Source organism: Hetaerina americana, unplaced genomic scaffold, assembly GCF_022747635.1.
Source record: "Hetaerina americana unplaced genomic scaffold, ioHetAmer1.1.p SCAF_2, whole genome shotgun sequence".
NCBI lineage: Eukaryota > Metazoa > Arthropoda > Insecta > Odonata > Calopterygidae > Hetaerina > Hetaerina americana.
In genome coordinates, this window is record NW_027286763.1 from 26,162,939 (window position 1) to 26,235,027 (window position 72,089).

At 37.2% G+C, this 72,089-nt stretch overlaps 3 protein-coding genes across 3 annotated transcripts in view; 2 read left to right on the forward strand and 1 right to left on the reverse strand.

Moving 5' to 3' along the window:
* Positions 1-6,046: 6,046 nt before the first annotated feature.
* LOC139687633 (beta-galactosidase-1-like protein 2) lies at positions 6,047-23,542 on the forward strand. Its single transcript, XM_071584873.1, has 12 exons — positions 6,047-6,115; positions 7,139-7,350; positions 11,346-11,531; positions 11,707-11,848; positions 14,255-14,414; positions 14,516-14,671; positions 16,140-16,286; positions 17,276-17,463; positions 17,578-17,822; positions 21,168-21,374; positions 23,005-23,230; positions 23,322-23,542. The coding sequence occupies exons 1-12, from the start codon at positions 6,047-6,049 to the stop codon at positions 23,388-23,390; spliced, it is 2,007 nt and encodes a 668-aa protein (XP_071440974.1). The 3' UTR covers positions 23,391-23,542.
* Positions 23,543-30,004: 6,462 nt separating this feature from the next.
* On the reverse strand, positions 30,005-44,243 carry LOC139687634 (transmembrane protein 50A-like). Its single transcript, XM_071584875.1, has 4 exons — positions 44,145-44,243; positions 43,862-43,974; positions 39,381-39,415; positions 30,005-30,470 (listed from the first exon to the last, which is right to left on the reverse strand). The coding sequence occupies exons 1-4, from the start codon at positions 44,241-44,243 to the stop codon at positions 30,364-30,366; spliced, it is 354 nt and encodes a 117-aa protein (XP_071440976.1). The 3' UTR covers positions 30,005-30,363.
* A 13,885-nt stretch (positions 44,244-58,128) lies between these two features.
* LOC139687635 (beta-galactosidase-1-like protein 2) overlaps positions 58,129-72,089 on the forward strand; it is a 15,248-nt gene continuing 1,287 nt past the window's right edge. Inside the window, exons 1-10 of the mRNA XM_071584876.1 lie at positions 58,129-58,197; positions 59,213-59,424; positions 63,184-63,369; positions 63,545-63,686; positions 66,100-66,259; positions 66,361-66,516; positions 67,990-68,136; positions 69,086-69,273; positions 69,386-69,630; positions 71,787-71,993. Of these exons, the coding sequence (XP_071440977.1) occupies positions 58,129-58,197; positions 59,213-59,424; positions 63,184-63,369; positions 63,545-63,686; positions 66,100-66,259; positions 66,361-66,516; positions 67,990-68,136; positions 69,086-69,273; positions 69,386-69,630; positions 71,787-71,993 (1,712 nt within the window). The remainder of the gene's footprint in view (positions 58,198-59,212; positions 59,425-63,183; positions 63,370-63,544; positions 63,687-66,099; positions 66,260-66,360; positions 66,517-67,989; positions 68,137-69,085; positions 69,274-69,385; positions 69,631-71,786; positions 71,994-72,089) is intronic.

The window sequence follows — 72,089 nt, forward strand, 5'->3', positions numbered from 1 at the left end:
TCGAATATCCCTAAAGGTTTTTCACCTTTTAATTAATCGTGGAGATCTAAATTTATTCTACGGCCGAGGAAATATTTCGTTCACCATTTAAGTCGTGATTTTTGACCAAAGAGGCCCCAGCCACCTCGAAGACTGTCGGCGCATAATTTCCGGCAAGGGAGCAAGAATTGCGTAAACCTGAATGGCAGTATTGACGAGGAAATGGCACTGCGGTCGGACAATGTTATTCTGATCCCTTATGGTTCGTGGAAAAAATTAATAGTCCGATTAATTCATTATTAGTCCAATGGGGGTAATAATGCATTTCCATAGCACTGCTAAAGAGACGTTCTTCCCATTTATGCACGAGATTTAACCTTCGCTCCGTGAGTGATTTCTTTCTACCCAGAGGGCCCGGGTTTAAATCCCGGCGGTGTTGAATATTTTTCAGATCTCGATCCCTACTTGAGGTGTTTTGTGGAGGGCACTTTGAGTGAGTACGCCGGCCGTCGGATGGGAAGATAAGCAGCGGACCCCTTGGCGCCTTTCGTAAAGAATAAACTAATGCTGACGCCGGGTTTCTCTCCACCCTTCATCCTTTCCTGTCCATCCCCTATGGCGCACATGACCTCAGCTGTCGGTCGCCTCCCCTCAATACTACTACTGAGTGATTTCCAGCCTAGCTCCACTAATGTTTTGGATACACTACTAAGTTGATCATTACAACGTTTTACATGTCTAGCTCCTCTGATCTGCACGCGATCCAATTTGGCCAATACTCCAACTTCGTGGGGATCGCATATATTTGGAGCAACGTTTCTCTTTGCCCTTTTCATCACATTGACCAAGCACTCTTCTAATAAATCCTCATTTTTGGTTAGCTTATCCACATATTCCCCGTTCGTGTTTCACACAGGAGAGGTCGTGAATGAGGATAACGCCTGATAGGGTCTACGACCAGTCAGATGATACAATCGTCGATGTTTCTGGAGGGAATAATTTTATAATGATCGAGGATTAGGATGCAGCAGTAGGCGAAGGAAAAGATGGCTATGAGGTTATTGCGGTTTAGGTAGGTTGAATGACCGCGGGGAGAAAGCAATGGATGTTTTTTCCTTGAACAGCACTGATTTTATGCTATCCATCAGAGAAAGGCTACAGTCAACAAAAGATTGACTCCGCACGGGGAATGTGTGGACAAGCTAACTTATAAAATTAGGATTTATTAGAAGAGTGATGGAATGTAAATGTGATAAAAATGTCGAAGAGAAATGTTATCGATCGCTTGTTAAGCCTCATTTAGTATATGCTGGAAGTGTATGAGATCAACAGGGTAGAGTGATTAATGAAAAGAGCAGCACGGTTTCCGAAAAAGTGGATCCTGCGAGACACCACTTGCGCTTCTTGTCCATGATATACTTATTTCGGGAGAGAGCAACGCTCCAGACGACGCGATATTTCTATTAATGGGAGGAAGCGAGAAAAACATAGTAGTCTGGAATTTTCATTGACTTTAAAATTAATTCTCAGGCGGCGAAAATTGATGTGCACTGAAACAGTATTTCTTCAATATGATATCACAGGAAAATTGGCGAATTTTACCTTTGCTTGGTTAAAATTAAAAGAGGAAAAATTATGAGATCATTTTTTACCTGCAAATGAAGAGCATATTTCTATGGCTCAGAGATAGAACTTCGTGAGATAATGACTGAGAGGGCTCTTAACGGAGCGTGGCGTGGGGTCTAGAAGTGTACGTGTTATTCAAGCCAATGTACGTATCATGTTACTTCCGAGACCGCCGGTTCTGTGAAGTAGGCTCACGGCTTGTAGATTCTTATGATGGAAGGAAAAGGAAGCGGAATTCGATTGCGTACCTCTCTCAGCCTTCAGTGGGTGAATGCAATGCCAACTCGTGCAGGCAGGATGTTTCGTCTCTCTTTCGTTTCGTAAATGACACGAAGTGGGAGTATTCCAGAAATAGCCTCGTTTTCAGTGTAAACGGTAGATAGTTCCTATGACTTTATGAAACGACCGAACTTAAGATGAAAGAGTGAAACAAAAGACATTTTATCTAGCCACTGGCGACTGAATGGTGATTACGAAATTCAAATCATTTTCGTTTCCGGGTGCTGACTGATGGTGTTTAGGTACTATAAATGGTGATATCGTTAAGGTCGAATGACAGAAGAAGAAGATGTGTAGTACTGGATGGTGTTCTACCCCAGCACGTGCCTTGGAACTATGTTACAAAAAAGGAAGCAAAGGGAAAAGGCTTGGTATTACTGTTATCTGAGCTCTTACCGTGACGTCGAATGGATCATCATCGTTCTATCAGAGAGTCGATGAGGGAACGATTATTTTCATCTCTTTTCAGCAAGTCTCTTTTTTAGGGAAACCTGAAAGGGGGTGAGTTTTCGCGATTTTTAGTAGTAATTTTTAAATTGAACCAAGTTGAAAGTCTAGTTCTTACGCTCGCATTTCATTTTTTCGACCAAAAAACAGCATGAAACTAGTTCAGTGTCGCCCACACTCATCCCCTCAGCATATCACTTTCCATAGGGGCAACGATCCCTTGTTTGTCAATTTAATTTTCGGGCGCTATGGTGGTATCCGTCTCAACCGAAGTAAATAAACTGGTTTCACGGGAAATATGGAATTGAAATTCCTCATGGAATTCTTTCAGCCAGTTATACATTCAATTGCTTAACCGAAACGAAATGTCAATCAAATAGTCATGGTAAATAATTACTGTGACATTGCAAATTATTTAGTTTTTGTTAATAACGTTTACCTTTGGTATAGCGAAGGTTTTGTCACCTCGGTCTCAATTTAGGGGTCAGTCTTAATCATAAAAATGTGATTAGTTCGTTGATTGTGCGAACCTTTATGCGCGCGTTTCTAATGTGCATAGTGGGGGTACCGTGAGATCAACGAACATACGTTGTTTTCGAAATTTCGCTCCCAATACGATGCATCCTAAATAAAAATAAAATGGAGTATAGGAGCCGAGCGAGGGGCAGTCCGAACTAACTTTGTCGATAGAACCCAATTTCAATCCGCTTTCTACGCGAATGTCAAAAGCCAAAAGATAACTGGACGCTAATGTGCAATTAACAAGGCCAGAGAGTCGATAGTTAATCGAAATAAAATTTAAGGAGTAAGTATTAATAACATGGGCGAACGGAATGAGTGACGAAAAGAAAGTATGTGACATCTACGGTCATTTTCCTCGGTTAATGGTAAAAGGAAGATTCAGGCTGAAGCCGCAAAGTTAATATATTAACTTCGTATATAAATAAACTTCAGATATGACAGATCAACAATACTTGAAGTAATTGTACTGTCTCCTTTTACAGAAATAACTGTCGAAATAAGATTGTCTAAGGTTTTTTTTACTGTTCATGAAATTAAAAGCCGACCTCGGCCACTGTGGGGTAACGCCCTGGGTTCGATTCTCCAGTTTGAAAAGCTCCTTCCAGATACTATGTGATATTTTTAGTTTTTTTCTGGGCGTCATAGGGCTGTACGACCTTTTCAAAACGACATTACTCTGCCGCTTATGCAACTGTTGGGACCGAGTAAGAAAGGATGCCATTGAGATTCGGGTAGAGAAAAGTAATTTCAATAGAGATTACGGCTTTTCTCTCAGCAACTCCTTGAGTTCAATTTGGAAAAACTGGAAAGTCCAAGGAGATGTCACGATCAATCAGAGAGGGTGCGAGCCAGCCTTGGTCGATTGACCTATTAGGAGCGACAAGAACCCCTGGGAAAGAGAATATCGCGTTATACCGGCCAGAATCAGACGTAAGCGTAATATCGCTACATTTTTTGCCATCACTGCACTCTTTTTTTCCCTCCGACCCCATTTTTTCCTTCCGACCCCGAAGAGGAAATTGTTAAAGCGGGTATTCCGGGTGATTATTGTTATGTAATATTATTGTTAATGTTTTTCTCAGTGCCTAAACAATTGTGGAATAGAAAACTTTTAAATTGGATTGAAAAAAGGCGTAACGGCATTCAGGCCTGAAGATGACGGAAGAGTCGTCCGTTGAAACGTCGGCAGTAATGTGGAACTTAACCTTGTGGAAATTCCGTGGAGAATTCATCAGGAACTTACGTCGGGAACACATCACATCCTTCTTTATTTTTATCATATTATAATTGTCTTTATACATCGAGACAATATTCAAATTCAAGCAGATGCCTTCAATTATAATCTGCATAAAAACACCAGGATACAAGTAAGTACAGAATATCCATTCCAAGCTAACCAATATGTGTGGAGTGAGGAGCGGAAAACAAAAATGTTAAAATTTTAATTAATTAGCACTGAACTCCGACAGTTCTGCTACCGAGTAATCTAGATTTAGCTATACCAAATTCCACTTAGTTGTTCTACAGAAGCTGATCTGACTTCAGGAGGCAGAATTACGTATAAACATTTCTATGCCTTTCAATGCAACAATTTCAGAGTTTAAAAATCATTCGCCTTGGCTGGGATGTTTTAGGGACTGGCTGAACGGCCGAGGACTCCTGAGAACTAGCTTTACTTTTCCCTACAAGCCAATGACTGAATTGGATTGCAAATAATAGTATTTTTATTATTTGGAGTAAATTGCAAATGACTGAAATTACTGTGCATTAATTCCTGTTCCATCGATTTTTATTAGGTTACCTGAAGTCTTACTAAAATACTCATAATTACGTCGGGCGATTAATCCCCTAGCGCATCCGAAACAATGAACACAGTGGCATACTTCTTCTAGTGACTAGCTTCGCACACAACTTTTCCATTTAGACACGTCCGCCCATCGGCGCGACTGAAACCAAGCGACAGCGATAAGACGTTAAATGACGGACTTGGACTAGAAAATGGTATTTATCACTGCCTTATCCTCAACTCGGCTTATTGTTATTTTGCTTTGAAGTGACCTGTTTATGTATCTCGCACCAAATTTAAGAAGAAAGCTCATGGGAAAACAGTTAAGTAGTCGATAAACTTAAATAGGTCATGTAGAATTCGCATTGTTTGAGGTTAACCCAGTCATCGGCAATTTTTTTCAAATATTGAATAATGATCTTTTTCATTAAATGAAGAAAACAATTTATATTTCCACTGATCAAAGAACAGTGGAAATATACATTGTGTTCTTCATAAAATGAGCGTGGACTTTCACGAAGTTGAGCCGGGAACAATTGAATACAATGATCATTTTAACGAAAACTGTAACACATTCAAACTTTTAATACTTAACGATAAATCAAGGACTGATATACACCATCACACATACCCAAGTCATTCCGACACACAGGACGCAAAATAAATAAGTCCGTTAATGATGTCTATCTTTCATGTAAACGGACGTTTTTTTGGAAATAATCGAGGGTATTTTCATAAATAATTTAATATCTAGTGACGGAAATGCACGGCAAACTGAAATTTCTTCTATTCATATTTTGTGCGATATTTCCCTTGTCGCCCAACCTTTGAAAACACCTGTCTACCAGAGTGAAAAGCTAATCATTTTAAAAATTCGCCTGGCGTGTCTACTCCATCTATAACGGAAGTATTTTCGACTAGGCACACGCATGACAGGATTTAATAAGCCCACAATTGAGTAGCATGCTTTAATATGGTATGGTCTCAGAGAGACTAATTTTAAAAGACCGGCCGTTGTTATTATTATCTCCTCAAACACCTTGTCGTAATTTATGGATATTTATGGAAAGCGATTAGACCATAGAATAAGGAGTTCTTTGCCGTCATAATGCTTTAGCCGCGAGGGAGGGGAAAACTTTGATAGTGCCGTTTTATAGGGAATGCGTATGCGTGAGGTCATCGGCGCTGCGTGTAGTCTCGCCTTATTGATATTAGCTACGCGAATTTAGTTAGTTTAGAAAGGTAACGCTTGAGAATTTTTCATTCATGTGCATTATTGTTCAGCGTAGACCCTGAATAGGGCGAACAGCATCACCTGGCGAGCGAAACTCGAGCAAGCCAGTGCCTTGTCATTTAACTTACGGATTGGTTGATGCAACTTTCCTTCTTGATTTCGAGGATATAATTATGCACATGAGCATTGAAATTTGTCGAATATTCAAAGCTGCATTCGTGCTGACGCTAGCAACTTTAGAGGTAGGTAAATTAAACATTCACTATGTAGGGTGGTGTGTTGTACTAAAATCTTATAAGCAAGGACCTTAAGCATAACGTCGGCTTGGATTTTATTTTGAGTTGGGAGTCCTACCAGTTTCACATTGATTTGGGAAAAGAATGCAAATGATATTATGAGTACATTTACTCATTTCATGTGGGGCAATGGTAAAAGGCTTAGATTGGAGAATTGTTTTTTTTGACCGTTCAAGATTTCTAGGCCTACATTGTCCGAGTTCACCCATGGGAGATCATTAATAATTTTGAAGAATTCGTGGCATATATTAACATTCTCTTGTCTTGCTGGTATTTATGGTATTTGTATAAGGTAGATTTTAAAGGCATGTAGCCCAGCCAAAGAGTGCAGTAACATTTTTCTCCCCTGTGAAATAATAATTTGCAAAAAACATTCTTGCCTTTAAATACCGACACTTTAATGAATACTTCATTTTTTTACTCTTTTTTATATCCTTCTTTGCTTTTCATTCTTTAATTTTGGTTCACTTCAAGTACCTTAGGTTCATCAGTATCAAAAGTAATGATTGCCCTATAGTAAAACTGTATCATGGGCAAGTGGTAAAAACTGAAAAAAAAGTTGGTCTGCTTCATTTATCATCATGCATGTAACTTTGTTTTAACATTTTAGTAATTGAAACACATTGATTGCTGATCGGGTAGAAGAAGGCATTTTAAAGGAAGGTAGTTTCAGCAGGAAATTGAACCTGTTTTTCCTGATAATTCTTCCCAAATGAGTAATGAACCAGAGATCTCTTGAGCTAAGGGATCCCTGCAACTGTGGATGCTGTTTTGTCCTTAAAACGACGCTGGAAACTTTCATGACTGAGAACAGCATAATTTGAGTAGAAACACTGGGCTAAAACTGCCATTGTTTACAATGATTTATATGCTGATGCCATCATAATTAGCCATATTGTATGATTGGATTTCTGTGATGTTTCAGCTTGTACTGTTATCAGCTCTATTCAGTTGTCTTTTTTCCATAAGGTCACCTGTGCTCAGTGGCTGCCTACATTGTATGAGTATTACACTTCTGAGGGAATTAGGAGCTCTCTGGAAGCTCCAGCTAGTGGATTCTTACTCAATGGAAAGGAATTAACCATATTTAGTGGAAGCATCCAGTATTTTAGAGTGCATCCAAGTATTTGGCAAGATCGAATGAGGAAATTGCGAGCAGCTGGTTTTAACACTTTGGAAACGTAAGAACCCATGCTAGTCCATCCCCTGGTCCAAGTATTGGTCATCAGACTGTTTGGAAGAGGTTTTAATTTTCCGAATGTTATGCTTTAATTTAATGAACACTGAGTATGTTGTGTACTGGGCCCCTTTAAAATACGACCCAATTTATATTATTAACCAATTGAAGGAATTTCCTTTATAGCAACTTTTACAAGCTCGTTGGTTTGAGCACCTATTTACTTCTATTTTAATTGTTGGAAACCACAAAAACGTTTTGCATAAATTTGATTGAAATTTCAAGGGTTTTAATTATTCATAATATATTTAACGGCTTCAAAAAATACTATCTTCTTTAACTAAAAATGATAACGTATTGTAAAAATGACAAACTTTACATTGAAATGTTTTTAAATGATAAACTTAGTGAGATGAATCCATGGAAATACTTTATTTTTGTTTACAAACCTCATTAATGTTCTGTTTAATAGAAGACATCTGCTCCTAATACTTGATTCTGCATTTTTTCTTCTGAAATATTAATTCTTTTGCCAGCACGCGGTAGCAGTTTCTTACTAGATGTATGTAATGTGGAATATAAATTGCCAAACAAGATTTTGTAACATATTACCATAGTCTTTGAAATAATGAATTACTGAGTTTGGGAGAACTTTGGCATGATGCTTATTTCATTATGCCATTTTGACAATTTAAATTCAATAATAATGCCTTAACCTCATCAAAATAGTCTCTAAAATGTGTAGAAGCCATCATGATTACATCAGAAAGGAGGAATATTCCGAAATTCTGATTTTCTTTTGCGGACTAGCATCTTATCTTTGATGTCAAATATTGTGGAATGCTTTCATTAAGTGATAAACTCACATTCTTCCATTATAAGAAAATGTCAGGGAGGTGAGATACTGTTATTTTATAGCTGTAGTCTACTGACTTAGGGTAGGTTTTTCATGGATCCTGAAATTGACCACTAGTGTACTCCTAATCCCCAACTAATGAATCACAAGATATCTATAAGACCCCATCTTACATGCTTCAATAACTCATCATTAAGTCTACCTAATTTCCAAATCCCTTAATTCCATCCAAAATGCCTTTTCCTTTCCCCCTTCACCATGATTTCCCAGCATTATTCCTTCTATTATCAATTGCAGCACCCAATTGCCACTCAATATCTCCTACACCCTCTTGTCTTGCCTTTTTCAAATTTTTCCCAACAGCAGTCTCTCATCCCCTAACACCATACTTAGAACTTCATTGTTTGTTTTCTTTTCAGTCTATTTTATTTTGTCCATTCTTCTCCACGCCCACATCTCAAAAGCCATTTATGCTTGCCTCAATGACCAAGTTTCTGAGCCATACAAAACTATAATCCTTACTTAAGTTTTCACTAGTCTTTTCTTTACATCTGCACTTAGAATGGTGTCTGGCATCAACTGCCACATCTGTGTAAATCCTTCTCTATGCAATGAGATTCTTCTTTTACGGTTCCTAACACACTCTGCCCATCAAAAAACTTCCTGAATAAATTAACCATTCCATCTGTTCTAGTTTATGTCCCCCAACTTAAATGTTTATCCTATTCTTATAATTTATTGAAAATCTCATTTCATTCATTTTCTTATGATAATTTCTAATCCTATACCCATCTCGCAGATTCTGCAAAGCACAAAATAATGATTGTAACCCTTTGGCTAACTGGTAAAAGAATGCTCAAACATATGCAAATCTAATTGATTTGAAAAGTTCCTCTACTTTCTCTCTGACATCCAACCCTTCCCACGCCTCTCTCACCATTTCCTCTGCACTTACATACATCAAAATGAATAGTTGACAATGGGTGGTCCTTTGTTACTCCCCTACTTAGCACTACCCATAATGACTCTCGATTTACTATTGGCACCGGTGCAATCTGAAAGATGTCCAGGTTTTGAATAAGTGATTTATACTTCCAGTCTTCCCCTCTCTCCTGCAAAATGTCCATTAATTGTCCTCAGGTTACTCTGCCCAGTGCATTCTCAAAATCCATTGAGCATACAAATACATCCTGGTTCTAATCTATTTACCTTTCTACTAGTGATTTGATATTTGAGTAGCTATGCAGGGATGTATATATTTCCACTGCCTTCTTTGGTTTCATATCATTTAATGCCTTTTATATATAATGGTTAATTTAATGGCCCCAGCCTTACTAAATACATAGTTCCTCTATATATTTTTCCTTCTCTTCAGAACCTCATCTTCTTCTTTGATTAATGTTTTGCACATGTTTTGATTAATTCAAATCTTCCAAATGAAAATATACTCTGTGAAAATTTGACAGTCAACATTATTTCTCATTTAAATATCTGAAGATGGATAAATTATTTGAATCATATATAATAAATGTATCTTGTGGCATAGCTGGAAATTATGTTAGCATGGCTAGTGCTAGGAATACTAATAAATCACACTAAGAACGTTTGAATAAAGAGGGGATTTTAAATCACACTAAGAACGTTTGAATTAACAGGGGATTGATTCCGTGTGCTTTACATAACAGATCAAGGTCAACGTGGTTAGATATATACTAGGGGCACGCCCTGCATAAGAGGGATGAATGCTAGGCTGGAGTTGTGACGTGACTTGCCTTCCATGTGGGTCGTAGTATATCACAGTACAGCCCTTAATCCCACAAACAAATGACCAGTGAAATCCACTACATCATTGAGAGGAGAAGGCATGAACCAACACATATCTCTTAATCGGTGATAATTCTTGATAGCATGAATTTAATGATCTCCACTCACTGACTTACATGCTTTCCTCACCAATCATTTCTCCTCTTGAAAAAAATTACAAAAATGATCCAAGTTCTGATACCCTAATAATAGGAGACATTAATTGTGACATTCTAGAAAATTATAAAGCCAGAACTGACTTTGTAGATGTATTCCCCTCATTTTTATCTATATTACAGCTTCTGAAACTGAAAAAAATATGCAGATTACCCAAACACTTATTAATCTTGTCCTAATACCACCATGCAAAGCATTAAACTGGGGTCACAATCTGTGATATCTCTGACCACATGCTTATAATTAAATCTATAACCATTAAGGGCACTTCTGTTTATTAAATCCAATTCAAATAATCTCTAACTGGAGAAAATATCTCTTGGTTCAAATATGTTCTTCTAATTGAAGCATGGACTAAAGTCTACAATGATAAATTCTTCAATGATAGTCTTAAACAGTTATATGAATCATATCATCATTTTTGTCAGCGTTATTTCAGCCTAACTTTTTCCCAAATTAACAAAGACAATCCACAACCAGAATAAGACTTGGTCATGAATGAAGTTATATATTTTTCAATTCTTTTAAACTTACATATATCAATAAAATTATTTTGTGTCTATTAGCCTTGCACTTCATAAGGTTATACCAAAAAGCAGTATCAAATACTGTTCAATAATGCAGAGAATACCTGTAATGATAATTATATATCTATAATAAATAAAAATCAGCCTGAGAAAACATTAACTGCACTAAGGGAAACATCATTCATCCCACTCTTTCCGCCCTTTAAGACTCAATTAGCAATTCTTACCTTTCTCACTCATCTCTAGTAGAATGTTATAATTCACATTTCATTAGTTCTCATAATCATTATCAAACCATAATCCCTCAATGGTCTTATCATGCCAGTCTCCCTATCTTATGTTTTTGTCTATGGGTAGAATTAAAATAATATTTATTTGCTGCGATCTAGCAAGGAGCCCCCTTCTGTTTTGATAAATGAATCATTTATCCATGTTATTTTTCCTGAAATGCCAAATATATATCACTGAAATAGATCTCATGCATAGAAACATGCCTTTTACCTATGTTGGATAGATTAGGTATGTGGCTGATAGTTTTTTATGGAAAAATTCTTGTGTTCAAATTGCACCTTACAAAAATACCTATTTGCCTTTCCTATCAACTACTTCAAATTAATTAAGCCTTATTTATTACAGATACATACCATGGAATCTGCATGAACCTGAAAGAGATGTGTTTGATTTTGGTGATGGCAAGCGTGACTTTTCAATGTTCCTGGATGTGCGCGCATTTATTCTGTTGGCTCAGGAAGAGGATCTGTTTGTCATAATTCGTCCAGGTCCATATATTTGCGCTGAATGGGATTTTGGAGGGCTGCCAAGGTAAGATCAGCCCCAACCTTTGAATTAAAATTGATTGGCTAAAATTTATCTCAAAAAATTCTTTCTAAAGAGCATTTTAGTAATGGCAGGGTAAATTTTTGATCCTAAGATTAACAATTCTTATTCACTGTGAAGAAAAATATGCAAATGACCATTATCATTTTTAACCACATAGCTGGTTGCTGAGAACACCTAACATCAAGGTTCGAACATCAGATCCACAGTATACCAGCAGGGTGAAAATTTACTTTGACATGCTGCTTCCTCAATTATCCGATTTGCAGTTCTCCCAAGGAGGGCCAATAATTGCTTTCCAGGTAAGCTTAGCATGATTCATTTTTATTGAAATAACAGATATCACTCACAAATTTTAATGCATTCATGCATTTTTAGTAAAATAATTCTGTTTGATTTATTAAACAATTGAAACAATCTAATGTGATACTCAAAGGGGATTGGCATTGTTTTTCATTGTTTGTTTTATATTTTTTTCATTCCATTTTTCTCCAGATGATTTCAAAAGTGTCCAATTAACATTGATCTCTAGCGTCAATGAAAAGCTTTGAAGGTGTGTAGACTTATGCCCCAATATTTGAACAAAACAGCAAATCCATGGACAAATAAATATATCACTATCAAAGTTTATACTAATAGTGTCTTCACATGCTTGCATGATGTCCCTGTCATTAACTCCCTCCTCTTTCTTTTGCCTCCTTCATTCTTCTTTAAATGAGCTACTTTGCCCATCTTCATTGAAAGCACTTCCTAGATGGGTGAACTGTTCTTATACCCTCAGTGGCAGTTTTCTATTCATGACTAAATGTTTGAGTTAAGCTTCCCATTGTGAGAACCTTGTTCCCTACATTTCTTTTCATTCTCTTTCCATATCAATGTCAATCACTCTAAAGCCCAGTTTAATGATGTCTCATTGAATTCAATCATTACTTAATATGAATGTTAACTTAATTTGGAGATTATGAACTTATCCAATTAAAGAAACAAATAAAATTGATCATTTGTGATTGTGAACACTGTAACCGTAGTAATATTGTCCGTCAGTTATTTAGTCAATTAATGTTCGGTTCTGAAGTTAGTTAGAATGCATAAATTTGAGTTTTGTCCTTAACCAGTGGTTAAAGTTAACCATGAGTTAAACACGAAATTATAAAACTTGGCTTAAATGTGCTCAGCTATGATTGGAATCCCCTGGCCAACTAAAGCTTGATATATTCTATAAATCTAACAGACTTGAGTTCCCCACAAGCCTTACACCCTTCCTCTGGCTCTTCCCATGCCCCTTTTTCTATTTATTTTATTTAAACATTAAAGAGCATGGGCGATAATGGGCACCCCTGTCTTATCCCTCTTTGCCTAAGATTACCCATCCCAACTCTCCTCTGTTGACAGGAACATCATTCAGGGAACTAGTCATGGGCCTCTTTGTGCAGAATTAGCACTAAAGGGCTTCAGAAAAGAAACTGTTCTACCTCTTGGCAATTGACACACAAGCTTTGTTTGGCATGAGCTATGTTGTTCTCAGAGTTATATCAAGTTCAATCAGACAAAAAGTCTTAGCAATTGAAATTTGCTATTCCCGAAAATCAAAACAGGATTGGTAGAAATAATGAAGAATCTGAAAAACTTCAAACGTATAGACCAATATATGCTTACTTCAACTTTGAAAAGGATAATTTGACTTGACTAAGGAACAAACAGGGCGCCCAGGGAAAGCTTAACTCCAATGCAGCCAATCAGATTATTCTACTCCATTCAGGAACTCCCATGTACAAATAGTGGCCAAATTGGTGTTCTGCCATTGCAGAAATTACATATATTTTTTTCCTACCATACAGTAACTTTTTCTTAAAATGGGGATTCAGGACCAATTTTGTTATTCATTGCATACAATTGCTATTATTATCCTTTTGTGTATACACACACCTGATTGTGGAATAAATACCTTTAAACTTGAACTTGGACAAAACAAATCATATTCCGCAACCACTGATACTGTGGTAGAATCTTGTTTTCTTATGTGCCCCAAAGTGGAACTTTTCTGAACATGGTGATTCTGGATCATTGCTCTGTTTTGTAGTTTATATTCATGTTATTTTTATGCATTTATATTAAATATTGGAATTAGTACCTTTGAACTTGAACAATCTATATCATTTCAAGATGCTGCCTCCTGGAAATGGTATTAAAATTATTGTCCACAAAGTTAAGCTATGTGAGAATCCCAAAAGCAGCATGGAACCTTCTTTAAGAAAAAAATCACAGTATATACCTATCTACTGCTCATCTAGCAATGGTGTGCTTGCAAACATCAAAAAGGGCTTGAAGAGTTTTGGTGCAGTAAGCCAAACCTATCTATGATACACAAGTACCACCATTGCAATTATTCAGGTACCTTAACCTGCAGGAGTGGCTGGTTTTCACCCAATTTTCTCTTCTAGCAATATTTTATGCTTGAGGAACTCTAGGGTTTCAGTTAGTCGAGGGGAATTTTTAAGACAGTTTTGGCACTGCTGTGCTTTAGCTGGCATCATGAGCTGGCTGCACTGTTTGTTTATCCCTGGCCTCTGAATAGTGGACAAAATAGAATGTACTCAGGGAATAATGGTTAACCAAATTTCCCACAGCTATTTTTTCAAGGGAAAAGTTCCCTTTATAATGCCTGCATGTGCATAAAAATATCCATTTTAAGACTTTTTATTCCTCAGATTGAAAATGAGTATGGAGGTTTTGGTCCATATAGTGATCCTCGGGACAAAAATTACTTGGAATTCATTAAAAAGACTTTTGAAGATAATGGCCTGGAAGAGCTTTTCTTCACAGCTGATTCACCTGTCCCCAGTGGTGATATCGGATCACTTCCTGGAGGTGAGTGTAAAAATTTATCTCAGTCTTTGAACACTTCACTCTTCCCTCCCCCCCTCCTGGTTTAATCAATATCAGTAAATGTATGTATTGTTATTTTGTAGTTCTACAAACAGCAAATTTCAATAATAATCCAATTATGCAGCTGGAAGCTTTGAAGAATCTGCAGCCAGACAGAGCTCTTATAGTCATGGAATTCTGGAGTGGATGGTTTGATCATTGGATGGAGGGATCCCATCAGACAGGACTGACACCAAAAGGTGAGTGAGAATGTGCAGAGAAGTGATTTGAATGAGGGGAAACTTAAAGTGTTAAAATTGAATTCCTTTATATGCTGTCGAAATCACCTGATACCTATTTAGAAAATTAGTTCATCTCTATGCCTTAATGTTCACTGCTAGAAAACACCTGGTAGTTCTACAATTTAAATGTTGAACTACACTTGTAGAGTATGGAATTACTGATGGCAAAGGGGAATTTTTAAGCAAGATGTTTTACAAATTTGGCACTATTATTGCGTCAGATATTGAATGTCTTCATTTGCTTAGTCACATGGAATAAGAGTTAATGAAAAGCAGCCTTCCATCTTTCGTGAAACTTGAATTGAATTGATTTTTTGGCTCCATGCTTCTTTTGTCTTCATTACAGCTTTCTTCCTGGATACTATTTCCTGGACCATGTTTAAAGCTTCTTTCCTTGACCATGTGCAAATATTTCATCATTTTTGTCAGCTGAATGCTAAAAATTTCGAATAGCTCATCAGTCCAATAGCTTACAATTGTACTCCCCTGCATTTGTAATTTTTCTCATTCTCAGAGTCTATGATGCTAGATTGCATTCTTGTTCCTTTGCTTTTCAAAGTATAAGCCTCCGAGACGTGACTCAATGATTCATTTAAATCTTCTGGCAGGATTTGCTTTATCAGAAGGAGAATATCAAAGTCAGTCATAAATACAGATGGACAAAATTTCATCAAAAATGTGTTCTTTAGTATGTCAAAATAATGTCAATGAAAGAAAAAGAGACATAATAAGTGCCCACATAATTACTTAACTTTCACATAGCATGTTAGAATGAACAGCCAATATGCAAATTTTAAAGGCTACCTGTGAAATAATAAAAAAAATCTTCAAAATATACTAAAATATAACAAATTAGTAAATACTCTTTGAGCCAAATATTTAAATTTATTTGAAGCATCAGACTAATTTTCTTTTCTGCCAAACCGATCCTTGAAACTGCACTGGAATGCCCCAGAGTGCATGAAATAAGAGCTTTCTTCAGGGAAAAAGAACTTAAGGCACAGACAATTATGTATCACTCTCTAATTCACTCACTCAATGAAATGTGAGAGGAGAGCAGCATGGCTGCAAAAATCTGTGCTGATTACTCCATTTTCTATGGCAGCTAATTGTTAGGGCTGGATAGTGAAGTGTGTTTGGTTACCGGAGAAACCAACTGACGGCAGATGTGTTGCATCTTGACCTTCCTCCCTCACTACATCCTTTCTATGCACTTGGATGGGGAGAAAGTCTCTATCATTGGGTGGTGAGGCTATAGGCAATATATGAGTTAAGAGGTATGTCAATATGGATCCTCCTCCCTATAGGCCCTTACTCTGCCATGAAAAAGCTTTATTTTAACTTTCCCTTGCCTCTTAAAATATACTAATTCTCAAACAAGTAACTATATATGTATAAAATAACTTACTTATTTTCCTCATTTCAGTATTAGAAGAAAATTTGGAAAAAGTATTGTCATACAACTCTTCCATCAATTTGTACATGTTTCATCGAGGGACAACATTTGGCTTCATGAATGGAGCCAATGCCATGAATTACTTCCCTTATTATGCTCCGGATGCATCAAGTTATGGTGAGTGTTATATGAAGAAACTGAAATCTTCTATGGGATTTTGAATGAATTTGCACTTGGATAGGATGTGATGGCCTGGATGGGATGATCATTTGGAAATTAATCAGTAGCAGGAATGATAAACTAAGGAGAATGGTGAGTGATCAACTGGTACTGTTCTGGTGACCCCACCAAATGGACCTCCTCCAAGGGAAGCAGCCATGTGTGTACCATACCCTATGTGGGAGAGGGTAAGGGGTCAAAAGGAATGGGGCATTGAGGTCTAGGTTGATTTATATGGTCAAAATCCAAAATTCCATGGCAGAGAGAGCCACCTCCCCTTTCCAGTGTGGCACCTCCCCAAAACACAGGCCTTCCTCTCTTGCCCCCTCACCCAGAAAAGTCTCACTATGCCATTGTGTGCAAGCCATTAAAGCCCACCTTGAACCTCCCTATATGCAACTCACACACACAAGATGTGCATACATGGGCTATATATGTCTTAGCAATCGATCGAAAGTAGTATTACCTAAGTGAGAGCTTAGAGAGAGAGAGAGAACAAGAACAGAGTGTGCAGTTGAGTTGATAAATTAATGTATAGGATGTGCATGAGGGAGTAACATGGCAAGAGAGAGAATTTGCTAAGTTGAGAGGGTAGGCAAGGAGTGGTGAAGATCGGATTTGGGTCTATTGCAAGGTATTGGTGTGGATTTGTGATAAAATCCTCTGTCAACCACAAATCCCACTACACATCTCCATCAATGCATTCACTCCCTTATGCATATCCTGCAATATAATTCAACAACTTTGTTCCAGGTCACATAACCATCTGGGACCTCCCTGCTTCCCTCCACCTCACAATGCCAAAAGTTCTGATTCAGCCCAATATGATAGCTCTGGCATCAATTCCAAAGAAGCATTGGCACATTTTCAAATAACTATTGCTGGAAGGGCTATCAAATAAACATCTATCCACCATTATTTACATGTCATTACTATTGCACTTCCAGATTATGATGCACCATTGAGTGAGGCTGGAGATTATACTGAGAAATACAGAATTATGGAAAGAATTGTGGCCAAGTATAGCAAAGTACAAACCAAAACACCAGATAAACCTCTGGAAAGCAGGAAGTTTACATACAAACCAATAAAATTCTACCAGTACATGAATATGGAAGATATTTTGAATAACATTGTAAGTAATTGCACCTTAAGCACCTATGCCCTTCATGAAGGAAACGTTCCCTGGCTATAGATGGGTTGATTTTCTTCATTTAATTGAGTACTTGTTTTTTTTCTCATAATTGAGGGTGAAGAAGACAAAACTGTTATTAATACAATGCAGTCAATGGAGGAACTCCCCATAAACAATGGAAATGGTCAGAGTTATGGCTATGTAAATTACCGGAAACATATTGTGTTGTCTGCCAACTCTACCTTAAAGGTGTCAGGACACGTCAGAGACATTGCACTCTTGCTTCTGGATAATCAGCAAAAAACAAAGAGCCCTACAAATGTTCCTGACTTAAATGGATTTGGATTCTGGCCAAATGGGTAAGTCACGTCAAAAATTATGAAAATTGTAAAAGTTAATGATAAAAACAAGTTAATCTCTTTTAACCCACTTTTTCCAAATTAGCATGTTGTTAATACATTTCTCTCATTGAAAATATTTTATGCTCAACTCATTGTTGATGGCTGAGACTTTCTATTCTTTGTTCATTTTTTGACCAACATTGATCCAACAGTACACTTTTTTTTTTGATACTTCTATATCATTCCATAGAGTTATTTGGAGCATTATCTTGCCCTTAAGGTTATGGGCCAAAAATTCACCCAGAGCAGGACTTAAGCTGGCAGAATTGATTTTGATCACTTCCTGCCTTGCAGAAAATCTACAATTAGCTGCACCACCTCTCAATCTGGTTGACCAGGGGCCATAAGAATTCTATTAATGCTTCATGACATTTTAATTAAAACATTTTGTCCAAACGTTTTACTTTTTTCAAATGTTAAATTAATATATTCTTAAAATGGGAAATTAGCAAAAGAGTGGTTTAGAAAAACTATCACTCGGTACAAGGAACTACTTATTAAGAAGGCAACCATAGAAAAAAAAATTTTTAAATTTATTTGGGAGGAAAGTTTTTAAGACCACTTTTACTGGACTATTTTGAATCTTTAAATCTATTTACACCGACTCAGTTTGGTTTCAGACCCAGCAAATGTACAACCCAAGCTGTTGAATATGTTATAAAGCAAATCATTAAGGCTTTTGAAGGTAATCAATGTTTGGCTCTCTCATTATGTGATCTCTCTTCGGCTTTTGACTGTGTTAATCACACAATTCTCATAAATAAGTTGAAATATTATGGTTTTAAGGATACTGAACTAAAATTTATTTCTTCCTACTTATCTGATCGTAAGCAGTCAGTTTATGTAAATGGTAAACAGTCAAAACCATTAAATATTAAATATGGTGTGCCTCAGGGCTCTGTGCTTGGACCTCTTTTATTCCTGGTCATGATTAATGACTTGTGCCCCAATATGATTACTGACTGTGTCCTCTATGCGGATGATACTATTTTCCTACATAGTTCCCCCCATCATTCTGATGCGATGAATAGAGTTCCTATTATACTTAAAAAGGCAGTGGACTGGTTTTCTGCCAACAATCTCCATATGAATCCCAATAAAACTCAGCACCTTATATGTACTCTAAAATGTGCTACACCGGATACTGTCCCTGTGAAACTGCTGGGATTTTATATAGACTCCAAGGTAACATGGAGTGCTCATATTCTACACATTAGGAAGACACTTGCCCGAGCCTTATTTCAGCTCAGGAAATTGAAATTATATGTTAGTAAGGACTACTTAATTAATGCCTACTATGCATTCTTTCACTCACATATTACTTATGGCATTAGACTTTGGGGGCATGCATCTGATATTAAGTTAATCTTTGTGATGCAGAAAAAGGCAGTCCGTACCTTATCTAATTCATGTCCACTTGAACACTGTAGACCTCTCTTTTTAAATTTAAAAATTATGACTGTCTACAATTTATATATATTCTATTCATTAGTTCATGTAAAAGAAAATATGAGTAGGTGCTCCACTAGGGCTGACGTTCACAGCCATAACACCAGAGCAAAGTCTAATATGGATTTTCCATACTGTAGGCTAGATAGGACTTACAAAGTTGAAGGTCTACCCATCAAATTGTTTAATATGCTTCCAAAATCTGTAAAGTCAGCCCGCAATGTAGTGTTTCGCAGGGTGCCGCGTGATTGGCTTACCTCCAATCCTTTCTACTCAATACAGGAGTATTATGAGCTCGACTTTACTAGCCTAAAATTATAAGGTCTAGCGTGAGTAGAATACTAGGTGTATGTATGCAAATATTTTCAAATAAGTATTTTATGTGATTATATATTGTGCTGTATACTATATTATCTAGGAACAACTGTATGTTCCTAAATGAAGACATCTACCATATGTGTATATGATTATAAGATGAATAAATTATGTTATTATTATTATTATTGCTGTTCTAAGGTCCATTTGGAGATAGGAAGAGAATTTGCAATAAAATCTATTGTGCATAACATAAGTGATGAAGAGTTATTATGATGCAACTAATTACTCATGTCAGTATCAATGAATGGTCGCTTAAAAATCATTCTGAAAAGATTGTATGATTTGGAGCTCATTTATCAAATTCAGGAAGGCCAAATGATATCTCACTGGGATTTTCTAAATCCATGCTTGCAATTTCATTCATGCAGCATGGATGTTCGAGAAGAGAAAAAGTGGTAATATGAATTCTAATTCCACTAAAATAAATCAATAAATATTTTATTTGGTCCAGCATATATCAAGTCCCATGGAGCATAAATATGGGCAAAAATTATAAATTACTCTTAGTCACACATTATACAATCTTACTGCCTGTGTGCAGGAGCAGTAAAAGTAAAATTTTTACATTAAATATAGAAGATGTAAGAAAGAAAATATTAGAATTCATACAATCATAACACCAACATGGAATAAATTATAGTTAACAAGAAAAACAGAGTAACATAATATATAGTTCTAGAGTAGGGTTGGGTACATCAATCTCTCTTAAAATACATAAATGTAGTTCAACCACTAATTATTACAAGGGGCAAAAGTAGCTCTAAGCTAGAGATAACATATAAGATGCCAGCATAATGACATCAACTTGAGAAGCTTAAGGCCATTAAATAATATACCGATGATTTTTATGAGGGACCCGTGGGTTTTCTTGTGGTTATCTCATTTGATGGAAACGTTCATTGGGGTGGAGGTTCTTTGACAGAGGAGACCTGCTGGTCGATATTACCAACCCATGTTCAACCTACCCGCCACAGGCAGGCAGGGAACACCATGGTATGGGTAGGGAGGTTTCACTCCTCCCCAACCTCCATCTAGGTAAAGCATTGATTGACTTCTGTGATTTATTGGGAACTGGTGTGTCAATACTGGCGTCCTTACCCAGATATCTTACTTTGCCATACTTCAGATTTTTATTTCAGCTAATTCATTTTATGCAAATGTTGCCTGAGTAAAAACTCACATTTTGAATAATGTGGTGAAAGGGAGAATCACTTCATTGGGAGTGCACACTGTGCTTAAGAACATCATAGTGAGTGCTGATATTTTATATGCTCTGCTCACTGAGCCAATTTCTCACCACTGAAACAAATGTGACCCAACAGCCATGCTCCCTAAAATGTGCTAATCCATATCCATGGAGCAAGAAAGCAAATGCCAGGCGATAGCTGTAAACATTCTTCAGAAAAAATATATTTACTCGCATAGATATGTGACAATTTGAACTAACTGTCCTTGGCTTCTTATCTAATAAAATAGGGATAGAGAGTTTCCATTTAAAGAAGAGGATGCTGGGGAGCACACAATGGACATTCTAGTGGAGAATGCAGGCCGTGTCAACTATGGTGGCCCACAGGATTTTGTGCAGAAGAAAGGCCTTTGGGAAGGACCAGTAACCCTAGATGGTGTTGAGCAATTGGGATGGGAAGTGACTTCCTTGCAGTTCAAATCAGAATGGGTGAGAGGGTAAGTGCATTCACCTTGGATTTCAGAATTTCTGTAAAATATAAATTAAATACTGACAACATGTGGAGGGCAGAAGTTTGAAGGAATCACCATGACAGTTGGAATAATAATAATGTATTCATTGTTCAGTGATTTGAATGTACAAATATAGGATATTAATAGATAATAAATATAGGATACTAATTCCCCAAGCGCCCCATGCAAAATTCCTAGGAATAGTTCTAGACGGGCGGTTGTCCTGGTGGGAGCATATATGTCACCTGGGCAAAAAAATGAATACCATTTGCTTCCTTATTAGAAGCATCAGGTTTACCGTAACAATGGATGTCCTCATGTCAATATATTATGCAAATATCTACTCCTGTATAGTATATAGTATCCTTTTCTGGGGTTCTTCTCCGCTTGCAGACACAATATTTAAGATTCAAAAGCGAGCCGTACGGCTAATTGTCAAAGCAGAGCATAATGCTCCTTGTCGTCCATTATTCCATAAATTGAACATTCTACCTTTGCCATGTATTTATATCTATGTATTACTGGTGTACACCTTTGTAAACCTTTCAATGTATGACACAAATTGTGGTATTCACCACTATGGGACCAGGTCTAAAAATGATCTGCACCGAACTTACGTAAGAACTAGAACCACCGCACTAGGCCCTAAATCTATGGGTCTCCTTATGTTTAATAAGCTAAACAAGGACCTGAAATCCAGCACAAACATTTATCTATTTAAAAGAAAATTGAGAGCTTTTCTTCAAAGGAATTTGTTCTATTCTATTAGGAATTTCATGGAACATGAAACTTAGAATAGGCATATGTATTTACATTGTGTATTATTGTATATATTGACGTGTCCTATACTATGTACAATTTTTTTGTATGATGGTCTCTGGACAAATAAAAATTATTATTATTATTATTATTATTATTATAGGATACACAGAAAAGAGGCATTATACAAATAAAGGCTACGGCTTTAGATATTAATTCACAGAGTAAAATATCTTGCTCTGTAAATATTCATGGAGTTAACAGCTAAACACAGTGTTAATTGATACATTATTAATTAGTACAATTATTAGTTAGTATTGGTGGCCTATACCAAGTGTGTAAAGGTCCCAAATTGAAAAAAAAATTTCAAACTGGGAATTCCTGATTGGCATATCATATTCCTGACTTTTCGGAAAATTCTTTTTTTTCCAAATTTCTACAAAATTTTATTAACTTCCACTCTTTACAACTGAGTGGCCACATTAGACTTAAGATAAACTCTTTGATGATTTTCTTTCACATCAGGAATTCAGAAACCAAGTAACTACTTTCTGTATTCTGCTCCTCAGTATTAGATTTTTTTTAAATATTTCTCTAATGCTAGCACTATATTTGACATGGGGAACTAACTGCAGATAAAATGTCTTCCTATGAATTTTGCAAAGGTAGCTTGTGCATTTTACAGTTATACATGTGGTAATCATTGCTATCCAAATAAACAAGAAACACCTTGGAAACTTCTGCATTCAAACTTTCAGTCTGCTTTTAAAGGTCTCTGCTTGCCAAATAAGAGGAAAGGTGGTGGTTTCAAATTTAAATGCTTCAAGAGATGAACATATAGAGATTTTGTTTTCAGGCTGAGCAGCTCGAGGCAGGGGAGTTCCGTGCGAGCAGCAAGGCCAATCCTCCAGCGAGGACTCTTTGAGGTTGAGGGTGAGCCAGCAGACACATGGCTCGACTTCAGTCAGTGGGGCAAAGGGATTGCATTTGTCAATGGCTTTCACTTGGGACGGTACTTCAGTGCTGGTCCACCAAAAACCCTCTACATCCCAGCCCCTCTCCTCAAGAGTGGTACAAATGAGGTAAGGTGTCAAAGTGTTTCATCTACTCAAGGACAGAGTAAATGTCTATGCATGTCAATATGATTGAAATCACTTGTTTCCTTCATTTCAGGTAATCATATTTGAACATTATGAGACAGCATCCGAGTTGATATTCCAAGATCATCCCATATTTATTTAGATCTACACAATGCTCCTTCACAGACTCAAGTTCATATTTCAGATTGAATGTTGGATTTTATTTTAAATAAAAACAATTTTATTCACTAGTGCTTTATTTGGATAATAGTAATCTTCTGTGGGGAAAGCTAGTACTAAAACTGAATGGTTTCATTCTTCTTATGCCCATGGGTGCATACCAATCCCATGACGCATTAGCTTCAGGGACCAGATCCCTAAGAGACAAATACAAAAAAAATGTATTCAAACTTTATAAATAATTATATGTTTGTATTACTATATATAACTTATTTGTAAATAAAACAAGATGCACAAATACATATATTTTCAACTGCCAGGACTGTGAAAGTTAATTACCTTACTTACATGAAAACTTTAAGTGTTTGACAAATGGCAAACCTGAGCTCAGCTGCTAAATATTGTCACAATAGTAAAATTTGATATGTTCATCAATCACCACTGAATTTAACTGTATTATGCATTTTTACATGAGCGTGAACGTCCATGAAATTGTCAGCCACTAATTTTTATTAAGATGCTCATATTACTCAAGCTTTTAAGAACAAACCATAAGTTTCAAGCAGTGCAACACCTCTCTTCATGAGCCCCTTGAATAAGTACATGGGGGAGAGCAGAGCAGATGGTGCATAACCTGCATATGGGCCAAAACTGACTGAAGCCGAAGGAACTGATGCATTTGCTTTCAGTTTGGCTTTGGCCTTTCCAGCATCACCATCATGGCAACAGGAGAGTGCATTTTGAGAAGTTGGTGGTTTCAGGGTAAGGGAGAAAGAGATCACAATACAACAATAGAGTTACAATTCACAATGCAACAATAAGGGGGGAAGGGGACAATAGAATTGGAGTGGGTTCCAAGAGTACACAACAGGTGCCAGAAGAGGGTGTAGCAGAATATGAGAAATCAATTTATATTTCTGGAAAGGGGGTTGGTATCCACCTCCACTCATATAATTATTCCTATTTTATTCATTTCTCTTGTGTATTGGAATCATGAGAGTCAATTTAACCTTGATAAGAACTGTTCCTCTTCGACAGTGGTTGAATATGATGATTACTTACCTATAGCCTTCAAAACAAGACGAGGCTATGCTGTGATTTTGAAAGTATAAGGAGCATATTCATGGAAGACTCTTGATTTGGGGTGCCCCCATATTCATAACAAGGGTGTTAAAGCAAAAAACATTGCTTGTTATGATGCAAGAAGAATTTAAATTGTTTGTGTTTTCTCCTATGGAGGATAAGACCACAACTTTTCTGCCCTAAAAGAGAGACACCCAATTTTTTTTTATTTTCAACATACTTTGATAATTCAAGAATAGAATGGAGATAATGTTTGTGGCAGGCCACAAAAGACTGAGTACATTTTTTCATCACAAATGCACTTTCTCAATTTGGTTAACGAGCTAATTATAAGCAAACAACTTTGCTGGCTCCAGTGGCGGTAAAGTAACACCGTCACCTGCCAATCGAGATATCGCAGGTTTGAGTCCAGTCTAGATGGGCTTTCCTTCACTTAGGGCCTGTTGAGCCACTGGCACAGATCATCAGACAAAAGATATCTCAAATAGCAAAGCAGACCATGATTGAAAACTCAACAGCACTGAAACCAAAAGTCATGGAGCCCAGGCATTTCAAAAACCAAACGAAAATAAAGATTAGTTTTAAAAGATAAAAGGGCCAGCACTACTTTTTGTTAACTAAACAGTGTATGTACCGTAGATGGTATATGCTTAATAATCATCAAATGAGGTTTTATGCATACTGCAATTACCAGTGTAGAAGTATAGGATGCACCTATCTGCAGTTACATTTTGCATGAAGTTCCATAAGGTTATAGTTATTTATGACTATAAAAATGTAACTTGGAAATTTTGCAGCTACGTACTTTTTCATCACTCATTTCTAAACCCTAGAAATCTATCTTCACCTCATTCATGTTCACTATTTGTTAAATTTCACAATTTTCTCTTTTTCTAGCTTTAATGACAAATTTATGCAAGGTGATAATCTTGTCCTCATAGTCAATTGACATATTTTGGGCTATTTTAATATAAGTACTCATATGCAGGTAATTTCTCTTCAGAAATCTGGAACACCGTGTTGGTTCTGGAAAATCAGCTTATCTCTCTTAGTAGCAATCACTCTTGCTTAGCGATAGTGCTACACTAAAACTCATAGTAACAAAGAATGTGGATTTACTGCTAATGTACACCCCAAGAGAGCTTAGATTAAAAGTAGGAGTAGATAGGTGGGGTTAAACTTAAATTTAAGGTTAGGCTTAGAAAAAGGGGGTTAAACCATTCACAACCAAGTGTAATACATAAATGATTTCACCAGTTTACACCAAATCAAATAACACATCCATAGGCACTTTGGAGAAATCATAACTTTAGATTTCAGTGGAGCTGAACACATTATACTTGAATGCACCTTCTTTCAGAGGTAGACGTACCCCATATTTAGGCTTTATTTTGTAGGAAAAAGTGCATCCTAAATGTCAGCAAATGTGGTAAGTCAAAATGTGGTAAGCAATTCAATAATTATTCTGACAGAAAAAAAAAATTTCACATTAATGTAAATACATCATATATCCATGAGTATTGTGTGAAGAATCCTTGTGTTTTATGCTGTCAAAACCTTCCCACATGGGAATGCCATCAAAGAACATTCTACTCATTACAGTATTGCTTTCCCTGCTTTGTTTGTCTTTAAGTTTCCCCTTCTTTCAAATGTCTCTCTTTGTGGGCAGGGGGACCCTTCCACTGCCTGCAGCATTGTGTCACATTCCCTACCTGCATCCTTGAGGGCAGAGACCATTGTGTATTGCATGCACATGCAGTAGTGAGATTCTGCCTTCTTACTTTTCTAATTCTAGTTTGCACGTCATTGGATAAACTAATACTACATTCTAATGTGCATGTTTTTTTTAGTTGATAGTATATGTATTTGCATGCATGTAAGTTAAAAAGGTTTTTGTACAAATTCATATGCCACTATAGGTGTAGGTTAAAAAATATGTTGATTTTGTATGTGGTTTTGTTCTATTTTATGGGTGGTGACCTAACACCCCCCGCCACACGCCCTTACAGCGGCTTACAGGGTATTATGTAGATGAATCAAATAATATGCATGAACCTCAAATTAATTACAATTTTTAAACTAGGTTTACCACATTACACATGAAGAATAGATAACTTATTTATGAATGCTGATTATTTTACTACCTATAAAATCTATAACTTTGAAAGAAATTTCCATTAGTTTTTATGGGAATGTAATAGAATATTGTGTACATTATGTAAGATGTTTTAATTAAAATATAAGTACATAGCAAGAAGTTTGTAAATATTTGCAGATTTCTAAAAAGAACCTTCCATAATAATGTTGAAAAAAATGTCTTCAAAATGTATGAATTATACTGCATTAAATTCACACACATATTCCATAGGAACTTAGGTAAAAATTTTTCAATTGACAAATATAATAACTTTTGATAGGAATAAATTAGCACCCTAACGGTTATGTATTCAATTATAACGGGCTTAAATGAGAGCCATAGAAGATGATGAAATAATTAGAGAAATGTTTTCAAGAAGACTTTTGATTCACCAAAACCATGAGAAAGGCAAGGCAAGTTTACTTTTTCCAGGAATAAAGTATTATTTCTAGCTATATTTTTCAGTAAAAGGAATTTGCAGTAAAGGTAAAATGCCAGTTCAAGGATACATCTTGAATCCTTATCCTGCATGCTGCCAACATGAGGGCATGTCGCTTGGGATAGATGCTGGGGCTTTGGATGTCAACAGAGATTTAAGCCGATTTAGAGATTAAAAAGGTCAAGATTCAATAATTGGTTATTATTACAGATTTAAAAATGTTTTTACTTTATTTTCTGTATCAGAATGACAAGAATAAAAGAGTTAATATATTTATTAACCCTACCCATGGACTACAACTTTGACATGGTGGAAGGGTTTTTATATTCTGACAGCCCCTAGAGCTGTGCTTGCGGGGGCATTGAAAAATGCTCCTAGAAGGGTCACCCATGCCAGTTAGTTCAAAGGATAGGAGCCAGACGAAAGGTAGTCCACACAGTGTCTGTTCCTCAGTCAGGCTGCTGCAAAGGCATATGACCCAAGTGGGTAGCCATTGAGTGATGAGGGGTGTCATGTTAAAAACACTTAAGGAAGGCAACGGGAAACCACCTCAATTATTAATGCCAAGATTTTTTTATGAAGGACAGTATAGAGAAAATGAGTCCTGGCAACAAAAGGGCTTGGCCTAATTGGCTGTGTGTCATCCCTGGCAGAGGGAGAGGCAAGGCTCCGGCGGTCATCATCTCACAAAATCCTTCCAAAGCAAAACCGATAGCAGCAGCACAGAGGACAGCCATTAGTCAGAATAGGGACATGAAATTTTATGAAAATGCAGATGGCAGGAAAATCAGATAATATAAAGCAAGAGATGGAGAGAGGAAAGAGAGATGTTTTTGATCTGTTTGAGGTGAGATAGAAAGACAGCAGGGAGTGATGGTTATATAGTAATATACAATGGAGAGGAAGAGAACCAATGAGGGGTGACAAACATATTGAATAAAAGGTCAGGAAGAAGCACAGTACACACAGAGCAAGTAACTGATAGAAAAATACTAGTACAGGGTGGAGGAGAATGGACAACCTAGTTTGAAAAAAATCACTGAAGAGCACACAGGTAAATTAGCAGAGTGGGAATAGTGGTATTAGCTGGGGGAAACAACTTCATTTTCAGTGGTCACCATGTACTGGTCTGGTGAGCATCAAGGCTTTGTCGTGGAAGCATTCTTTAGGAACAATAATAGTGTGGTGGCAACACAGAGAGGTCCACTGATGAAGTGCAATTACAGTTTGCAATTCAAGAGTTTGGCAATTACAGTTTATATACAGGGAATGACCAGCGAGAGAAAGCAATTGAGTTCTGCTATGGTGCTGCTAGTGGCCCTCCATTTGATGACACTGTATTTACCACTAAGACAAATGGAGACATTGATGGTATTCAAGAGTTTATAGTACAATGTGGAGTTTTAAATGTTACCACTACATTTGAAATATTCATGAGAGTGCTTAAAATGCCCAACATCAATCCTCACACATCTGATGTCAGAGTTTGCTGGTTTTTTTGGTAGCATCGTATAAATCAATATAAAAAGTTTAATGCATATATAGTTTTTGTGTTTAATTTATCAAATTCATTCCTAAAACCCTAGCTCATCTATATCCTGAAATGATAACCTGCTCTAAATTTCTCCTTGCAGAAGAGACCAATGGCAAATAAATAAGGAGAATTTGTAAATTATGAAGGAAGGTTTTTCCTAACTTTTCATTTCACACCTGCATTATTCTCTAAAAAATCTTTAATATATATTTACACAACACTACCGAATAAAAATCAACAAGCCTTGACAAATATGCCAATACTGCCTTTGCAGAGCATATTATATCTGGTGCTGGATATTTTATGCTATTGCATGAGTATTCCAACTGCAGTCCTACTGTAACCTTTGAAACCATGTGCAACACTAGACTATTGAACAATGTTTTGAAAATAGAACTTTGCAGTGTTGATGATTGACAATGGTAGCTACTGTCACAAATTTGCAAACTACTGTACCCTCATTCAGAATGCCTCTCTCCCCAAGCTTTCATGTCCATTGTATTCTGAACATCATCAGAAACTTCCATAGTGCCCTTGATGATGCAGCCTGCAGAAATGGATGAAAACATCCCACATGGCATCACTGCCACTCCTGGAAGCTGCCAAAATCTACCTCAAACGCTATCAATGCCTCTATTCACTTTGCTATAGCTTTCAGTTACATCAAAATATTAGGTCAAAAATATACTGCTAGAAGATATGCTTACGTACTCAGTGCCTCTCAATACCCCTTCATTCCTTTGGCATTCTGATCTGTAGAAATAATAGGCTGTCTATCTAGCATTTAAAAATCTCCAACTCTACTTAAATTCTCAGGAAAGTTATGCATCATCTGTATTTTTTCTTGAGAGCAATTATACAAAACCCTTTTCAAATATTTTTGCTGTTCAAACACCTAAATCCATTGTGAAGGCATTGACCAAGCAACCCAATAATGGAAAATTTTACATTTCACTCTGTCACCTGGACACTTTCGTCAAATCAGCATTTCAGAAATCTGCCCAAGAAGTAATGAGATACAATCACAACTAATTCAAAGTCCCAGTGTGTTCAAACAATTGCATCCCAATACATTAGTGTTTATACTGCCAATATTATGGCAGCATAAAAACTAATACTTTGTCAATCCAATATTATACATGTATAATCAATCCACCATCTCAGATCACTAAAATAAATTCCCTGAACCAACAATTTCACAATTGGCATTAACATTTTAAGAGGAAGTGGGAGATGTAAAAGATTAAGATGAAAACATTGTTTAATCACGAACACATTTTTTTACACAAAATGAATAGTTAACTAAAAATTTTGAAAAACAAGACAATTGTAAAAAATAAATTTAATACCTAAAACATACAAAACATTACGGATTACAACTACGCATTTATTTTAAAGTTAACGTTTAAGTGATATTTACAGACAAAATATAGCCACAATGTACTTACTTAAGACATCATTAAAATAAATCAAAGAAAACTGAATCTAAAGAAAGTAATTATTAACAACCACAATTTATAATACTTCCATTTCATACAGATGAAAGACTACTGATGATCACAATCCTCATGTTGAACAGTCTTCAACGGATAAAGTAAGCTATGAGTATAAATATTTTTTTGTCAAAGATAATATTCAAAAGTAGGGTGAATTACCAGAGATAAGTGCTGTTGGAAAATAAACTTCTCTTCTGTTTCTGGTGAAGAGGATAACATCAGACTTGGGAATATTTGTGGGTATGTTACAATATGAGACATGAATAATCAACCCCAGAGATCTTCTGACCTTCCAAATTTATACACCAATGACCCAATGAAAATGAAGGTGTTTTGAAGAAAGAGACCAACCCCAGGCCAGTGGGCTTTCTTTCCTGCAAGAGAAACAATAAAATATTAGCATGTACATGCATACATTCAAAGCACTTCAGACTAAGATTATAAAGGGCACCTTCTAGTCGGACATTTGATAGCCTAATTATATAAGGGCATTGACTTCAAATAACAAGATTTACTATTTCTGCAAGAATTTTTCCATGTGCTACCATTAAGTTTGAACAACTCATTATTAACGATAAGTAAGGTAGCATTTGAAAAAGCCACATACAGGCACAGGTAGGGAAACCTATCTTTAAATGATTCCCATTGCTATTTATTTTATAATCAACAAAATTAAATTAAATGCATCAGAGGACATCTAGAAAGTTCTGTGATTGTGATAGCAACAACAAAGATCAATGAGTGAAGACCATGCACTCACATTATTTTACTTCTTTTGTTGTTATTTAAGAAGTTTATGCAACTAAAATCTATTTGAAACATCATTCATCAAGTTCAGTGCACTCCTTGGGATCTGACAGTATACTCATGACATTATTGAGTCTGCCTGAGCAAGTTTTGTGATCGCATTAACAGAAAAATAATCCTTTATATATGATGAGAACACATAATTCCTTGTAACCTATTAAAAGGATCATCAGATAAACAATTTTAAATTTGGGTGATTATCTACAGAGCACTTCATTCCTGAGGGATATAACATTTACAAATAATTTCTTTCTTCTTTTAAGAACACACATTCATAAAAAACACAAAGACAATTACATTAAACACTATGTGATTACAATCACATGGGGCAGCTAGTTTTGAATTTCAATGGCAGACACCAAGGTGCATCCCTGTCATGAGAAGAATGAGTTTGCTATAGAATTTGTATAATTGCAATATATTAGTGTTAATGACAAAACATACGTGCAAAATTTCCACATGAATAAAAGTAAAGCAGTACAGATGCACAGTTGAAAAACCAATTCACTGTGCTTATATCAGAATTAATAGGCACCATGTTATTTTAGCTTTTCCCAGTGATGCTAGTGTCCTTAAGAGGCAGTTTCAACATGGACCTTCCTACTGACCTCATGAAGCATCACAGCATCGCACAAAAGTATATTATTCATACAGAGGATAATATCTTATAGCATAACCAGTTTACAAATAACAGAGCACCATGAAACAAAACATCTCAAATGGCAATCACATGGTTGACATGGCAGTCCTGGTTACAATCATCCAATGACACTGGGCACCCTATTGTTATAGTTTTCTGGATACAAGAACTTCTTATGAAAAAGAAATGGAAACGGAATAATTAATTGGAAGGAAATTAATGATAGGAAAAAAGTATTAACAAAGCAATGTAAATTGAAAAAAATCGTTAATAAGGGTATTTGGCCTTAATGAAGTTGCTCTAGATAAGAAGAGAGATTTTCATGGACCTAGATGAGGTAGTATATGATTTTTTGGCTGGACACATTTGGTAACAATGGGTGAGCTCAAAGGAGAATAAATTATGAAGAGTTCCTTGGGGCGAAGATGCAGAAAATGAGAATGGGAGAGGATAAATGGGCCATGCCATAAGTTTTTGAGAAAAACAATACTTGTGAATAGATTATTTTTAATTTTAACATAATCTATGTTTAGCTTGATACACTTTTCCCAGCATTTTCTAAGTAGTTATTGAAATACCCACGTTTTATAATTTGTGAAGTTGCAGTGCTTGTATATGTCTGCATAACTAGAGTAGAATTTTATTTCTTTTTTTTTAACTACTAATGCTAATTTATGGAATCACAGAAACATCAATTGCCATCATAATTCATCTGAAAACATTGTACTTGTACATCTAGAGATTCACACTATCCTCCAGAATAAGTACAACAGTAAGGAGATGGATAAATGAAAGGAATATATACGCAATGTTCTCTTTAGTGTTGAAAGATTGCTTCCCATATGGATAAACGAGAAGCAATTGCAATGTGACTCCATTAATGATAATATTATTTGTGAGAAGGCATACATAATTTTTGCCAACCTTGTTAAGATGATGCCCAGATCATCGATGGCCCAACAATTATTTAAGGGAAACTGTGCATGGTGTGCAGTGAGAAGTTAGAGAGAAGAACCGGCATCCACAGCATTGTGAGGCATGGTGAAGCAGCAAGTACCGACTCAAATACAGCAGAGAATTTTATCAATGACTTCAAGAAGCAGGTATATTCTGAGGGTTACCTGCTGTAACAGGTTTTTAATTGTTATAAGATGGGTCTCTTCAGGAAGAAGATGCCTAAGTGAACTTATCTATGACCACATAATAGCAGAAGAGAATGCATTGCCTGGCCACAAACCAATGAAAGGCTGTCTCATGCTTCTATTTTGCGCCAATGCCAGTGGAACTTTGAAAATTAAACCCCAGCTTATTTAACATTCAGAAACTGTATGGCCCTTCAGGAAGTGTTCAGTCCAGAGGAGTAGGGTAAATATAATGAGAAGGTCATGGGAAACTGTTGCATTGTATGACGCATTGCTCTAATAAGGCAGCGGCTATGCGCTCCAGAAATTAATTTCATGATGATGCTGAGTAACATGTTCACAAAATTTGGAGGCATCGGCAACAAGAAATGACTCTTGACAGCTTATCAGCAAAAAAGAATTAGAAATGTACCATTAATTATACTCTAATTATTATGATTCTTTTTTGTTTTAACAAATCAAGTTCGCATTCCAGGTTGGTTCATTCCACACACAAGAAAAGGTGACAAGAAAGATCACAGAATGTATTACGTTCATTGTTTTAGGCTCCACTGTATTATGCATTTACAATAAAATCTCGTATAAGTAACATCAAGGTCACTAGCCACAAAATTTCTTCCCAAATAATCATGGGAGCTGAATGTAGTCCTACCCTCAGTAGTAGTTTTAGGGGAGGTTGCCGACAGCTGAGGTAATTAGCACCATTAGGGATGGACAGGAAAGGATGAAGGCTGGAGAGAAACCCAGGGTCGGCATTAGCCTACTCTTAACGAAAGGCGCCAAGGGGCACGCAGCTTAATGTCCCATCCGACAGATGGCGCACTCACTCCCCTCCAAAGTACCCTCCACAAAGCACCTCAAGTAGGATCGGGATGCCACTGAAAAATATCTACCGCAGCCAGGATTCGAACCCATGCCTCTGGAGTGGGAAGCCGTACATTAGCCACCGCACCATTCCAATTCCCCCCCTACACTCAGCCTTCAGCAAATATCTTCATGAGATCTTCTGATAAATCTTCATGAACAGCAAAACATTCTTTCAAATTTTGAAGAAGAAAAATTTTCTTCTCCAAAGCCAAGGTTATCAAGAACAATTTCACCAATGCTGTGGGAAAAAAACAGGCATTTCCCAATATGGCACCCATGAATCGCATGAATTTGAATTATTTTCATGAAAACAATACATTTACTATACTACATATGGGCAAAGGAAAATAAGGTTATTTCCTCAATGACTATGAAAGCAGACTACAGGACCACAATAAGCCTTCATTTACAACAATGAAATATCATGGATTTGTCTCTTTCTGATCACCATAATAGAGAGAAATAAAAACTGCTTTGATTCTGTTTCTACTTTTACCTGATTTTGATCTTTGGGGACTTAAATGGACCAAGAGTGATTAATTCATTTGTAAGGAATGAAATTTTATGAACTCAAAAGAAGGCTCAGATGAGTAGTCTCCAGTTCAGTTACAATCAAACCTGCTCAAGTATATCAGTCAAATCCATGACTTCAACAGTAATTACGAGATATCCATCAAGGAATGTACCATCTGCCATTACTCATCTCAAAGTGATTGAAGAAGTAAATACAATGTTTATTGATGATGTGTGGGGTAACTTAAAAATAACGATAATTATTCATTAAAAATTGCATATTTTCAAAATTGAATCAACTTCAACATAGTATCCATCAGACAAATGCATTACGCCCTTCTCATCAAAAGTAATTAACAACTGTAAAAACTTCCTTTTGAGATTTTTTTGATTCTTGGGAACAAAAAGTCACAGGGGATGGGTGATGAGTAGAGTGAGTGAGGAACCCAAGTATTTTGCTCTTAGCCCAAAACTTTCAGGCACTCAATGCTTTGTGTGCATGGACAATGCCATTGTAGAGGAGCTAATCCCCAGTTTGTCATAATTCAGGATATTTTGTACTTGCTGCCTCAAGCAATCACATGAGCACTCCAAGGTAATAATGGTCATTAACTGTGATACTCTGCAAAACAAATGAATGATGGATAGACCCCTTGCCAAAAAAAACCAACATTGCCTGCACACTGGACCTTACCAACCTTGCTTTCTTAGATCTTGGAAATAAAGCAGTTTTCCATACTAACATACCATTATATGGTATATAAGAATATACCATGTAATTAAACTTCACAATTTTAACCAAGTTTTCATCCAATATATGTCATTAGATATGATAATCAATGAAGTGGTATATTGTCAAGTGGAAATTGAAAACGGTCTGGTATCTGTAATGTTAGGCAAATAAAATATTGGATATTATATTTAAAACAGTTAAAGAGTAACCATTAGCCTTTATGTTTAAGAGTTTACTTCTTATGGAGTGACTAAAGATACAAGAAATGACTAAACTCTGAAATCATATCTACTCTTCTACCCAATAAATCAGGATGAAATGAAATTGTTTTTATCTCCTAAAATCTTGGATAGCTATATGAAACTTCATAATTTCGTTTTGTTTGATACTGGCTTTTCCATCTAGTTCTCACTTTGTGAGAAATATGCTTCAAAAGGAAGGTGACATAATGAAAGCTTAACAAAATAATTGCAATTATAAAGACTATAATTATTGGTATTCTATCAATTAAGGTAGGTTTTGGACAAACACATGATACAATGACAAAATAATACAATCACTTGCTTCTCCTTACCAAAACACAACCTTACATTAGGCACTAAAATTAGTCCCTCTTTAACAACACATTCACTTTCACTACGTCCAACATCCCTATCACACACGATTCTTACCCCTTCTTCCTTTGCCCAACATTATCTCCTCTATCACATTCTTTAACAACCCATAGCCAATCAAATTCTCTGCATTTGAACTTTTGTTTAGACACATTGTTGTAATATTTTTGGCCAAAGTTTGATAATATTTTGTGAATAGTTTTAACTAGGTCACTGAAGAAAAATCAACAAGCAGACAGCCATGACAGAATAAAAATAACTGTAAAAATTAAAAGTAACATCATTGAAAAGTAGGAACAAGGTGTGTAGGCACGGCTGATCCAGCACACACATGCAATCAGTAGTCTTCAACACTTCGCATTTTCTTCAGGAACAAGATTGAGGAAACATAGGCTTCAAAAAGAGTGGCAAGAATGAATATGACATTTTTACATATTTCCAACGATCTTGGAAGGTTGGTTCTCATAAGGATAAAAGAAAAGCAATTACAATGTGGCACTATTAACGAGATTATCATTTATGAGAAGGCAAAAGTAATTTTTGCCAACCTCATTAACATGATGCCAGGATCATGAATGGTCTAAGAAGTATTTAAGGGAAACTGTGCATGGTGTTTTGTGAGAAGTTTAAAAGAAGAACCAGGATCCACAGCATTGTGAGGCATGGTGAAGCAGCAAGCACCGACTCAAGTGCAGCAGAGAATTTTGTCAATGACTTCAAGAAGCTTGTAAATTCTGAGGGTTACCTGCTGTAACAGGTTTTTAATTGTTACGTGATGGGTCTCTTCAGGAAGAAGATGCCAAAGTGAAATTATATATGACCACATAATAGCAGAGGAGAATGCATTGACTAGCCACAAGTCAATGAAAGGCCATCTCATGCATCTGTTTTGTGCCAATGCATGTGGAACTTTGAAAATTAAACCCCAGCTTATTTAACATTAAGATACTGCATGGCCCTTCAAGAAGTGTTCAGTCCAGGGGAGTATGGTAAATATAATGTAAAGGTCATGGGAAACTGTTGCATTGTATGACGCACTGCTCTAATAAGGCAGTGGCTATGCACTCTAGAAATTTATTTAATGATAATGCTGAGTTGCATTTTTACAAAATTTTGAAGTGTTGACATATCTAGATTCAGCTTTCTATTAAAAAGGAATTAGGTAGGTAACATTAATAATTCTTTTTTTTTTGTTTTTAAATATAAAATTTGTATTCCCAGTTGCTCCATTCTATGATAGAAAAAAAAATGCAAAAAATCGTGGACTGAATTATGCTCAGTGTATGAAGTTCCATTGTACAAGGTCTATTCAACAAAGACCCAAACTGGTGCAATCTGGCAGCCATGATGTGGACAATAGCCCTGCCCACTAATGGTGCAAGTTGCCTGAGACCCAATGAGCCATCTGTACTTGGCTGATCTTGAGCTGTGCGTATGGTGTCAGTTACGGTAGTTTATGTTGTCTTTGTTTTCACTGTTTGTCAAAAATAGACATTGATAAAATGATGGAGCAACTAATCAACACCAAGTTTTTTGGTGAAGTGGGGTAAAAGGTATCAAGAAATTACTGAAATGTTGACAGCTGTTCACAGTGATATCGCTCTGAAAAGAACATCCATTTTCAAGTGAATTAATTGAAACCAAAAAATCAAGAAAAAGCCCATCGAAAATCAAAACCATGCTCCTGGTTTTCTTTGACGTCGAAGGTGTTGTTCATCATGAATTACTTCCTGAAGGACAAACAGTAAATGATGAATTCTACCTTACAGTTCTCTAGCGTTTGAGAGATTGCGTGTGTTGTGTGTCACCAAATTTGACTCAAGGTGATGGATGGATCCTTCACCAGGACAATGCACCTGCACATTCAACATTGATTGTTCGCCAGTCTCTGGCAAAACATTCAATCACCATTCTTGATTATCCTCCTTATTTACCAGATCTCGCCCCCTGCGACTTTTTCCTATTCCCAACATGCAAAAATGTGATGAGGGGACATCACTGCGAATATGTGGACACGATAAAGCAAGAAATGACGAGAAAACTAAAAGGCCAAACTACTGAGGACTTCCAAGGGTGATTTAAACAGTGAAAAAGAAGATGGAATGCGTGCGTAGCAATGAATGGAGAGTACTTTGAAGGGGAAAAATCGATGTTCACTAAATTTTGCAAAATAAAGTTTTTACAGCCTCAGTTTGCATATTTATTGGACAGACCTCGTAACTTGAACAATTCTTGGAATTTCTGTATCTTGATGTCCTCACGAAAACAATATTGGTCAATGATCACCTTCTTTCCTCAAGTGATAATGAAATATTACCCGACTTAAAAATGAACTTAACATCCAATATATCCTTAATACCTTATTATATACATAAGTAGTGGAGATATACCATATGCTAATGGATGCAAGTGCAATCAAAGATTCAATAACTCAAAGTTTTGAATTTTCAATCAAACCAATCAGCTGATTTGAGAATTTAACCAAATCTTGAAAGTTCCAAAGTCCTATGCATAGTCAAAGTCCTTAAACAGGGTAACTTAGCACAAAATCATTATTAAATGTTTCTGCAAACTTTCCTGCATTTGTTCCTCTCAGCAGGGGCCATCACTTGAGAAGTAATATCACGCTACCATAAAGTAGCGAGCCACTACTTTTAAATGGAAACTTGCAGTATATTACATGACATAAGGTATCTTAAACACCTGAAAATGCATGCAACAAGTTGTTTTGTAGGATAACTAAAAGAGTTAGCAACAACAGGAAATACAGATATTTTAGGTTCATGCGAGGTGAGATGGAAGGATAGCAGGAATTACTGGAATTTTGTAATGTGGGGGTGGAAAAGGACGGAGGTGAAATGGACCGAAAGGAAAACAATTGAAGATGTACTATGTATATTGGGCGAGGAAAGGGGTTTGTTGGGAGAAATCCTATGGAGGCAGGAAAATGGATGAAGGGGGGCAGTGAGATGCAGAAAACTGTAATAGAGGGGAGAATGTTTGGCAAACAAGGAAAGGGCAGGAACAGGACACAGATGTTGGATGGAATGAAGGGATAAAGGAAGTACACAGAGATGAAGAAGGACTTGATGTAGAGTAGGTTGCTGGGTTGTGTTTTGTTAGGAGTCACAAATTATTTATTTGGCAGTTTTATCCATGCAAAATCCACCTTAGCCAGTAGATTACTTAATAATGATACGGTCATTGTCCTCAAAACCTGTTCTATTCTTCCATTCATCCCTCAATATTCATACAGTATTACAACTAAAAACCTACAGGTAATAATTTACAAGCCACTCCCTTACTTATTGCTGCCCATCCTTTTTATCTATCTAATATTCTAAATATTTCTCATTTGTGCCATGAAAAATAGATGAAGCTAGAATAGGTTAGAGTGCAAACATAATTATTTAAACTATGCAGAATAGAACTCTCGATAATATTACAAAATCAGTTTCAAAAGCAAGGTTTTATTGGTTATAAAAAGCAATTTGCAGCACTGATTTATGGTGCATGCAAATGAGTAGTAATGAGTGCAATAAAAACCCATCTTGCCATGAGTTAAGTTCTATGAGTGTTTAGATTTCTAAATGCGGGAGGACTTAATACTGCTTAAATACACTGTGTGAAACACTACCGGTCCACCTCAAGGGGTGAGAGGAAAGTGAAGCAATGGCATGCTTTGAGTTTAGAAGCAGGCCATCTAAGTGCTCACCATGGACAGAGGACTGAGTGGCAAAAGACTTGTGTCCGCATAGACAATCATCTAAATTGGGTGAATGGTAAGGAAAAGAAAATCATCACACTATGGTTAAAAACCTTTCCACGTAATATCTAGAAGGTCCAATGCTCAGAATTATTATTGATCCTCTGTGGGACTGTTAGCCCTGTGTGAAATGTGAGCCAAAAATGTTGACAAGTGTTCATCAAGACCAGATAATGACATCTGCATGTGCTGCTGTATTTACCATGAGGAGAAATGAATGTTTTTCTCGCTCCATCACTGGTGAATACAAGTGGAGTTTGCACATTAACCCAACTCATGGTTTGTATATCAAGGGTTCATGGAAATAGAAGAGTAGAAAACTTCAGTGCAAAACTAACTGAAATCCCAGGCGACAGAATTTTATTCAAATTTGAAGAGGCTTGTTTCAAGATTTCGAAAGTGTTAGGAATGAATGATGATTGAATAGAAAAATAAAGATAATATACAATCCTAATAAAATTTTCATTTTTTCCAAATATCCTCAATTTATTAGAAAACAGCTCTTACTTCTGAAATATATCCCATATAACTTTAATTCCTTCTGAAATTATATAATATAATTAATTTATAACAAGTTCAGTCTACAGGTTAACACTAGTTCACCACTTTACATAAAAATTATTGCGGAATTGTATGTGAATTCATTATGTAATGGCTATCGATAACTCAAGTAAATTTCACACTCTACTGTACATTGCAGTTTTTAGTGATGCAGTGCAATTTGGTAAAATTATGAGGACTTGCAAAAAGAAAAAAATGTTCACATTGACCATAATTTAAATCTGAGTTACAGTATTGGATGTATTCTATTGTTTCAGGCTTCACTTCGTGGAAGTAATTGATATCCATTGTTGAAATAGAAAGAAAGACTCGTACTTTTCCACAGATTTTATTATACGGCACGACGCGTTTCACCGACTTGCGGCATCATCAGGTACAAATTTGCAAAACAGACAGAGCAAGCATATATACCCTCAGGACAGAGTGGGGGCGGGGAGGGTTGGAAGGATTTGAGGGGGGTGGGGGCTCGCAGGTGCGTTGATGGATTGTTTTGACCATTTCCAGGCTAATTTCTCGGAGAGGAGTGGGGAGGGGTATGGGAATAATTGCTCATTACAAAGTGTCGTGTTGGGGTTCACCAAGTGCCTTCTAATCTCTAATTGCTCGAGAGCGTCCATTTTTAATCCTTTTGGGAGTGTGTGTAATATCTCTGGGACAAAGTCACTGCTGTGGTTGAATTCTAGTAAATGCTTGGCGAAGAGAGAGTTGTTATTCTGATTTTTGTGACACCTAGCGTGTTCCTTGACTCGTAACTTGATATTCCTGCCGGTCTGACCGACATAAACGCTGTTGCAATCCTCGCATTTCAGTTTATAAATGCCTGATTTGAGAAGGCTATCCTGGGTGTCTTTTCCATTGGCTAGAAGTTTGGAGAGGGTTATGGGTGGGTAGAAGGCTGCTTTGAGTGAGGTGGGTAGGCAGTTGGAAATCCTATATGAAAGATCTCCCAGAAACGGGATCGAGCACCACTTAAAATCTTTAGATACTGCGGGCTGAGATACGAAAATGCTTTTTATGGCCATTGCTTTTTGTTTTTTCCGTAGTAATGTGTCAACTAGTTTGGGGTTGAAACCATTGTTGGTAGCTATATTAGTGATATTCACGAGTTCAATTTTGAAGTTTTTGGGGGAAAGGGGGATGTGTAGGAGGCGGTGGATCATGGAGTGGAGGGCTGCGTGTTTGTGAGAAAAGTGGTGTGCGGAATCATTAGAAATTATATGGTCTGTATATGTGGGTTTCCTATAAATTGCAAATTCGTGTCTATTATCCCTAATTGTGATTGTCAAGTCGAGGAAGTTGATGGTGCCGTTGACGTCTTTTTCCATGGAGAAGGAGATATTCCGATGAAGAGTGTTTAGGAAATTAAGGAAGGAGTCTAACTGTCGGTTGGTTCCGGTCCATAGGCATAGTATATCGTCCACGTAACGAAACCAATAGCCCACGTTTTTGTTATGCTGATTGTCAGCATTAAAAAGATGTTCTTCTACAGAATTGAGGAAGACTTCGGCTAGGAAGGGGGACAGTGGGGAACCCATAGCTAACCCATCCGTTTGGCTGTAAAGGGTGTGGTTGAAACTAAAATAATTCTGGTTAACTGTCATTTTGATGAGGGGGACCAATTCGTCTGAGATATTTTGGGCAATGGTGGAATCCTTGAGTAGTTCTTCCACCCTAAGCAAAGTTTCCGATATTGGTACGCAAGTAAATAAATTGCTAATGTCGAAGGAGACTAGCCTCGCTTTTTCCGGGACATCAATATCTTTCAATTTTCGGGCTAGCTCTATAGAGTTTTTAACTCCATATTTAGGTTTAAAACCTGTGAGATCTCGGAGCAAAACGTCTAATTTTCGTGCCAGAAGGTGTGAAGGGGCGGACACAGCTGAGATGACAGGCCGAATAGGTATGGCTTTTTTGTGTAATTTGGGGAGTCCGTACAACCTGGGGGCGGAGGGGTTCATTTGGATTAAACTAAATTTTTCCCTAGCATTTAAAAACTTACACTTGAACACGGCACGTTTCACTTCACTTTGGAAACTCGCGGTTGGGTCTTTGGATAACGGAGTAATAGGATTGTTGTTGATGAACTCAAGGCACTTTTCCACATACACTCGTTTATCCAACACTACGACACTAGATCCCTTGTCAGCTTTCTGGATGATGAGGTCTTCCTTGCCAATAGTCTTCTTCAGGCGTCGGAGGGTGGACGTATGTTGCTGAAGGCTGGAAAAGCGGGTTGTTGTTGGCACTGCTTCCTTCAATGAGGACATGATGATTTCAGCAACTTGGTGTTTGGTAGCCAGAGATTGGTTCCGAAGGGCAACCTCGCAATCTGCGGCTAGATTTTTAATGTCGGCTTCGGAAACTTTCTTAGAGGGAGCAAACTTCAACCCTTTCTTTAAGATATTACTCTCCTCCTCAGTGAACGTATGATGACTAAGGTTGACAACTCTTGCGGCCGGAACAAATTTCGATACTGTGCGGGGACTGTTTATAGGAAACCCACATATACAGACCATATAATTTCTAATGATTCCGCACACCACTTTTCTCACAAACACGCAGCCCTCCACTCCATGATCCACCGCCTCCTACACATCCCCCTTTCCCCCAAAAACTTCAAAATTGAACTCGTGAATATCACTAATATAGCTACCAACAATGGTTTCAACCCCAAACTAGTTGACACATTACTACGGAAAAAACAAAAAGCAATGGCCATAAAAAGCATTTTCGTATCTCAGCCCGCAGTATCTAAAGATTTTAAGTGGTGCTCGATCCCGTTTCTGGGAGATCTTTCATATAGGATTTCCAACTGCCTACCCACCTCACTCAAAGCAGCCTTCTACCCACCCATAACCCTCTCCAAACTTCTAGCCAATGGAAAAGACACCCAGGATAGCCTTCTCAAATCAGGCATTTATAAACTGAAATGCGAGGATTGCAACAGCGTTTATGTCGGTCAGACCGGCAGGAATATCAAGTTACGAGTCAAGGAACACGCTAGGTGTCACAAAAATCAGAATAACAACTCTCTCTTCGCCAAGCATTTACTAGAATTCAACCACAGCAGTGACTTTGTCCCAGAGATATTACACACACTCCCAAAAGGATTAAAAATGGACGCTCTCGAGCAATTAGAGATTAGAAGGCACTTGGTGAACCCCAACACGACACTTTGTAATGAGCAATTATTCCCATACCCCTCCCCACTCCTCTCCGAGAAATTAGCCTGGAAATGGTCAAAACAATCCATCAACGCACCTGCGAGCCCCCACCCCCCTCAAATCCTTCCAACCCTCCCCGCCCCCACTCTGTCCTGAGGGTATATATGCTTGCTCTGTCTGTTTTGCAAATTTGTACCTGATGATGCCGCAAGTCGGTGAAACGCGTCGTGCCGTATAATAAAATCTGTGGAAAAGTACGAGTCTTTCTTTCTATTTCAACAATGGATACAGTATTGGATGTTTAAAATCCAAGCAATGCGATTTTCCGGACTTCATAATTTAATACGAGACTGCAAGAGACAGTGAAGGGAAAAGAGCTGCCTACAATGTTGAATGTTGAGCCAATAATCAAGGTGATTACTGTGTACACTAGAGATTAACTGCAAATAACCAGAAAGTTAAGACTTAAATTGGAATAGGTAAAAGGTCTCTTTCCAGGTGTGACTTGGAAATTTCAGTCAGCAGGTCCACACAGATATTCCCAGCGAAAATAAAATACACTCTCCGTAGAATTGTTGTTGTAAGTCATGCGCTGGGTATAAAGCCCATGGAAATGTGAAATGTTAATTTCACAACGAGCTGAACCTCTCAAACAATTCCATGAGCCAGATGTGAGAAAATTGAATTCTCAAAAAGTTCTTACAGATTTATTTTTCAAACATGATTAAATCTTTGAGCTTTATATACGAGATGCCGAGGCAGCTTCATTTTATCAATGAATGATTTTATGGTATTTTCCAGGTCTTCGGTCTTCAACAAGGTTAAATATGAAACTATTCCTGCTAAGCTAACAATCTCAAAATGCGTACACGATTTGTTCCAAACTTCATTTCGTATGGAACTCTTATTTTAACAATTCCGTAATTTGAAAAATTATACAGATAACATAATATCTTACATGAATAGTGAAATTGTACCGACTACACCACATATATGATATGCATGATTGAAAGCAGCCATATCTGGGTACGTTGAAGCGACATCAATGATGAACCACCATCCCATGAAAAACTGAAAATAAGTCACCAATAGAAGAATTAAAACAAAATAATACAAGTTGACGCCAACAAGAAACACTAAGTTCACACAAACAAAATGTTTGTTGATCACAAAAATTGTTCCTTGCCACCAGAAACCAATCTAATCAAAATATTGTTCATCAAAATAACATATGTACAAACCATTACTCCCGCGACCATTGATGCCACTGCATTTCTTTTATCTCCACCTTCAAACCACTTACAAGCTGGAATATGGACATTTTCAAAACAACCTGCCATTTTTACATCAAATGTACACAAATGATAAAACACGACCTGAAATGGTGCTCAACAGCTAGTCTCTCTTCAGTTCCCCATACTTCTTTCCTGCATCACTCTATCCAACATGCGAATTTCTTCCTCTTTGCCTAATGGTAATCCATAGTTTCCTTGTCCTTTTAATATTCACTGTTCCTTTAGTTTCGTTTGATGGAGTGTAAAGAGTTAAATAGTAATTTGAGGCAGATAATAAGTACTGCAAAAAAAGCATGATGGAAAACTGGCGCACGGCTATGACAAGTTTGCAGAGGAAGGGTGAAATTGGGGTGCTATATGGGAAGGTTAAAACCCTGTCAGGTAGTAGGAAGAAAAAATTGTTTGCAAGCGATTGAAGATAAGTCAGGAAATATATTAGTTGAGTCACAAAATATCCAAGAGAGGTGGAAGATGACATAAACATCCTATTTGTCAAAGAAATTTAATCAAAGAGATTAGAAAGAAAGATATAAGGACGTAGATGAGGATATCTTAAGTCCAGGCTTACTCAATGGCTAAATAAAAAGGGCTTTAAGGGAATTGAAATCAAACAAGGCCATGCAGGTTGACATCATTCCCACAGAACCACTTAAAGGTTTGGGAAAATGTGGGATGCAGAGTTTTTATGGACTAATTAATAGCACTTATGAGGGAGGAATTTGGCCAGAAGACCTAGTCAAATCAGTTGTGGTTCCTATTCCAAAAAATAGCCCATTTTTAGAGCATTTATTTTATGCACTAATTAGCTCCGAATATTTATTTCTACATTTAGTGCATGCCACTCTTTTCTCTGGGCTAGAATCATTATAGTATATTATTCTTCCTTTCCCAAGTTCATTTTGATAATGTAATACTTTCTTTTTATTTGCAATTCATGGGTTATTTAAACTGATGCATTTCTTCCTTGTTTCCCTATGTCCATGATTAAAATAAGCATTTTACATATTGACATATTAACCCTATAATTGTATTTTATCATAGTTTTTGATAATTATTTCTTTTTCCATCTTAATTTCTTTAATATATTCATTATTTTATTTCCTGCATGCCTTTAGGTATTTCCTTATCATCTGCTATTTTTTGTCTCTTTAAAAAGAGGTAAAAAAATTTTTGAAAAATATTCATAATTACCTTTTGCTTTTTTGTTAGAAAGAAAGCTATTGATCATAACTAGATGCAATTGTTTCAGAATTTATTTACGTGAACCATTAAAAATGTAAAAGGAAGAGTACCTTTTTAAAAAAAGGCAGGGACCTGTTAAACTAAACTTTCACCTAAGAATTTTAAGTATTTGCACATACAGTTACTTAAGGTACCAATGGTCTTGAAATAATTATCACTCTCTTCATGCCTGCACGATGAAATAAATAAACTGTGAATGAACTTAATGCTTCCTTTCATGAATGTTTCTATGCATCCATAAGCACAGAATGTGTGAACCATAATGACATCCATAGTTTTACCCAATATCACATGACCACCCAGTTTATGTTTACCTTAAAATGATAATATCCTGCGTCATTTCTCTCTCTATTAATTTTTTATGCATGTGTTCTGCATTCTTTGCATTTACCTGTTCTTTGTTTCCTTGATACTACAGTCACCCAACTCTTATCAAAGTCCAGGTAGTTCTGGTCTCTGACGTAGCTGTCTTTGATAATTCCAAAAAAGGTATCCTTTGCTTGGACCCCAAGTGCCTTGATTATTTCTCTATTTATTTTGTCAACTCCTGGTGCCTTGTTGTTTTTCAGGTCTTTCATGACTTTATTGAACCACTTGTTAGTATTTCTGGGCCCCATTTGCCTTCTTCTATCAAGAATTATTCTTTAACTTTGTTCCCTTTAAGTGTTTTAAGCCCTTTGTAAACCACTTTTATGTATTCCCTCCAAATCTTCTAAATGCATTTTCAAATAGGATCTTTCCTTTTGTCTTTTGGACCTTGTGGGATTTTGTTTTTGGTTGTCCACATTGTCTCTTCACCAATTTATTAGCATATTTTCTGTTTCCCTTTTTTCGTTGTAATTTATTTCTTCATGGCAGATTTCCAACCACTCTTCCATGGCCGTATTTCATTCGGGTATGACTTTGTTCTGCAACTTTTTAAAGGGGGTTGCCTAAGTTTCATTCATGTATTTTCTCCTTGTCTCTGTGAGTTTTCTTACTCAAGCTGTTGTGCATGGCTGCTTAAATTTCACCGCCTTATTCATGAGTTGCTCACGTGATACTTTTGTGAATAATTTATTTATTTTCTTTCATCGCCCTACTATGCTAGTCTCTTAATTCCTTCTATTTTTCTGCCAGTGGCCGCGGAGAACCTTCTTCTTGTTTGCTTTTCCTCCAGTAGCTTTCTGTTCCATCTGGGTTCCTGTGTCACCGTCTTCATCTTCTTGTATCACAGTCGGCTGTTCAAGACTACCAGATTTGAATGGTATTTGTATCCGTGCTGGGAAATCTCTTACATGGCTTATCTTGTTTGATGTATCTCATTCTGTCAAGCATGTGGTCCATTTGGTATTTGTTCTGTCCCACCACATCTTCCATGTGTATCTTCCTCTCAGGTGCTGTTAAAAGAGGGTATCCCAAATATCAATTTTTCCTCTTTACATAATTCAAATGGTATACGAGATCTATTATTCTATGGTCTATTATTCTTATGGTCTATTATTCAACGTCTATGATTCTGTATCGCTTCCTGGTCCAGTAGTCGAAGGTGTGGAGCACAAGAGGTCCAACACAGGGAAACAGGAGGCAAGAGCTCCGAAGTGCCCCTCCGCCCAATGTTCTCCTAAATGTCAGACGAGCGTCAAAATTACAATTTGCTTTGTATTTTTTATTCATCTCTTCCTAGTGGAATCTAATTGCTTATTAAGAAATAACACGTTGCATAGTCCACGACCCGGAATTCTAATTGTATAATTTAAGAATATATTAATATAACTAGAGAATTATATCCTTGTCGGAGAATTTCGAGTTACTCTAGGATGTCAAATAAAATATCACGTTTCTCAAAATGCAGAATTTCGGGAGCGATTATGGGTGTGCGGTCGTTTTACGATAGTTCCTAGCGGTGAGCTAGAATTAATGAAGAAAGCATTTTCGGGTTCCTTAATCGTAAACTGTATGACTACTACCCGTTCGACCGCAATGTAACCTTATCACCCATCACATTATTAATCACGAAGGTTGTTCGGAAAGAACAGGAAGAGAGGAGTTTCCTCTTAAAATGCTCAACGGCTTGTGAAATCAGCTCACATAACGGGGGTGGGCTATTCAGTTCCTTCAATTGGGAAGCAATAAGGGAAATGCCGTCTGCGATAGCCAAGGAATGTGGCACACGAGAAATCACGCAGTTTGGGCAACGCTGAAGACGTCTAATGCATCTCGTAAATCTCTCAATTTGTTACCAATGTAATTTTCCACGCCCGAAAAATTTATCGCCGACTCTCCTCAATCCCATAATAGCTCATTACTTGGTGCTTAAATGGCCCCATTTCGGAGTGTCTTCCCTCCGCATACTCGCCCTAGTGATGGGGCGCCGACCACGGTATCGGGAAACGTGGACTGGCTGTGAGACCATTTCCTTCTCCAAATGAACTTTTTTTGCTTTGCCTAGGGTCTTTTTAATTCTAAATTGATTGTAAGGAAGACGTGAGTCGCGGTAGTCCAGGGGTAGAGCATTGGACTACTAATCAGAGGGCCCTGGCAAGTCTCCCGAGGCACCCTCGGCTCTACCCAAGCTGTGTGATTCTTCGGGTACCAGATCTCCTTATGTGTGGATTTCTCACACCGTCAGACTCTACGATCACCTTCGAAACTGACCTTCTGCTTGACCATTACTGTGTTTATGGTTTATAGGGAAGACATGCGTTGCGCCTAGGTAATTCATGCGTGCAAGTTGGATATCTCGTAAGACAATGAAGAATTCTTGCTTTTCGAGTGAGCTTTCCAAATGTCGCCTTTATTTCGGCGCCGCTCGCAAATATGAAAATTTTACGTCGACCGTTCAGTAAGTGTGAAGGGAATCTTGCCATTTATCAACGTCATAGTGAGGATATCTTGTTCTACCATGATTTCCTTTCCATCAATTTGAACTTTATTGGGATTTAGTTACTTAATTTAGTATCATATTATTGACCTCCGACCATTTAAACTCTGCAGTTTTCTTTATTTTTAATAGGAGCATGATTAGCCGACAATACCAGTTTGGTTGTGCACTTGAGTTCTTCCACACAATTAATGTTTTGTCTCCTTGGCCATTGCTGGCATTACTTGCTGAAATCACAACAATCATCTCTAGAGAAACACGAGAAAGCTCAAACGAAAAGGGATCGTCACCTTCATCTTTGGTAAACCTTTGTATTTTTATTGGGTAGAAACGCCACCGCATGCCCATTTCAAAATAACTGTAAGCGAAGAGCGACAGTTTTCTGAACAGGAGCAACGAAGTGGAGACCGGGAAAGAACAAAGAAGTGACCGTGATTATCCCTTCACCCCCGCGTACTCATTAGTCTCTGTCCTTCAAACACTTGTATCTCGCTGACCTACATTTTTTACTAATTGGATCACACTTTTATTTACATTTTATTCGTATATAAGAGGGCGATTCGAAAATTAAGGTCTCCTATTTTTTTCATGAAAAATCAAATTAATTCTTTTACTTTGTGTACATCGGAGGAAAAACTGAGCATTAGGCTATTTTTCTACATAGTCGCCTTGACGATCAATCACTTTTTGCATCCTTGTAAGCAGTTTTTAATACCGGCATCGTACCTTTCTCCCGCCGCGTCGCGAAGCCAACTGACGGCTTCTTCTCCGATATAAATTCATCGCCACTTAGTGGAAGTGTACGGTGAGAAGTGTATGGACATCAAAAACGTGCGGAAGTGGTGCAGGGAGTTTTTTGATGGCCGGGAAAACGTCCACGATGAGCAGCGGTCGGGGCGGCCGAGTTTGCCGGAATCAACGGTGGCTCCAACTGACGAGATGGTGCGTAATAACCGGAGAGTCACCCTTCATGAGATAAAGGAAGGCCTTCATGAAGTGAGTGACTACTTCTCCGTGAAGAATATTGTGTCGGATGTCCTCGGTTACAACAAGGTGTCTCACCAAAGGAGTGTGTTTGCGTCATGACAATCCACGTCCACACGTGTCACATCAAACGATCACCCTACTCAATGAATTCGGCTGGGAGACCATCGACCACCCTCTTAACAGCACGGACGTTGCCCTCAGCGACTACCACTTGTTTCCCGCTCTCAAAAAACACCTTGGAGAACAGAAACTCAAGTCAGACGAGGAAGTGCAAGAAGCACTCGTCAGTTGGCTTCGTAGCGCGGTGGGAGAAAGGTACGACGCCGGTATTAAAAAGCTGGTTACAAGGATGCAAAAAGTTATTAATCGTCAAGGCGTCTTCATAGAAAATAGCTGAATGCTCAGCCTTTCCTACGATGTACACTAAGTTGAGAATAAATTTGATTTTTCAAGGAAAAACATAGGAGACCTTACTTTTCCAATCGCCCTCGTATTTGTGCCCATGTACTTGTCCCTCTGTAAGGCAAGGGATTAAGTGGAAGACGGACCTAAACATTCTCACTCTCGCCGCTAAAGAAAGACATTTATCTGTCTTGATCCTTTTACATTGAGGAAGGCAACGGGAATCAACCTTAATTGATAATCCGACGAAAAGATAATAAAAAGATAATCCGCGGTCTTCATCTCACGAAATCCATGCGTTTAGTCTTTATCCATTCTAAGCCTGCCTTTAACGGTAGAAAACCAAAAATGGTAATAATCCTTTTATGACATTTCATCAAATGTCTGCATTCATATAAATCCTGTCAACCCGTTTTTCTCCTCTCGTATTCCCTTTTGTCCTGAAAACCTCCCTAATCCCAGGACATAACTTCCCGTTTTATTCGGTTCCTCATACTTCGTTTCCAAACCCTCATGTGAATGTGAAGCACCTTCGGTTAGCATCAGTCTCTCTCTTGTGCCTATACTCAGCGTCTACCGCTTCTGGTCATTTACCTGCAATTCCTCGCGTTCTGCTTTTCGGTGTCATTGGGAGATTATGTTGTGTGTTCCCATCCTTACGTCTAAACCTTTGCCGTATTAATTCTATCTTCCTTGATTCTTTCTAACATTCTCAGCCTTCTCTATCCGTTCCTAGTTTGACCAACGTCCTCCCCACTATCAAAGTTGTTAGCATTTCGTCGTCAATAAAAATGCTCTGCGCCCATCTTTCTTGCCTCTGAAGGTTTTCTTTCAACGACGCTCTCATACCATGCCGAGTACTTCTTGTTGTGATTTCATACTCATCCATTTTACCTCTTCCATCCTTCTCCGCACCCTCATCTCAAAGGCTCAAATCTACGTCCGTCGTCTTGACCCAACGACCAAGTTTCCTCTCATGTCTCTAAAACTTGTAAAGGGTGTCGTGCGGTCTGGAAACCTCGAGAGCACGAAGAAAAACATTTTCTTCAAGCAGACCAAGACATTCAGTGAATTCCGAAAATCCTCCGGATCTTCTCTGAGCAACAAAAGTGCAAAAGTTTTTGTTTCACTTTACAGCAGCAACCCCTCGTGATGAGTTGTACACAGTGTAGCAGGAGTAATGAGTGAACCTCACCGCCCGTGCGTTCAGTCGAGATGTCTCCGACACGCGAGTCCCACAATAAAATTCAGGGGTGTTCACGGTGTGGTTTGCCGTTGAAACAGAATACGGGTATCTCTGCTCAAATGGATTCGAGAAACGTAACTTTCCTCCTCTGATGGCCTTACCGACAGGGGTATAAGTGTGTTTCGGACGGAGTGACGGGTGGACGGTCCAAAATAACTCTGAAGCTATGCATTTATTGTTAATACGCAAGCTTCATTCTCATACTTATTGCCTCATCTCTTGATGCAATCATGTACATAATATTTTGAGAAAAAATACTCTAATTATGATACTGACTCTTACGTTAACACCGATGATTTTACTTGGTGGCATTGTAATTAATGTGCCAACCATTTGAAATTTGCATTAACTTTAAAGTTTCTTTTCTAGCGGCGAAAATTAAAGTGCACAGAAACAGTATTTCTTAAATATGATCTCATAGGAAATTTGGCGAATTTTGCCTTTGCTTGGTATCTGCTGGTTAAAATTTAAAAGAGAAAAACATTTTTGAGATCATTTTTTACCTGCAAATTAAGAGCATTTTTCTATGGCTCAGAGATAAAACTTAGTGAGATAATGGCTGAGAGGGCTCTTAACGGAGCGTGGCGTGGGGTCTAGAAGTATACGTGTTATTCAAGCCAATGTACTTATCATGTTAATTCCGAGACCGCCGGTTCTGTGAAGTCGGCTCACGGCATGTCGATTCTTATGATGGAAGGAAGTGATACGGAATATTATCTAGGGCAAGGGAAGTTCATAAGAAAAAGGACGCGCAATTCGATTGCGTACCTCTCTCAGCCTTCAGTGGGTGAATGCAATGCCAACTCGTGCAGGCAGGATGTTTCGTCTCTCTTTCGTTTCGTAAATGACACGAAGTGGGAATATTCCAGAAATGGCCTCGTTTTCAGTGTAAACGGTAGATAGTTCCTATGACTTTATGAAACGACCGAACTTAAGATGAAAGAGTGAAACAAAAGACATTTTATCTAGCCACTGGCGACTGAATGGTAATTACGAAATTCATGTCATTTTCGTTTCCGAGTGCTGTCGGATGGAGTTTAGGTACTAAAAATGGTGATATCGTTAAGGTCGAATGATAAAAGATGACGATGTGTAGTGCTGGTTGGTGTTCTACCCCAGCACGTGTCTTGGAACTATGTTACAAAAAAGGAAGCAAAGGGAAAAGGCTTGGTATTTCTGTTATCTGAGCTCTTCCCGTGACGTCGAATGGATCATCATCGCCCTATCAGAGAGTCGATGAGGGAACGATTATTTTATCCCTTTTCAGCAAGTCCCTTTTTAGGGAAACCTGAATGGGGGGAGGGCTCGCGATTTTTTGTACTAATTTTTAAATTGAACCAAGTTAATTGTCTGGTTCTTAGGTAGGTATAGTAGGACGCTCAAATTTCACTTATCCGACCAAAAAACAGTATGAAACTAGTTCATTATCGCCCACACTCGGCCCCTCGGCATATCATCTTCCACAGGGGCAACGATCCCTTGTTTGTCAATTTAATTATCGCGCGCTTTGGTGGTATCCGTCTCAACCGAAGTAAATAAACTGGTTTCACGGGAAACATGGAATTAAATTTCTTCATGGAATTTGTTCAGCCAGTTCTATTTCCCTCTCGATTGCTTAACCGAAAAAAAATATGTCAATCAAATAGTCAGTGTAAATGATTACGGTGACATTCCATATTACTTAGGTTTTGTTAATAATTTTTATCTTTGGTATAACGAAGGTTTTGTCTCCTAGGTCTTAATTTAGGGGTCAGTCTTAATTTTTAAAATGTGATTTGTTCGTTGATTGCGCGAATCTTTATGCGCACGTTTTCAATGAGCAAAGTGGGGATACCGTGAGATCAACGAGCCTATCTGTTGTTTTCGAAATTTTGCTCCCAATTCGGTACATCATAAATAAAAGTAAAATGGAGTGTAGGAGCCGGGCGAGGGGCAGTCCGAAGTAACTTCGTCGACAGAACCAAAATGCAATCCGCTTTCTACGCGAATGTCAAAAGCCAAAAGAAAACTGGACGCTAATGTGCAATTAACAAGGCCAGATAGCCAATAATTAATCGAAATAAAATTTAAGGAGTAAGTATTAATAACATGGGCGAACGGAATGAGTGACGAAAAGAAAATATATGACATCTACGGTCATTTTCCTCGGTTTCTTGTAAAAGGAAGATTTAGGCTGAAGCCGCATAGTTAATATATTAACTTCGTCTATAAATAAACGTCAGATATGAAAGATCAACTTGAACTTTTACAGAAATAATTGTCGAAATTAGACTGTCCAACGTTTTTTTACGGATCATGGAATTAAAAGCCGACCTCGGCCACTGTGGGGTAACGCCCTGGGTTCGATTCCCACCTGTGAGTTGTCCTACTACCAGGACTTGGGTGTTTGTGATTGTGAAGTTGCCCCATGAATATTCTGTTGAGCGGACTTTAAATCAATGGATTTTAACTAAATTTATTTTTTATTCCCCCGGGCAATGTTTTCCAGAATAGTTTTCAAATAGTTTTCCGCCTGATTCGGGTACATACTTCTTGTCAGTATTGCCCCGTCGTCTTCATGTATGGGTACTAGCGAGTACCAGGCTTTTGGAACTAGAAATCGTCTGTACAAATAAATGAAACAGTTTCTGGCGTCACTTGGTGGAAATTCTTCATATTGAAATTAAATTTAAAATACTTCGCCTTTCCACATAAACCACTTTTATTACTACCTAGGTTTCGTTATGGCATATTCGTATAATGACCTGATGATGTTATACCATAACGAAACCTAGGTAGTAATAAAAGTGGTTTATGTGGAAAGGCGAAGTATTTTAAATTTAATTTCAATAATTTCACTCTGTATAAATGTTAAAGAAGGTGGTTCCAAGTACCGTGCCTTGTGCCTTTATTTCCTTATCCGTGGAAAGGGCCTGGATCCATTATACTTGGAGTTTTCTGTCCTGAAAAAACGATGCGGTCCAGTTTATTAGCCAAGGTGGCACCGTCCATCTCCACATTTTGTTTAGCTGTCCCGTGTGCCAGAGCTTGTCCAATGATCCGGGGACATCAAGGACGACCCCGTGAACGTCTTTTTATTTCTGACATCCGCAACGAAGTCAAGGACCCCACTCGTTTGGTGAGCGGTGGATATTTGGCAAATAAATCCTAACTACTCGGCTGCGAAAAGACTCCTATCGTCCAATATCCTTGTTATGCGTGGCAGCATTAGTTTTTCTGACACTTTGCCGCAGTCGGAGAGAAGGAAGATGAACCTGAAGTATTTAATTCGGAGTCCCCGGCCGTCCCTTTTTGTTATACAAGTTATGGTTGCTTTTTTTCTAGGGGGTTGGGAAGTATCCAGTACTTAGTGAAGCTTGAACGATTTTCAGATGGAGTTCGTCGGCTAGCATTGCTAGCATTCTCACGACTCCGATAGTAGTTCCATTGTTACCTACTGCTTTGCCCTTATGGACGTTATTGATCATATTTCTTAGATCCTCCACTTTCAGTCTTGGTATTTGATCTCCCTTCCGCGGGTCTGGACCATTTGTATTATTGGTAATGTTGTCGAAGTTATGGCACGTGGTAGAGCGTTATACTACTAACCGAAGGGCCTGAGCACGATCTCCGGTCAGCTTGGCTCCCTCAGCTTTATCCGAGATGTGATCAGAACTTCATGGGAAACCATAGGCGGCCCAGGGAAATGACTTGAATCACCTACCCGGATGTGTCAATTTCACACGCCGGCGGGCTTGGGATTGGGTGAACTCTGCCATCACCTACCAAACCGACCCTCGGGTTTATAACTATGCTTATGGTTAAATTCCAAAGAAACTGCGGGAGATGCCGCAACAGTAACTTTTAACGGAGTCATCCGCTAATGTGCATTTCAATGCAACAATTTCAGAGCGTAAAAATCATTCGCCTTGATCTTGTTCCTTTGAAAGCCCCAAAATTTCAGAGTTTAAGAGGACGCCTCGGTAGCTTAAGTGGCTATAGCACTCGACCGGATATTGAGGGATCCCAGTCAAGGCGAATGATTTTTACACTCTGAAATTGTTGCATTGAAATGCTTATGGTTTATCAGTGTAAGGGTAGGCCGACTCCAGTTTGAAAAGCTCCTTCCAGATATTATGTGATATTTTTAGTTTTTTCCTGGGCGTCATAGGGCTGTACGACCTTTTCAAAACGACATTACTCTGCCGCTTATGCAACTGTTGGGACCGAGTAAGAAAGCATGCCATTGAGAAAAGTAATTTCAATAGAGATTACGGCTTTTCTCTCAGCAACTCCTTGAGTTCAATTTTGAAAAACTGGAAAGTCTAAGGAGATGTCACGATCAATCAGAGAGGGTGCGAGCCAGCCTTGGTCGATTGACCTATTAGGAGCGACAAGAACCCCTGGGAGAGAGGACATCGCGTGAAACCGGCCAGAATCAAACGTAAGCGTATTATCGCTACATTTTTTGCAATTATTGCACTCTTTGTAGACCCCATTTTTTCCTTCCAACCCCGAAGAGGAAATTGTTAAAGCGGGTATTCCGGGTGGTTATTGTTATGTAATATTATTGTTAATGTTATTTCTCAGTGCCTGTTGGGATTGTGGAATCAAAAACTTTTGAATTGGATTGAAAAAAGGCGTAACGGCATTCAGGCCTGAAGATGACGGAAGAGTCGTCCGTTGAAACGTCGGCAGTAATGTGGAACTTAACCTTGTGGAAATCCCGAGGAGAATTCACCAGGAACTTACGTCGGGAACACATCACATCCTTCTTTATTTTTATCATATTATAGTTGTCTTAATACATCGAGCCAATGCTCAAATCATTACAGATGCCTTCAATTAAACTCTCCACAAAAACACCCGGATACAAGTAAATACAGAAAACCCATTCCAAGCTAACCAATATGTGTTCAGTGAGGAGCGGAAAACATAAATAGTAAAATTTTAATTGACATTGAGCACCGACAGTTCTGCTACCGAGTAAACCGTTAAGGTTTAGCTCTACTCAAGTCCACTCAGTTTTGCCACAGAAGCTGATCCGACATCAGGAGGCAGAATTATAAACATTTCTATGCCTGTTTTAGGGACCGCCTGAACAGCCGAGGACTCCTGAGAACTAGCTTTACTTTTTCCTACACACCAAAGACTGAATTGGATTGCCAGTAATAGTATTTTTATTAGATAGAGTAAATTGTCAACGAATGAAATTACTGTGCATGGATTCATCTTCAACCGGTTTTTAAATGGGTAACCTGATAGTCTAACTGCAATACTCATAATTGCGTCGGGCGATTAGTCCCCTAGCGCATCCGAAACAATGAACCCAGTGGCGTACGAAGAAGCGATCAGCTTCGCAAACAACTTATCCATTTAGATGTGTCCGCCCATCGGCGCGACTGAAACCAAGCGACAGCGATAAGGCATTAATTGACGGACTCAGAGAAAAAGGTATTTCCCTTTTTCTCAGCTCGGCTTATTGTTATTTTTCTATAAAGTAACCCAATTATCTCGCACCAAATTTAAGAAGAAAGCTCATGGGAAAACAGTTAAGTAGTCGATAAACTTAAATAGTTCATGTAGAATTCGCATTGTTTGAAGTTAATCCAGTCATCGGCAATTTTTTTCAAATATTGAATAATGATCTTTTTCATTAAATGAAAAAACAATTTATATTTCCACTGATTAAAGAACAGTGGAAATATACATTGTGTTCTTCATAAAATGAGCGTGGACTTTCACGAAGTTGAGCCGGGAACAATTGAATACAATGATTTTTTTAACGAAAACTGTGTCACATTCAAACTTTTAATACTTAACGATAAATCAAGGACTGATATCACACATACCCAAGTCATTCCGACACACAGGACGCAAAATAAAAAGTCCATTAATGATGACTATATTTCATGTAAACGGACGTTTTTTCGGAAATAATAGAGGGTATTTTCATAAATAATTTAATATCTAGTGACGGAAATGCACGGCTAACTGAAATTTCTTCTATTCATATTTTGTGCGATATTTCCCTTGTCGCCCAACCTTTGAAATCATCTGTCTACCAGAGTGAAAAGCTAGTCATTTTAAAAATTCGCCTGTCGTGTCTACTCCATCTAAAACCGAGGTATTTTCAATTAGGCCCACGCATGACAGGATTTAATAAGCCCACAATTGAGTAGCATGCTTTAATATGGTATGGTCTCAGAGAGACTAATTTTAAAAGACCGGCCGTTGTTATCATTATCTCCTCAAACACCTTATCGTAATTTATGGATATTTATGGAAAGCGATTAGACCAAAGAATAAGGAGTTCTTTGCCGTCATAATCAAACTTTTAATACTTAACGATTAATCAAGGACTGATATCACACATACCCAAGTCATTCCGACACACAGGACGCAAAATAAAAAGTCCATTAATGATGACTATATTTCATGTAAACGGACGTTTTTTCGGAAATAATAGAGTGTATTTTCATAAATAATTTAATATCTACAGTGACGGAAATGCACGGCTAACAGAAATTTCTTCTATTCATATGTGCGATATTTTCCTTGTCGCCCAACCTTTGAAATCATCTGTCTACCAGAGTGAAAAGCTAGTCATTTTAAAAATTCGCCTGACGTGTCCACTCTATCTATAACCGAGATATTTTCGATCAGGCACACGCATGACAGGATTAGATAAGCCCACAATTGAGTAGCATGCTTTAATATGGTCTGGTCTCAGAGAGACTAATTTTAAAAGACCGGACGTTGTTATCATTATCTCCTCAAACACCTTATCGAAATTTATGGATATTTATGGAAAGCGATTAGACCATAGAAAAAGGAGTTCTTTGCGGTCATAATACTTTAGCCGCGAGGGAGGGGAAAGCTTTGAGAGTGCCGATGTATAGGGAATGCGTATGCGTGAGGTCATCGGCGCTGCGTGTAGTCTCCCCTTATTAATACTAGATTAACGCGAATTACGCGTTAGTTTAGAATATAGTCATTTAGTAACAGTTATAGTCATAATACGCGTATTTAGTTAGTTGACATAGTTAACGCTTGAGAATTTTTTATTCACGTGCATTATTGTTCAGCGTAGACTCTGAAGAGGGCGAACAGCATCACCTGGCGAGCGAAACTCGAGCAAGCCAGTGCCTTGTCATTTAACTTACGGATTGGTTGAGGCAACTTTCCTTCTTGATTTCGAGGATATAATTATGCACATGAGCATTGAAATGTGTCGAATATTCAAAGCTGCCTTCGTGCTGACGCTAGCAACTTTAGAGGTAGGTAAATTAAACATTCACTATGTAGGGTGGTGTGTTGTACTAAAATCTTATAAGCAAGGACCTTAAGCATAACGTCGGCTTGAATTTTATTTTGAGTTGGGAGTCCTACCAGTTTCACATTGATTTGGGAAAAGAATGCAAATAATATTATGAGTACATTTACTCATTTCATGTGGAGCAATGGTAAAAGGCTTAGATTGGGGAATTGTTATTTTTAACCATTCAAGAATTCTAGGCCTACATTGTCCGAGTTCACCTATGGGAGATCATTAATAATTTTGAAGAATTCGTGGCATATATTAACATTCTCTTGTCTTGCTGATATTTGTATTTGTATAAGGTAGATTTTAAATGCATGTGACCCAGCTAAAGAGTGCAGTAACTTATTTCTCCCCTGTGAAATAATAATATGCAAAAAACATTCTTGCATTTAAATACTTACACTTGAATGAATATTTCATTTTTGTAATTTTTTTATATCCTTCTTTGCTTTTCATTCCTTAATTTTGGTTCACTTCAAGTACCTTAGGTTCATCAGTATCAAAAGTAATGATTGCACTATACTAAAACTTTATCGTATCTAATTGGTGAAAACTGGAAAAAAATTTGGTCTGCTTCATTTATCATCATGAATGTAACTTTGTTTTAACATTTTAGTAATTGAAACACATTGATTGCTGATCGAGTAGAAGAAGGCATTGTAAAGGAAGGTAGTTTCAGCAGGAAATTCAACCTTTTTTCCTGATAGTGCTTCTCAAATGATAAATGAACCAGAGATCTCTTGAGCTAAGGGATCCCTGCAGCTGTGGATGCTGTTTTGTCCTTAAAACGAAACTGACAACTATCATGACTGAGAACTGTATATTTGAGCAGAAACACCAGGCTAACTGTCATTGTTTACAATGATTTATATGTTGATGCCATCATAATTAGCCATATTGTATGATTGGATTTCTGTGATGTTTCAGCTTGTACTGTTATCAGCTCTATTCACTTGTCTTTCTTCCATAAGGTCACCTGTGCTCAGTGGCTGCCTACATTGTATGAGTATTACACTTCTGAGGGAATTAGGAGCTCTCTGGAAGCTCCAGCTAGTGGATTCTTACTCAATGGAAAGGAATTAACCATATTTAGTGGAAGCATCCATTATTTTAGAGTGCATCCAAGTCTTTGGCAAGATCGAATGAGAAAATTGCGAGCAGCTGGTTTTAACACTTTGGAAACGTAAGAACCCATGCTAGTCCATCCCCTGGTCCAAGTATTGGTCATCAGACTGTTTGGAAGAGGTTTTAATTTTCCGAATGTTATGCTTTAATTTAATGAACACTGAGTATATTGTGTACTGGGCCCCTTTAAAATACGACCCAATTTATATTATTAACCAATTGAAGGAATTTCCTTTATAGCAACTTTTACAAGCTCGTTGGTTTGAGCACCTATTTACTTCTATTTTAATTGTTGGAAACCACAAAAATGTTTTACATGAATTCGATTGAGATATTTCAAGGGTTATATTTGTTCATGATATATCTATTACAGTTAAAAAAAATACTATCTTCTTTGACTAAAAATGATAATGCATTGTAAAAATTACAAACGTTACATTGAAATGTTTTTAAATGATAAACTTAGTGAGATGAATAAATGGAAATATTTTATATTTGTTTAAAAATCTTATTAATGTCCTGTTTAATAGAAGACATCTGCTCCTCATGCTTGATTCTGCATTTTTTCTTCTGAAATATTAAATTTTTTCATGTAAATGAAAAAATTCAGCCTTACACTAACGCTGAGGAAGTTTTTTATATTCAAAGAGGAATTAAATAGCCCTTTACAAATAATTTCAGATTTTCTTTTTGGATATGACACCAAAGCTCAGCAAGGGGTTGTAGTTTCTTACTGGATGTATGTAATGTGGAATATAAATCGCCAAACAAGATTTTGTAACATATTACCATTGTCATTGAAATAATGAATTACTGAGTTTGGGAGAACTTTGGGATAATGCTTATTTCAATATGCCATTTTGACAATTTAAATTCAATAATAATGCCACTTATCTCATCAAAATAGTTTCTAAAATGTGTAGAAGCCATCAAGCTTACATCAGAAGGAGGAATATTCCAAAATTCTAATTTCCTTTTGCGGACTAGCATTTTATTTTTGACTTCAAATATTGTGGAATGCTTTCATTAAGTGATAAACTCACATTCTTCCATTATAAGAAAATGTCTGGGAGGTGAGAAACTGTTATTTTATAGCTGTAGTCTACTGACTTAGGGTAGGTTTTTCATGGATCCTGAAATTGCCCACTAGTGTACTCCCATCCCCAACTAATTTATCACAAGATATCTATAAGACCACTTATTATATGTTTCAATAACTCATCCTTAAGTCTACCTGATTTCCAACTCCCTTCATTCCATCCAAAATGCCTTTTCCTTTCCCCCTTCACCATGATTTCCCAGCATTATTCCTTCTATTATCAATTGCAGCATCCAATTGCCACTCAGTATCTCCTACATCCTCTTGTCTTGCCCTTTTCAAATTTTTCCCAACAGCAGTCTCTCATGCCCTAACACCATACTTAGAACTTCATTGTTTGTTTCCTTTTCAGATATTTTATTTTGTCCATTCTTCTCCCAGCCCACATCTCAAAAGCCTCTGATCTATGCTTGCCTCAATGACCAAGTTTCTGAGCCATACAAAACTAAAATCCAAACTTAAGTTTTCTCTAGTCTTTTCTTTACATCTGCACTTAGAATGGTGTCTGGCATCAACTGCCACATCTGTGTAAATTCTTCTCTATGCAATGAGATGATTCTTTTACGATTCCTAACACACTCTGCCCATCAAAAAACTTCCTAAATAAATTAAACATTCCATCTATTCTAGTTTATGTCCTTCCAGGTTTGGGATAAGTCATTTATGCTTCCAGTCTTCCCCTCTCTCCTGCAAAATGTCCATTAATTGTCCTCAGGTTACTCTGCCCAGTGCATTCTCAAAATCCATTGAGCATACAAATACATCCTGGTTCTAATCTATTTACCTTTCTACTAGTGATTTGATATTTGAGTAGCTATGCAGGGATGTATATATTTCCACTGCCTTCTTTGGTTTCATATCATTTAATGCCTTTTATATATAATGGTTAATTTAATGGCCCCAGCCTTACTAAATACATAGTTCCTCTATATATTTTTCCTTCTCTTCAGAACCTCATCTTCTTCTTTGATTAATGTTTTGCACATGTTTTGATTAATTCAAATCTTCCAAATGAAAATATACTCTGTGAAAATTTGACAGTCAACATTATTTCTCATTTAAATATCTGAAGATGGATAAATTATTTGAATCATATATAATAAATGTATCTTGTGGCATAGCTGGAAATTATGTTAGCATGGCTAGTGCTAGGAATACTAATAAATCACACTAAGAACGTTTGAATAAAGAGGGGATTTTAAATCACACTAAGAACGTTTGAATTAACAGGGGATTGATTCCGTGTGCTTTACATAACAGATCAAGGTCAACGTGGTTAGATATATACTAGGGGCACGCCCTGCATAAGAGGGATGAATGCTAGGCTGGAGTTGTGACGTGACTTGCCTTCCATGTGGGTCGTAGTATATCACAGTACAGCCCTTAATCCCACAAACAAATGACCAGTGAAATCCACTACATCATTGAGAGGAGAAGGCATGAACCAACACATATCTCTTAATCGGTGATAATTCTTGATAGCATGAATTTAATGATCTCCACTCACTGACTTACATGCTTTCCTCACCAATCATTTCTCCTCTTGAAAAAAATTACAAAAATGATCCAAGTTCTGATACCCTAATAATAGGAGACATTAATTGTGACATTCTAGAAAATTATAAAGCCAGAACTGACTTTGTAGATGTATTCCCCTCATTTTTATCTATATTACAGCTTCTGAAACTGAAAAAAATATGCAGATTACCCAAACACTTATTAATCTTGTCCTAATACCACCATGCAAAGCATTAAACTGGGGTCACAATCTGTGATATCTCTGACCACATGCTTATAATTAAATCTATAACCATTAAGGGCACTTCTGTTTATTAAATCCAATTCAAATAATCTCTAACTGGAGAAAATATCTCTTGGTTCAAATATGTTCTTCTAATTGAAGCATGGACTAAAGTCTACAATGATAAATTCTTCAATGATAGTCTTAAACAGTTATATGAATCATATCATCATTTTTGTCAGCGTTATTTCAGCCTAACTTTTTCCCAAATTAACAAAGACAATCCACAACCAGAATAAGACTTGGTCATGAATGAAGTTATATATTTTTCAATTCTTTTAAACTTACATATATCAATAAAATTATTTTGTGTCTATTAGCCTTGCACTTCATAAGGTTATACCAAAAAGCAGTATCAAATACTGTTCAATAATGCAGAGAATACCTGTAATGATAATTATATATCTATAATAAATAAAAATCAGCCTGAGAAAACATTAACTGCACTAAGGGAAACATCATTCATCCCACTCTTTCCGCCCTTTAAGACTCAATTAGCAATTCTTACCTTTCTCACTCATCTCTAGTAGAATGTTATAATTCACATTTCATTAGTTCTCATAATCATTATCAAACCATAATCCCTCAATGGTCTTATCATGCCAGTCTCCCTATCTTATGTTTTTGTCTATGGGTAGAATTAAAATAATATTTATTTGCTGCGATCTAGCAAGGAGCCCCCTTCTGTTTTGATAAATGAATCATTTATCCATGTTATTTTTCCTGAAATGCCAAATATATATCACTGAAATAGATCTCATGCATAGAAACATGCCTTTTACCTATGTTGGATAGATTAGGTATGTGGCTGATAGTTTTTTATGGAAAAATTCTTGTGTTCAAATTGCACCTTACAAAAATACCTATTTGCCTTTCCTATCAACTACTTCAAATTAATTAAGCCTTATTTATTACAGATACATACCATGGAATCTGCATGAACCTGAAAGAGATGTGTTTGATTTTGGTGATGGCAAGCGTGACTTTTCAATGTTCCTGGATGTGCGCGCATTTATTCTGTTGGCTCAGGAAGAGGATCTGTTTGTCATAATTCGTCCAGGTCCATATATTTGCGCTGAATGGGATTTTGGAGGGCTGCCAAGGTAAGATCAGCCCCAACCTTTGAATTAAAATTGATTGGCTAAAATTTATCTCAAAAAATTCTTTCTAAAGAGCATTTTAGTAATGGCAGGGTAAATTTTTGATCCTAAGATTAACAATTCTTATTCACTGTGAAGAAAAATATGCAAATGACCATTATCATTTTTAACCACATAGCTGGTTGCTGAGAACACCTAACATCAAGGTTCGAACATCAGATCCACAGTATACCAGCAGGGTGAAAATTTACTTTGACATGCTGCTTCCTCAATTATCCGATTTGCAGTTCTCCCAAGGAGGGCCAATAATTGCTTTCCAGGTAAGCTTAGCATGATTCATTTTTATTGAAATAACAGATATCACTCACAAATTTTAATGCATTCATGCATTTTTAGTAAAATAATTCTGTTTGATTTATTAAACAATTGAAACAATCTAATGTGATACTCAAAGGGGATTGGCATTGTTTTTCATTGTTTGTTTTATATTTTTTTCATTCCATTTTTCTCCAGATGATTTCAAAAGTGTCCAATTAACATTGATCTCTAGCGTCAATGAAAAGCTTTGAAGGTGTGTAGACTTATGCCCCAATATTTGAACAAAACAGCAAATCCATGGACAAATAAATATATCACTATCAAAGTTTATACTAATAGTGTCTTCACATGCTTGCATGATGTCCCTGTCATTAACTCCCTCCTCTTTCTTTTGCCTCCTTCATTCTTCTTTAAATGAGCTACTTTGCCCATCTTCATTGAAAGCACTTCCTAGATGGGTGAACTGTTCTTATACCCTCAGTGGCAGTTTTCTATTCATGACTAAATGTTTGAGTTAAGCTTCCCATTGTGAGAACCTTGTTCCCTACATTTCTTTTCATTCTCTTTCCATATCAATGTCAATCACTCTAAAGCCCAGTTTAATGATGTCTCATTGAATTCAATCATTACTTAATATGAATGTTAACTTAATTTGGAGATTATGAACTTATCCAATTAAAGAAACAAATAAAATTGATCATTTGTGATTGTGAACACTGTAACCGTAGTAATATTGTCCGTCAGTTATTTAGTCAATTAATGTTCGGTTCTGAAGTTAGTTAGAATGCATAAATTTGAGTTTTGTCCTTAACCAGTGGTTAAAGTTAACCATGAGTTAAACACGAAATTATAAAACTTGGCTTAAATGTGCTCAGCTATGATTGGAATCCCCTGGCCAACTAAAGCTTGATATATTCTATAAATCTAACAGACTTGAGTTCCCCACAAGCCTTACACCCTTCCTCTGGCTCTTCCCATGCCCCTTTTTCTATTTATTTTATTTAAACATTAAAGAGCATGGGCGATAATGGGCACCCCTGTCTTATCCCTCTTTGCCTAAGATTACCCATCCCAACTCTCCTCTGTTGACAGGAACATCATTCAGGGAACTAGTCATGGGCCTCTTTGTGCAGAATCAGCACTAAAGAGCTACAGAAAAGTGACCGTTCTACCTCTTGGCAATTGCCACACAAGCTTTTTTTGGCATGAGTTATGTTATTCTCATAGTTATATCAAGTTTAATCAGACAAAAAGTCCTAGCAATTGAAATTTGCTATTCCCAAAAACCAAAAGAGCACTGGTAGAAATAATGAAGAATCTGAAAAACTTCAAATGTATAGACCAATATATGCTTACTTCAACTTTGAAAAGGGTAATTTGACTTGACTAAGGAACAAACAGGGCGCCCAGGGAAAGCTAAACTCCAACACAGCCAATCAGATAACTCTATTCCATTCAGCAACTCCCATGTACATATAGTGGACAAATTGGTGTTCTGCCATTGCTACAATCTTTGTAGAAATTACATATATTTTTTCCCACCATAGAATAACTTTTTCCTAAAATGGGGATTCGGAATCATTGTTGTTATACATATGTATTTGCTATTATTATCCTTTTGTGTATACACACACCTGATTGCGGAATAAATACCTTTAAACTTGAACTTGGACAAAACAAATCATATTACTCCACCATTGATACTGTAGTAGAATCTGTTTTCTTACGTGCCCCAAAGTGGAACTTTTCTGAACATGGTGATTCTGGATCATTGCTCTGTTTTGTAGTTTATATTCATGTTATTTTTATGCATTTATATTAAATATTGGAATCAACACCTTTGAACTTGAATAATCCAAATCGTTTCAAGATGATGCCTCCTGGAAATGGTATTAAAATTATTGTCCACAAAGTTAACCTATGAGAGAATCCCAAAAGCTGCATGGAACGTTGTTTAAGAAAAAAATCACAGTATATGCCTATCTACTTCTCATCTAGCAATGGTGTGCCTGCAAACATCAAAAAGGACTTGAAGAGTTTAGGTGCGATAAGCCAAACCTATCTATGATACACAAGTACCACCATTGTAATTATTCAAGTATCCTCACCTGCAGGAGTGGCTGGTTTTCACCCAATTTTCTCTTCTAGCAATATTTTATGCTTGAGGAACTCTAGGGTTTCAGTTAGTCGAGGGGAATTTTTAAGACAGTTTTGGCACTGCTGTGCTTTAGCTGGCATCATGAGCTGGCTGCACTGTTTGTTTATCCCTGGCCTCTGAATAGTGGACAAAATAGAATGTACTCAGGGAATAATGGTTAACCAAATTTCCCACAGCTATTTTTTCAAGGGAAAAGTTCCCTTTATAATGCCTGCATGTGCATAAAAATATCCATTTTAAGACTTTTTATTCCTCAGATTGAAAATGAGTATGGAGGTTTTGGTCCATATAGTGATCCTCGGGACAAAAATTACTTGGAATTCATTAAAAAGACTTTTGAAGATAATGGCCTGGAAGAGCTTTTCTTCACAGCTGATTCACCTGTCCCTAGTGGTGATATTGGATCACTTCCCGGAGGTAAGTGTAAAAATTTATCTCAGTCTTTGAACACTTCACTCTTCCCTCCCCCCCTCCCGGTTCAATCAATATCAGTAAATGTATGTATTGTTATTTTAAAGTTCTACAAACAGCAAATTTCAACAAAGATCCAATTATACAGCTGGAAGCTTTGAAAAATCTGCAGCCAGACAGAGCTCTTATAGTCATGGAATTCTGGAGTGGATGGTTTGATCATTGGATGGAGGGCTCCCATCAGACAGGACTGACACCAAAAGGTGAGTGAGAATGTGCAGAGAAGTGACTTGAATGAGGGGAATCTTAAAGTGTTAAAGTTTGATTTCTTTAAATGCTGTCAAAATCACCTGATACCTATTAGAAAATTAGTTCATCTCTGTGCCTTAATGTTCACCACTAGCAAACACCTTGGCAGTTCTACTATTTGAAATGTTGAACTACACTTGTAGAGTATGGAATTACTGATGGCAAAGGGGAATTTTTAAGCAAGATGTTTTACAAATTTGGCACTATTATTACTTCAGATATTGGATGTCTTCCTTTGCTTAGTCATACGGAATAAGAGTTAATGCAAAGCAGCCTTCCATCTTTCATGAAACTTGAATTGAATTGCTTTTTGGCTCCATGCTTCTTTTGTCTTCATTACAGCTTTCTTCCTGGATACTATTTCCTGGACCATGTTTAAAGCTTCTTTCCTGGACCATGTGCAAATATTTCATCATATGCCAGCTGAATACTGAAAATTTTGAATAGCTCATGCCATGAGTCCAATAGCTTACAATTGTAGTCCCCTTCATTGTGATTTTTCTCATTCTCAGAGCCTATTTGTGTTCATGCTAGATTGCATTCTAGTTCCTTTGCCTTTCAAAGCACAAGCCTCCAAGACATGACTCAATGATTCATTTAAATCTTCTGGCAGGATTTGCTTTATCAAAAGGAGAATATCAAAGTCAGTCATAAATACAGATGGACAAAATTTCATCAAAAATGTGTTCTTTAGTATGTCAAAATAATGTCAATGAAAGAAAAAGAGACATGATAAGTGCACACATAATTACTTAACTTTCACATAGCATGTTAGAATGAACAGCCAATGTGCAAATTTTAAAGGCTACCTGTGAAATAATAAAAAAAGTCTTCAAAATATACTAAAATATAACAAATTAGTAAATACTCTTGGAGCCAAATATTTAAATTTATTTGAAGCATCAGACTTATTTTCTTTTCTGCCAAACCAATCCTTGAAACTGCACTGGAATGCCCCAGAGAGCATGAAATAAGAGCTTTCATCAGGGAAAAAGAACTTAAGGCACAGACAATTATGTATCACTCTCTCACAGCGAAATGTGAGAGGAGAGCAGCAGGGTTGCAGATTGCTGTGCTGATTACTCCATTTCCATGGCAGCTGATTTTTAGGGCTGGATAGTGAAGTGTGTTTGGTTACCAGAGAAACCACCTGATGGCAGATGTGTTGCATCTTAACCTTCCTCCCTCACTACATCCTCTCCATGCACTTGTATTTGAATGGGGAGAAAGTCTTTATCATTGGGTGGTGAGGCTATAGGCAATACATGAGTAGAGAGATATTTCAATATGGATCATCCTTCCAATAGGCCCTTACTCTGCCATGAAGGAGCTTCATTTTAACTTTCCCTTGCCTCCTTAAAATATTATAATTCTCAAACAAGTAACTATATATATATAAAATAACTTACTTATTTTCCTCATTTCAGTATTTGAAGAAAATATGGAAAAAGTATTGTCATACAACTCTTCCATCAATTTGTACATGTTTCATGGAGGGACAACCTTTGGCTTCATGAATGGAGCCAATGTCATAAATTACTTACCTTATTATGCTCCGGATGCATCAAGTTATGGTGAGTGTCATATGAAGAAACTGAAATCTTCCATGAGATTTTGAATGAATTTGCACTTGGATAGGATGTGATGGCCTGGATAGGATGTTCATTTGGAAATTAATCAGTAGCAGGAATGATAAACTAAGGAGACATGGTGAGTGATCAACTGGTACTGTTCTGGTGACTCCACCAAATGGACCTCCTCCAAGGCAAGCAGCCATGTGTGTACCATGCCCAGCATGGGAGAGGGTGAGGGGTCAAAGTGAATGGGGCACTAAGGTCTTGGTTAAATTATATGGTCAAAATCGACGATGCCACGGCAGAGAGAGCCACCTTTCCCACTCCCAGTGTGGCACCTCTCCAAAGCACTGGTCTGCCTCTCTTGCCCCCTCACCCTGAAAAGCCTCACTGTGCCATTGTGTAAAAGTGTTTAAAGCCCACCTTGAACCTCCCTATATGCAACTCACACACACAAGAGGTGCATACAAAGGTGAGAGGTTGGAGAGAGAGACAGAACTGGGACAGAGTTTGCAGTTGAGATGATACATTAAACTGCGGGATGTGCATGTGGGAGTAACGTGGCAAGAGAGAGAATTTGCTAAGTTGAGAGGGTAGGCAAGGAGTGGTGAAGATCGGATTTGGGTCTATTGCAAGGTATTGGTGTGGATTTGTGATAAAATCCTCTGTCAACCACAAATCCCACTACACATCTCCATCAATGCATTCACTCCCTTATGCATATCCTGCAATATAATTCAACAACTTTGTTCCAGGTCACATAACCATCTGGGACCTCCCTGCTTCCCTCCACCTCACAATGCCAAAAGTTCTGATTCAGCCCAATATGATAGCTCTGGCATCAATTCCAAAGAAGCATTGGCACATTTTCAAATAACTATTGCTGGAAGGGCTATCAAATAAACATCTATCCACCATTATTTACATGTCATTACTATTGCACTTCCAGATTATGATGCACCATTGAGTGAGGCTGGAGATTATACTGAGAAATACAGAATTGTGGAAAGAATTGTGGCCAAATATAGCAAAGTACAAACCAAAACACCAGATAAACCTCTGGAAAGCAGGAAGTTTGCATACAAACCAATAAAATTCTACCAGTACATGAATATGGAAGATATTTTGAATAACATTGTAAGCATGCACCTTAAGCACCTATGGCCTTAATGAAGGAAATGTTCCCTGGCTATAGATGGGTTGATATTCTTCATTTAATTGACTACTTGTTTTTTTTCTCATAATTGAGGGGGAAGAAGACAAAACTGTTATTAATACAATGCAGTCAATGGAGGAACTCCCCATAAACAATGGAAATGGTCAGAGTTATGGCTATGTAAATTACCGGAAACATATTGTGTTGTCTGCCAACTCTACCTTAAAGGTATCAGGACACATCAGAGACATTGCACTCATGCTTCTGGATAATGAACAAAAAACAAAGAGTCCTACAAATGTCACTGACTTAAATGGATTTGGATTCTGGCCAAATGGGTAAGTCACATTAAAAATTACGAAAATTATAAAAGTTTATAATAAAAAAAGTAAAACCCTTTGAACCCACTTTTTCCAACTTAGCATGTTGTTAATACATTTCTCTCATTGAAAATATTTTATGCTCAACTCATTGTTGATGGCTGAGACTTTCTATTCTTTGTTCATTTTTTGACCAACATTGATCCAACAGTACACTTTTGTTTTTTGATACTTCTATATCATTCCACAAAGTTATTTGGAGCATTATCTTGCCCTTAAGGTTATGGGCCAAAAATCCACCCAGAGCAGGCCTTAAGCTTGCAGAATTGATTTTGATCACTTCCTGCCTTGCGGAAAATCTAAAATTACACTACAATTTTGACCAACCTTGATCCAAACAGAACACTTTTGGTTTTTGATACTTTTATATCATTCCATTGAGTTATTTGGAGCATTATGCTCCCAGGGCAGGTTTTATGCTGGCAGAATTGATTTCTGAATAGAATAAAACCTTTTAAGTATGTCTTTATTGTACCAAAACAAACTAAAAGATAAAATCACTTCCTGCCTCATGGAAAATCTACAATTAGCTGCACCACCTCTCAATCTGGTGGACCAGGGGCCATAAAAATTCTATAAATGCGTCATGACATTTTACTTAAAACATTTTGTCCAAACGTTTTACTTTTTTCAAATGTTAAATTAATATATTCTTAAAATGGGAAATTAGTGAAAGAGTGGTTTAGAAAAACTATCACTTGGTACAAGGTACTACTTATTAAACCATAGAAAAAAAATAATTTTTAAATTTATTTGGGAAGAAAGTTTTTAAGACCACTTTTATTGCTGTTCCAAAGTCCATTATGAGGTAGGAAGAGAATTTGCAATAAAATCTATTGTGCATAACATAAGTGATGAAGAGTTATTATGATGAAACTAATTACTCATGTCAGTATCAGTGAATGGTCACTTGAAAATCATTCTGAAAAGATTGTATGATTTGGAGCTCATTTATCAAATTCAGGAAGGCCAAATGATATCTCACTGGGATTTTCTAAATCCATGCTTGCAATTTCATTCATGCAGCATGGATGTTTCAGAAGAGAAAAAGTGGTAATATGAATTCTAATTTTACTTATACTCATCAATAAAAATTTTATTTGCCCAAGCACACATCAAGTCCCATGGAGCATAAATATGGGCAAAATTTATAAATTACTCTTAGTCACACATTATACAATCCTACTGCCTGTGTGCAGGAGCAGTAAAAGTAAAATTTTTACATTAAATATAGGAGATGTAAGAAAGAAAATATTAGAATTCATACAATTATAACACCAACATGGAATAAATTATAATTAACAAGAAAAACAGAGTAACATAATATATAGTTCTAGAGTAGGGTTGGGTACATCAATCTCTCTTAAAATACATAAATGTAGTTCAGGAATTAATTATTACAAGAGGCAAAAGTAGCTCTAAGATAGAGATACCATATAAGATGCCAGCATAGTGACATCAACTTGAGAAGCTTAAGGCCATTAAATGATATACTGATGATTTTTGTGGGTTTTCGTGTGGTTATCTCATTTGATGGAAACATACATTGGGGTGGGGGTTCTTTGACAGGAGACCTCTTGGTCCCTTTGTGCCAACCCATGTTCAACCTTCCTGCCACAGGCAGGCAGGGAACACCATGGTAGAGGTCGCCCTCCTCCCCAACCTATATCTAGGTAGAGCATTGATTGAGTTTTGTGATATATTCAGAACTGGTGTGTCAATACTGGCGTCCTTACCCAGATATCTTACTTTGCCATACTTCAGATTTTTATTTCAGCTAATTCATTTTATGCAAATGTTGCCTGAGTAAAAACTCACATTTTGAATAATGTGGTGAAAGGGAGAATCACTTCATTGGGAGTGCACACTGTGCTTAAGAACATCATAGTGAGTGCTGATATTTTATATGCTCTGCTCACTGAGCCAATTTCTCACCACTGAAACAAATGTGACCCAACAGCCATGCTCCCTAAAATGTGCTAATCCATATCCATGGAGCAAGAAAGCAAATGCCAGGCGATAGCTGTAAACATTCTTCAGAAAAAATATATTTACTCGCATAGATATGTGACAATTTGAACTAACTGTCCTTGGCTTCTTATCTAATAAAATAGGGATAGAGAGTTTCCATTTAAAGAAGAGGATGCCGGGGAGCACACAATGGACATTCTAGTGGAGAATGCAGGCCGTGTCAACTATGGTGGCCCACAGGATTTTGTGCAGAAGAAAGGCCTTTGGGAAGGACCAGTAACCCTAGATGGTGTGGAGCAATTGGGATGGGAAGTGACTGCCTTGCAGTTCAAATCAGAATGGGTGAGAGGGTAAGTGCATCCACCTTGGATTTCAGAATTTCTGTAAAATATAAATTAAATACTGACAACATGTGGAGGGCAGAAGTTTGAAGGAATCACCATGAC

Coding starts and splice junctions, on each gene's coding strand:
- LOC139687634 (XM_071584875.1), bottom strand. CDS start 44,243: ATGGCAGGTTGTTTTGAAAATGTCCATATTCCAGCTTGTAAGTGGTTT. Junction 39,416..43,861: donor GGTACAATTTCACTATTCAT/GTAAGATATTAT, acceptor TGTATTCACCAG/TGATGGAGCGAGAAAAACAT. Junction 30,471..39,380: donor AACATTCATTTCTCCTCATG/GTAAATACAGCA, acceptor TTTCTCTTGCAG/GAAAGAAAGCCCACTGGCCT.
- LOC139687633 (XM_071584873.1), top strand. CDS start 6,047: ATGCACATGAGCATTGAAATTTGTCGAATATTCAAAGCTGCATTCGTG. Junction 7,351..11,345: donor GGTTTTAACACTTTGGAAAC/GTAAGAACCCAT, acceptor TATTTATTACAG/ATACATACCATGGAATCTGC. Junction 17,823..21,167: donor TTTGGATTCTGGCCAAATGG/GTAAGTCACGTC, acceptor CTAATAAAATAG/GGATAGAGAGTTTCCATTTA.